The 69,542-nt window shown below is 50.1% G+C and overlaps 5 protein-coding genes and 2 gene segments (V, D, J or C); 1 reads left to right on the top strand and 6 right to left on the bottom strand.

The window, feature by feature from the left end:
* Positions 1-2,673: 2,673 nt before the first annotated feature.
* On the bottom strand, positions 2,674-3,087 carry LOC135890269 (pre-B lymphocyte protein 3-like). Its single transcript, XM_065417625.1, has one exon. It carries the CDS (start codon positions 3,085-3,087, stop codon positions 2,674-2,676), a length of 414 nt encoding a protein of 137 aa, XP_065273697.1.
* Positions 3,088-10,909: 7,822 nt separating this feature from the next.
* Positions 10,910-21,290, bottom strand: LOC135890551 (immunoglobulin lambda variable 5-52-like). The segment is given in 3 exon segments: positions 10,910-11,244; positions 20,833-21,153; positions 21,242-21,290. Coding segments are annotated over 3 exon segments (705 nt in total).
* A 1,819-nt stretch (positions 21,291-23,109) lies between these two features.
* On the bottom strand, positions 23,110-23,817 carry LOC135890550 (immunoglobulin lambda variable 5-45-like). The segment is given in 2 exon segments: positions 23,110-23,432; positions 23,769-23,817. Coding segments are annotated over 2 exon segments (372 nt in total).
* Positions 23,818-27,023: 3,206 nt separating this feature from the next.
* LOC135890356 (pre-B lymphocyte protein 3-like) lies at positions 27,024-27,437 on the bottom strand. The gene has a single exon (XM_065417736.1). The coding sequence runs from the start codon at positions 27,435-27,437 to the stop codon at positions 27,024-27,026; it is 414 nt and encodes a 137-aa protein (XP_065273808.1).
* Positions 27,438-34,973: 7,536 nt separating this feature from the next.
* LOC135890611 (uncharacterized) lies at positions 34,974-43,238 on the bottom strand. Its single transcript, XM_065418031.1, has 5 exons — positions 43,073-43,238; positions 41,212-41,574; positions 37,067-37,150; positions 35,850-36,001; positions 34,974-35,171 (listed from the first exon to the last, which is right to left on the bottom strand). Exons 1-5 carry the CDS (start codon positions 43,131-43,133, stop codon positions 35,052-35,054), a joined length of 780 nt encoding a protein of 259 aa, XP_065274103.1. The 5' UTR covers positions 43,134-43,238; the 3' UTR covers positions 34,974-35,051.
* A 4,454-nt stretch (positions 43,239-47,692) lies between these two features.
* On the top strand, positions 47,693-56,860 carry C16H22orf15 (chromosome 16 C22orf15 homolog). Its single transcript, XM_065417970.1, has 7 exons — positions 47,693-47,698; positions 49,139-49,220; positions 49,693-49,779; positions 50,541-50,666; positions 51,129-51,203; positions 51,848-52,017; positions 56,381-56,860. Exons 1-6 carry the CDS (start codon positions 47,693-47,695, stop codon positions 52,015-52,017), a joined length of 546 nt encoding a protein of 181 aa, XP_065274042.1. The 3' UTR covers positions 56,381-56,860.
* On the bottom strand, positions 52,485-59,048 carry CHCHD10 (coiled-coil-helix-coiled-coil-helix domain containing 10). 2 transcript variants are annotated; one of them, XM_065417626.1, is made up of 4 exons: positions 58,928-59,048; positions 57,445-57,667; positions 54,395-54,542; positions 52,485-53,729 (listed from the first exon to the last, which is right to left on the bottom strand). In XM_065417626.1, exons 1-4 carry the CDS (start codon positions 58,972-58,974, stop codon positions 53,710-53,712), a joined length of 438 nt encoding a protein of 145 aa, XP_065273698.1. In that variant the 5' UTR covers positions 58,975-59,048; the 3' UTR covers positions 52,485-53,709. The 2 variants fall into 2 exon arrangements, with proteins under 2 accessions (XP_065273698.1, XP_065273699.1); XM_065417627.1 differs by having other exon boundaries at positions 57,445-57,664.
* Between the last annotated feature and the right edge of the window lie 10,494 nt (positions 59,049-69,542).

The raw sequence follows: 69,542 nt of genomic DNA, 5'->3' as shown, positions 1-69,542 counted from the left end.
AGTCACCCCTTAACTGTCTCGTTTTGGTAAGCTAAATCGGTTGAACTGCTTGAGTCTATCACTATGAGGCAAGTTTTCTAATCCGTTAATCATTCTCATTGCTTAACCCTCTCCAATTTATCAACAGCCTTCCTGAATTGTGGGCACCAGGGCTGGACACAGGATTCCAGCAGTGCCGGATACAGAGGTGAAATAACCGCTCTATTCCAATGCAAGATTTCTCTGTTTTTGCATCCCAGGATTGCATTAGCTTTTTTGGCCACAGCATCACTCTGGGATCTTATGTTCCGTTGAGACACTACTTCAGACAAGGGTTTAGCCTGTTAGAGTTACATTTAGACTCTTTTAAGCGTGCTACACCTTTTGTTTTGTCTGTAACCATTTCTGTTTCCATTAGTATCCTTACCCACTAACCCATAAATCTGAGCCTTTGATAAGAGACGTGCGATAGTTGTCACTACGCAGCTATCTCAGTGCTGCGAGGTGATAACGGAGCTGATCCTCCGCTGACTCAAAGAAGCGAGTGTGTCCACTGCCCCTTGGGGACAGCAAGCCTGGTAAGGTCTGGGAGTGTCCAGTGACAGGGGCTGGACACTGCCGGGAGTGCTCCACGGATCTGGGGGTTGGTGTGCGCCTAGCACTGCCTGCACAGAGCCAGCAAGGCCTGTGGGGGCCTGGGAGGCAGGGCTGTGTTGCTAGAGACTGTTGGTTTCAGGCAGCTGAGCTACAGCCGGCACAGACATCCCGGCTTCACGCTAAGGGCAGGTCGTGGTGAGGTGCCTCACAACCCCGGGTGCCCCAGGGGAGCGTCACAGTAACCAGCAGTCTGAGATTCAGACCAGCAGCGTCAGTAAAAGCGCTCTAACTCTGTGTTGTGTCTGGACCGATGGCAGCGACGCATCCAGCTGCAGTTTAGAAAAAATAACAATTGGGAGAGGTTAAAGAGAGAATGTTCCAAGTGTCCCAATGAACTCCACGCTGCACAGGATACAAGACATGCAGCTAATTATTAGCATTTATTGTTTGTATTGCAGAATCTCACAAAAGCCTCAACCAGGATCCAGCCCCCATCACGCTGGGTGTTCTGCATAGCAAGTGACATGCAAGGGAGAAGCGTCACATCATCAGAACGTTGCTGGACATGCCCTAAGGGCAGGACGCAGTTAGCTAGATAAGACTGACAGCTGAGTCACCCCCCGTGGGTGTCCCATACACCAAACCCCTCCAGTGTACAATGCTAGAGCGAAGAATGTATTACAGCAAAGTAAGGCCCCAAAAGCACAAGCAGAGATCTGAAAATCGGGCCCTGGGATTGTCAAAACAGGCTCATTTTGGCTCCAAACCTGCACTCACTTAAACACAGGCAAAACTTTCCTCTCCTGAGCAGCCCCATTGCCGTTAAATCTGGGTTTCCTTGGTCCAATAAAAGGAGCCTCTTGGGGGGCTGTGTTTCTCTGGTTTGGACTTGGGAATACATTGAATGGAATGCCCCGTGCTCAGCAATTGTGGTGGTGCTCACAGTTAGCTAATCACCCATTCCCTGGTACACACCAGAGAGAGCGGCTGTTCCCAAAGATTGGCAGGCAGGTCCGCTGAGAGCTGCAGGGCCAGGCCGACTGTGATGGAATGTTATCATTAATGTTTATTATTTACCCAGCACCAGTGTGTGCAGGGCACTCGCTCCCCCTGCCCAGCCACGCTAACAATCTGTCTGAATTTCTCAGCTGCTGTCTTGGCAATGGCTGAACTCAACTCACGGAGCTCTTCGTTCTTCCCTCCGGGTCCTGTGAGTCTGAGCTAAGGACTGGTGGTTCTACCCCCCGCACCATGTGCATGCTGCTGGCTGATGGCCACGGTTTCATGGTGAGTGCGGCCGTGGGCAGTGATGTGCTTCCACCATCTTACGGAAAAGCCCCCACCAAGTTCTCTCTTTTAGCCCCTAAAAGAGCTAATCCATTTAAACAAAAACACTTCCTCAGAACCTCAGAACTGAGAAAGAAGGCAGCAGCAGCTGGTAAACACTTATGCTGAGTATAAATCAGAGAAGCCCCGAGACTGCTCTAACTTACACCGGGCACTGGGTAGGGCCCTGAATGGGCCCCGAATACAGGAAGTGCATAGGTAGCTTAAAGGGACTGTCTCTCTCCACCACCAGCAGCATCCTTTTTTCCTGTCCCAAGCCCAGAAGCAGAGTAAGTGAGAACCCGGCCTGCTGTATGTGGGAAAGGCAGATAACATACTCCTGAACATCAGAACTAGTGCTTTAGAAATCCGGCTTTTGTGTCAAGCTGTACTGGGTGCCCCACATGTAGCTGATGGGGATCTGAGCAGATGGACAGGGGCCTGCAGGAAGGAAAGACCAGCTCCGTTAGGTAGGGTCTCTGTGCAGTGGGAGCTGCAGATGACAGCACCTGGCAGGATCTGGCCCTGCGTGTCTCATAGCATTCTGCGCTCCACCAGGTGACGTGCGTCAAACAGGAAGCCACCATCCGTCACAGCTCTCTGAGCATAACTGACCGGGGGGCTCACCTCTAGGCTAATTCAAGGGTGGAGAACATGAGCCGTTTCTTTTTTCCGTTCCTTATAGGGCTGCGGTTCCCTCAGCACGAGGCTCTGCAAGCAGGGGCTCATCAGAGTCCCCCGGGGGCCAGCACAGGTTTTGGTTCCACATTTCTAGAGATAGTAGATGGGATACGCGACCGCGCAGTAATAGTCAGCGTGGTCCTCAGCCTGGACCGCGGCGATGGTCAGAACGCAGGCGTTGCTGGCGGGGTCTTTGGACGCAGAGAAGCGGTCCGGAATCCCGGCGGGCTTGTCCTTGTCCACCTCCGAGTTGTAATAGAGCAGGTACCTCGGAGGGCTGCCAGGTCTCTGCTGGTACCAGGCGACCCCGAACTCCCGGATGTTGTACCCAGGATTCAGGGCACAAGAGAGTTTCACCGTTTGTCCTGGAAACACTAAAATGGAGGCCGGCTGAGTCAGCACCGGCTGCGCCCTGGAAGCTGAACGAAACAAGGGCGCAGTTACGGACGGAATGTGCCGATCCCACCCCCAGTGGCTGAACTGTGACATTATCCCCTCCGGCATCGCCTCCGCACCAGCTACAGGTTAACCTCTCGCGTGCCACACCTCCGGCAGCCTGCCTGACCACGCCTGCCTGCTCCGCCCGGCCCTGTCTGCAGCGCAGCGATAGCTCAGCACAGGAGCCTCGCCCTTCGGTCCCTCCCTCCGCAGAACTCCCTGATCGCCTCCGCCTCCCACGGGAACCTACCTGGCACCAAAACCCCTGGGAGGAGGAGAGCCAGGAGGCGCAGCACCATGGCGAAGGCCTTGGAGGGAGCCAGAGGGAAAGGAATCGGCAGCTGCTCTGCAGCCGGGCCCCTGGCTCTGTGCAAACCTGCAGCAGCTTTAGAGCGCTGGGGGGCCCGGCAAGCCAGGTGGTCTATGCAAATGAGCCCTGGGGCTCAGGGACTCCAGCAGCTGATCAGGTGACTATCGGCTGCTCTCTGTGCTATTCAGCCACAAGGCCGACACTCTGAGGATGAAGCTTCAGTCACCGCAGGGAAGAACGGATTCAGGGCTGACACCCCGGCTGCATTCTGGGCTCTGGCATTTGCTGCTGAATCCAGCCTCCTCCTCTTGTCTGTCCCCCTCCCCCCTGCAGGTGCCGTGCGCATGAGACATGGAGCCGGGTTCTGTTCCAGTTCTGCACACAGACCTCCCGTGTGCCCCTAGGTAGCTCCTGTCCTCTCTCTGGGGCTCCGTTTTCGCACTTATAAAGCAGGGATAATAAAACCCACCTCCCCCACAAGAGCTGGGAGGCTGAACTCATCCACATTTGAGAAATGCTCAGATGGAAAGTGCTACGGGAGGAGAATCTAAGACCAGGCTCCTTTCCGGACAGAGCAAGCCGCTTTCCTTCAGAGACTGGAGATCCATCCAGAGCCGGTCCCTGCGCTAGGTGTCAAAGTGCAGGAGCCTTTCCCCAGGCTGCTGTCTAATCGCAGACACTAACCACAGATGGACCCGGGGCTGTTCCTGAGACTAAATCACCGTGACAAGAGCTACTGCTGCTCGGCCGTGGAGCACAGGAACAACCCACCCGGCCTTCTCCCTGGACGCCAGCGCTGGAGCAGCCCTGCTGCAAGTGTGTGTGGAACCAGAGGATCGGTCTAGGAACCTGGTCTCTCTGCTATGGCTGCTGCTGTAATAATAGCAGCACATAAATACACCTAGGGGCACGCCCAGGCCTCCGCTGAATCCCTCAGGCTGTGCTGGAGACAGTGACATGGACAGTGTCTGTGGGATCTGGAACCGGAGGAGAAAAGGGGCTGCCAACATCACACATGATAAGACACATTCCCAGGCACATCATGCCCCAGAGGGGAAATCCTGCATCCTACATGGTACTGGCACCACCAGGAGAGGCCCAGAGAGAGATACCACGGAGACATTCTGCAGCAGTCAAAGGCCAAAGCCCCAAGGCTCCAACAGACTTTAGAGTGACATGGGAGATCATTAGGCAAATTAGCGCCAGGCCCCTCAGATGTTATTGGACAGGTGAATCAATACGGGAATGCTCCCTATGGTAATTCAGAGGATTGGCCTGTAGCTTCATGTAATGATTTAAAGGCCACATCTCAAGTATCAGTGACGCACTCTCTGCACTTGCAGGGTAAGGAACTGGAAAGAAATTCCTGGGCTTGCAAATCTTTTAAACGGAGGCCTTAGCAGACAGCATGCCGGCCAGCCAGGGGTCTGGATGTAGAGGGGAAGAAGGTTTGATAGAGAGCCTGGCTTGGCCAGACCAAACAAGCTTAACTGGGGATGAGTAGCCCCTGGAATATGGGAGAAGGTTCTGATGGACATTTGTGGGGAAGAGCAGAGGGAGGAGGGATTTTCACAGGTCTGGAGGTTCGGATAAGCACCACATTTAAAATTGAATCATCCAGCATTTTGGGGGTCACTCGTCACTACTGCCAAGGAGATGCTGGTCTAGGTCACTTATGCCGCACCGTTTGGCACAGTCAGCATCTCCTCAGGAGACCCCAAGGCTGGAATAGCAGCAGGTGCCGTAGGTCAGGATCGTGGGGCGTTGGTGCAGTTGTTTGGAGGATGTGTGCACAGGACCTGCCCATGTGAGGGGCATGTGGAAATGAGCAATGAGCAATAATGCCGGGGGTCAGTGAAGAGCAGAAATGGGTCCTGGCTGGAAGGGAATCTCAGCTCCATTTGCTGATATGATTGAATTGAATCCCACCTTTGACATCAAACGAACGGCAGTGGGTCAGCGGCGGCTCTGGAGATCGCAGTGCTGGGACACCTGCAGAGGGTGTCATTGGGGAAGGGAATGGAGGGATTTCCAAGCCTGCAACAGTGATTCGGAGAAAGAAAAGAGAGAGTAAAATGTACAGGACGGCGAAGGGAGATGAGACGAGGAGAGATGCCATTGCTGGTCATGGCTGAGGGGCTGAGCACTGTCCTTCACGCTGTGTGCTGTGAAGCTGCTAAGGGGTTCCCACGCTGGTTCTCTATGTGACTATAGCACTGTGCACCTTGTGGGGATCGTCCCAAGTTGAACAATAATAATCAGCCTCATCCTCGGGCTGCACCCGTGAAATGTTTAAATACCCTTCGTCGAGGCTGTGATCTTTGGAGCCCGAGAATCTCTCCGGAACCCCCTCTCCTCTCTTTAAACCACTTTTTGCACAGTACTCCAGAATGAAACTGGGGGCACTGCCAGATTTTTGCTGGTACCAGTCTACACAATAATCCTTGAACTTGGCCGCACTCATGACACATTTCAGAGTGACTGATTCCCCGGATGCGATAGACACAGAGGGCTCCTGGGTCAGGACAGGCTGGGTCTGTACGTCTGCAGGAAGCAAAGACAGTGTTATTGAGGCTGCTAGTGGGCAAGCAATGCTGTCAACCGGGCTTGCAATAGTCATCTAACCAAAGGGTTCTCCAACCTACTGCACCAGCCCCGTAATCTGGTGTAGACCCAAGTGGCATAACTTTACTAAAACTCCATACAGATGGGAGGCAGAGCTGGCTCTGCCCACTGGGAGATGCTGAGAAAGTAAACCCTTCTTTGCTTTCAAGGGTTTCCTCTGCGAGGTTATCGTAAAGTCCTGGCAGCACTAAGTTAGCAAGACTCAAAGAAATATACCGAGAACTTACGTGCTAAAGAAAGCGCCAGGAGTCCCAGTGCCACAGGAAAATGGGGTAGCATGACTGTCCTGCACCGAGGAGTCGAATGAACGAGAGCACGGCAAAGTCCTTCTGTGCGTCTTTGGCTCTGCTACAGACCACATGAGCTTTGCTGGGGCATTTAAAGCAGCTCCACAGCAGGAGAGAGCCATGCAAATCTGCCCCTCCCTTGGGAGAATTTAGGTGGGGTATTGATTTTCACCACAGCGCCAGAATTGGACCCGAAACCCTCCCATGCAAACAGAGGGGCCCGAAGAGATCAGCTGGAGTGGAAGCCCAGCAGCAGCAACGGGTGTCAATGACCCCGCTCAGGAGGCTGCAGTGCCCCAGGCAGTGTTGATACACCTGGTCTGGATGCACTGTATTGTATTGTGCGCTCCGAGTGCCACAAGGGATTAATACGGCCAGGAGCTCAGCAGGATGCACGGGTTAGACATGTATAAATGAACACGAGCGATAACTTGTTGTCTAGGTACTATGCCTTTAAGTGAATACTAGTCTATGCACACAATGTATTACACCTATAACCGGAGACTGTAGAGCATGGTCTCATGCCTTGCGCCCATCCCCTGGCCCCTGCACTACACTGCCAGGCCAGGCCAGGCTGATGGTCCATCTAGTCTGGTGCTTTGTCTTTAGCCGGGGCCAGGACCAGATGCTGAAGAGGAAGGCGTAAAACCCCCATAATGGGTAATTATGCAGCGATCCAGACGGCTGCTTGACCGTGCTGTCGCCCTGGGATCAGACAGCGCCTAATGAGAGGGAACGACAATGATTTTGCGGCTTCATCAGAGCAGCAAGGGTGAAAATCCCACTGAGCCCGACCCAATCAGTGCCAAGGGGTTAAAGGGTTTGAATTCGATTTGAAATGCTCAGCATGTGTGTTCGCACTGTGCCCTGCACAAGGGGGCTCTGGTCCTGACTGGGGCCTCTGGGCACTAATGCAATTCATCATCATCCTCTCCCATCTCCGAATGCAGCAGCGACCTGCGGAGACAGGGCCATAGCAGCATGAAATCAGGTGTTGGAATGTACTGCCCTCTAGTGGGGACTGGGTGCTATAGTACTGCCTGTGTGCAAGCCTTGCTACGTGAGTGTCCAGTTTATAATGACCGTGCTCTCCTGGTCACAGGAAATGAGCAATCCCCGTAGGGACACACTCGGCCCATGTGCAGCATGTGACCATTCCGCCTCCTCTGGCTTCTCTCACGCCAATGGGCTGGAAGGGATTTTGCAGATTTAAGGTCAGGCAGCCACACAGACAAACACAAACTGGGCTAAGCCGCCTGGATGACTCCTTTAACACCCTGAGGGCCAGCCAGTGTTAATGACACTCCTTCCCCTGGTCCTGGCTGCACCCAAACTGGCAGAGAAAATGGGCTTAGAGGTAGTCTCAGCACGTCAGGTGACAGTCCCAAGCGGGATCTCTGTGACCGAACCTGTCACAGAGATTAGACCTTAAAAACAGAACTCCTGTCCGCTCTGCAGGACCATTACAGATCCCACAGACATTTCATCACAGCAGAAGTTTGCGCCAGTGTCCTCAGTGAAAATTCCTCTCCCTCGTCCCCCAACTAATGGGGCTGTGTCACTTTCCATATTCACCCCCCTCCCCCAGAGCTGGTTGCCTTTCATGCATGTTGTCTACAGGACATATCCTTTGTGAGGCACTTTGGGATCTCTCGGGGTGAGAGGTGCCCTCGGAGTATCCTGCCTGCTCCACCTTTCACCAGGGACCCTGACAACAAAGGCTGTGAAAGGCAAAGTCACTGGATGTGCTTTTCCTTTCGGCCAATCACAGACTCACTTCAGAGTGGAAATGCAGGATATTGGCCTTCACACCTGATTCAACTTTGAACAGTCAGAGCCTAATGCTGCTTAATTACACAGCTGAAATGACACCATGTTATACAAAATTGGCAATTCTTTAATGATTATCGTTATTATTATTTGTATTACAGCAGCGACATGCTCCTGCCAAGGTTCCCAGACCCCCTGCCTCTCTGACCCCTGCTCACCAACCACCCTCTCAACTCCCACCAAACCCACCCACATCAGCTGACTTCTGTCGGCTCAGCAAATGCAGGTTCATCCCCACTGACAGGCCATAAGGAATTTAGATCAAAGCAGCTCAGTCCCTGCTCCAGGACGGGGATTTCCCTTTTCCAATTTAACACCCACAATACAGCCTGCAAAACTCTATTCACCCCCTTGCCTGAGATGAGCAATTTGCAGGGCTGAGATGCAGTGTGTCACCTCCCCCGCACCCAGAACGTGCTTCAGACTCCGTGGCCAGGCCAGCTGGGGGCACTCAGTGCTGGGGGGGACGTGCTCAGACTGGATTATATGTGCAGAGTGTGTTAGGGAATCAGGGGATGGTGATTTCAAGGGGAACAGGGGCGGGGGAGCACCCTGCTGAGGATTTATCCTTCTCATCTGCCTGGACTGCCACCCTGATGGCTTTGGACTCTACCTCCATTTGGGGAGCTACAAACTGCCCCATGTGCTGCCTCACAGCTACGGGGCCCTGGACCCCACACTGCACTTGCTCTGGGATCCTGATTCGACAGTGTGTAAATCCTGCACACAGCGATGTATCACTGCTGGGCTGGTGCCTGCTCTGCCGTGGCTGGGCTAGGGGAGCAGGGAGATGGTGCATTGTGCTCTGCAGCCACCTCTAGGGAGGCCAGGATACAAATCACTGAGTTCCAGCTCATCTACCTGTCCTGATTCCTCTTCCTCCCCCGTGTCACCCTATTAGTTTTAGGGAGCAAAAGGCTTTGGGGCTCACATTGCAGGGGTGAGGGGAGAGTGGAGCTGCCCAGCCAAGTGCTCACGTGCAAACCGTCACTACCAGGAGGGTGTGTGCAGCCCCGTGATGCCATTCAGATAATGGATTTAAACCAAATTCCACACGGATGGATCTGGACTGAGGTCGCACCCACCCCCCATCACACACACACATGGCCAAGACTCCTCTCCCCGTCCTCCACTGCCATGGATTTTTGCTATTTCCAACTGTTATAAAGAGCCCTTGGCTGGAGTTATTCTCTCAGCGTCTCCTGCTGTCGGTACTCTAGGGATATTGGGCCATTCATGCTGACACATTCATTGGATGAGATGGATGAGGCTGGATTTAGTCTCTGGTGGAGACAGGAACACAGAATAGCGGCAATCTTGGATCAGGCCCCTCTGGGCCCTCAGGATAGTACGGAATCCAAGTGACTGGGTTCACTCTGTGTGAGATTGGGCTATTCAGATCCTGGCTCCCAAACCCTTCCTCAAAAAGAACAGGAGTTTTTGTGGCACCTTAGAGACTAACAAATTTATTAGAGCATAAGCTTTCGTGGGCTACAGCCCACTTCTTCGGATGCATATAGAGTGGAACATATATTGAGGAGATATATATACACACATACAGAGAGCATGAACAGGTGGGAGTTGTCTTACCAACTCTGAGAGGCCAATTAAGTAAGAGAAAAAAACTTTTGAAGTGATAATCAAGATAGCTCAGTACAGACAGTTTGATAAGAAGTGTGAGAATACTTACAAGGGGAGATAGATTCAATGTTTGTAATGGCTCAGCCATTCCCAGTCCTTATTCAATCCTTATTCCCTCTGCCATGTACATTGGCCAAACCGGACAGTCTCTACGCAAAAGAATTAATGGACACAAATCTGACATCAGGAATCATAATATTCAAAAACCAGTGGGAGAACACTGTAACCTGTCTGGCCATTCAATGACAGACCTGCGGGTGGCTATCTTACAACAGAAAAACTTCAAAAACAGACTCCAACGAGAGACTGCTGAGCTGGAATTGATATGCAAACTAGATACAATCAACTCAGGATTGAATAAGGACTGGGAATGGCTGAGCCATTACAAACATTGAATCTATCTCCCCTTGTAAGTATTCTCACTCTTCTTATCAAACTGTCTGTACTGAGCTATCTTGATTATCACTTCAAAAGTTTTTTTCTCTTACTTAATTGGCCTCTCAGAGTTGGTAAGACAACTCCCACCTGTTCATGCTCTCTCTATGTGTGTATATATATCTCCTCAATATATGTTCCACTCTATATGCATCCGAAGAAGTGGGCTGTAGCCCACGAAAGCTTATGCTCTAATAAATTTGTTAGTCTCTAAGGTGCCACAAGTACTCCTGTTCTTTTTGCGGATACAGACTAACACGGCTGCTACTCCCAAACCCTTACTGTCACTGACGGGCTGACTGGCCCCAGACCTCCACCCACACACGTGATTTCACAGCTCTCCTGTGGCAGGTATCAGCTTCAGACACGCCTGGGTCACTTCTAGAAGTGCAGGGGGTGGAGGAGCAGATGGGAACATGTGGCCCGTGTAGAAGGAGATGGGGAGGGTGTAGAGAACATGACAGTCCTCAGCCTGCCATGGACGCTGGAACAGCCCCTCTGTGCAGAGGATCCCAGCGCTCCCAATCTGCGGGCAGCCCCCCTCCCCCCCCGCCATGCAGTGCCAGGAGATTAGTCTAGGAGGAGGGGGATGTAGTGTGAGGGAAAAGAAATCCCTTTAGCAAAGGCCGGGTACAACACGGCCAAGGGAGCCTCTCTCTGGCTACATCTGTGCCCCACTAGCCTCAAAGCTCTTCCTCAGAATCTCACTCGGTGTTGGTCAGTGAAATGTGAAAGGTTTTTGTCGCGGTTCCCTCTCTCATTACACCACTGTGAGCATCTTAGCACTGCTGTCCCAAGTCGCACAGTAATAATCAGCGTCATCCTCGGCTTGGAGCCCAGAGATGGTTAAGTAGCCAACACTGCCGGAGGCAGAGCCAGAGAACCGGTCCGGGACCCCAGTGCCCCTGCCTGTGCTAGAATCACTGTAATAATAGAGCAGGTATCTGGGAGGATTCCCGGGGGTCTGTTGGTACCAGCCTATTCCATAGCTACTGATGTCGTATCCTCCACTGACGCTGCACGAGAGTTTCACTGTCTGCCCTGGAGACGCCGACATTGAGGGCGGCTGCGTCACCGCGTGCTGGGCACAAGAACCTGCCAGAGACAAAACTCAGATCTGTTAGTGCTGCACGGCTTGTGCTAAACCCTAATTAGCTCATTTACCTGCCCCCCAAAAGTGATCCTGGTGGGGAATTACCTGCCAGGAACAGCCCCAGGAGACAGAGAGGCAGAGTGCACAGGGCCATGGTGCAGGGAGGAGATGGACAGAGAGAGAGAAGGAGCCAACCCTGTCCTTGGGTTTCAACTGGTTCCTGCCTTTATGAAATCCTGTAGCAGCTTTTAGAGCCCTAAGGGGCAGGCCACATGTAAATGAGCCCTGGGGGCCAGGCTGGGGTAAGCCAGAATGCAAATAAGCTATGGTGTTCTCTGACCTGCCCAACTGCTCAGAGACATCTTGTCACCAGTATTTAGCACATTTGATTTAATCACTCTGCTGGCCCTTATTTCCCCAGCAGTGAGAGGATTTGCATGGGAGAAAAGGGAAAAGCTGAACTATGGATTTGTCTTCCAAAGGCCAACCCAGGCGTGTACTAAAGAACCCAACCAACCTGAGAAAGCCCATGTTGAGCCCTAGCCCAGCCTCCAGTTCTGACAGAGAGAATTTCATCACTTCTCCCTCATCACAACTAGTTTTTGAGGTCTTGGCCACCAGACTAATACAATCGCCCCATCTAGTGATCGGAAACAGTATTTTCTTTCCCTTCTTCACTGCACTTTCCTGTTTGTGCACCTGGTCCATTTGTGCATTGGTCGGCCTGCACAAGTTTACCTTCCTCAGACCACAGAGGTTCCCCAGGGAGAGTCCAGCTGTTGAGATGTAAGTGACTTAGTTCCTGCTGCCTTGTGCTTAGTATTGGATACAAATTAGATAACGTGCTTCACAGAACTTCTTCTGAGGCTAGGTCTACACTACCGGGGGGGGGGGGGGGTGTCGACCTAAGATACGCAACTTCAGCTACGTGAATAGCGTAGCTGAAGTTGCGTATTTTAGGTCGACTTACCTGGCTGTGAGGACGGCGGCGAGTTGACCTCTGCCGCGCCGCCGTTGACTCTGCTTCCGCCTCTTGCCGCGGTGGATTTCCGGAGTCGACGGCAGAGCGATCAGAGATCGATTTTATCGCGTCTTCACTAGACGCGATAAGTCGATCCTCAATAGATCGATTGCTACCCGCCGATCCGGCGGGTAGTGAAGACGTGCCCTGATTTTGTTTTCTTAATGGCCAGATTAAAATGGGCTCAGTCCAGTTTCTGTGTGTGCTCACTAGCTTTGTGCATCATCTCTGCAGACCCAGTTTTCATAATATTTGGACATACGTGAGAAAATCCGATCACTTGTGTGTGTAAGTGACAGTGTTCAAAAATATGAGTCCAAATGATGGTGCGTGATACATTGCATGTGCACAAACAAAGGCCGTACAGGGAAAAGTGGCCCTTTTCATGTTTTGTTTCAGCAGAAAATCGTAGGGGATGGGCAAAGAAAGGGCAGGCAGGAAATATAATTATACACACACTAAAGTATTATTAGTTTTGTTCACACAGTGCTGCTGGTGTACCTGACGTCACACAATAGTGATATCTAGCAAACAAAAAACACAGCCCTGCCCCAGACAGGCTACAGCCTGGAGGCACGAGGCAGTGCAAGAGAGCAAAGGTGAAACAGGACAAACACACAGTGCCGGGTGGGTTTTACAGCTGGAATGTTTCACTGAACCCGTGGGTCGTCGGCAGCTGTATGAAGGAGAAGGAAGGTGCTTGGCGAACACAAATGGGAAACTGGCTGATCCCAGTGTAAGGTGCAGTATGAAAGAAACATAAGGGACAACATCCCCAAGCTCTCTCAGCCTCCCCGCTCCACTCGAGCCTCTGTCCCTTCCAGCCCCAGTTCTTTCCTCCCCCTACAAGTTTGTTGACTCAGCCAAATCCCCCTCTGCTCAGCCCACTCTCCCCAGCAGTAAGCTCTCTTGGGGTACTGTGCTCTACAGCCACCTATAGGGAGGCCAGGATACAAATCACTGTCGTGAATTCCTCTTTCTGCTCCAGTGTCATCCCATCCGCGTTCGGGAGGAAAAGGCTTTGGGGCTCACATTCAAGGGATGAGAGAAGAGTGGAGCTGTCCAGGGAAGTGCTCATGTTGAAACCTCCTCAGGCTTTGAAGGTGGGGGTTAAAACTGTCATAAGGAAATGAAGGTCTCTGTAGGTCCAAAGGGTTTGTGCTTCCCAATCATACCATTAATATTGTGGATTTACACAGAATTCCTCATGGCTGGATCTGGATTGAGGCTGCCCCCACCCACCTCAAACACAGACATGGCCAAGACTCCTCTCCCCTCGTCCCCGCTGCCTTGGATCTTTAGCTAGTTCCAGAATTTTGAAAGAACTCTTGGCTGCAATTATTGTCTCACAGTCTCTTGCTGTCGGTACTTTAGGGATATTGGGCCCTTCGCTGCTGGCAGGTTTGCTGGATGAGATGGATCGTGCTGGATTTAGGCTTGGTCTAAAGTACCAATTTATGTCGGTATGACTACTTCACTCCAGCTAGAAAAACCACACATTAAAGTTGGACAAGATGCAGAGAAGGGCAACAAAAAATGCTGAGGGGTATGGAACAGCTTCCGCACGGAGACTGGGACTGTTCAGCTTCAAAGAGAGACGACTAAGGGGAGATCTGATAGAGATCAATAAAACCAGGAATGAGGTGGAGAAAGTGAATAAGGAAATGTTATTTACCCCTTCACATAACACAAGAACTAGGGGTCACCCAATGAAATTAATAGGCAGCAGGTTTAAAACAAACACAAGGAAGTACTTCTTCACACAACGCACAGTCAACCTGTGGAACTCCGTTGCCAGGGGATGTTGTGAAGGCCAAAAGGATAATTGGGTTCAAACAAGAAATTAGATCAGTTCATGGAGGCTAGGACCATCAATGCCTATTAGCTAAGACAGACAGGGATGCCACCCCATGCTCTGGGTGACCCTAAACCTCTGACTGCCAGAACCTGAATCTGGATGACAGGGGAGAGATCGCTCAATATTTGTCCTGTTCTGTTCCTTTCCCGTTAAACATCTGGCACTGGCCACTGTCAGAAGACAGGATCCTGGGCTCAATGACCTTATGCTCTTATTTAAAATAACAAGACATTCATTAATAATAGTATTAAAATGTCCTTTGCATATTTGCTGAAGCTTGGATTATAGTTATAACAAGTTCTGTAACATAGAACATGGGGACTGCGGGGAGAGCTGTATAGACAGGGCACCAGGTTTCTGGGAGGCTATGAGAGGAGATCGCTGAGGTGTAGGGGCATTTTTAAATTCTCTTCTCCATGGGTTGTGGGTCCTTGCGGTGATTTGCGATGATTTAGCTGTCATTTCATAGCACCCGCGGGTGCACTAAATTGTAGCAACATGTGAAAGATTCCCTTCCCCCACTCACTGACAGCACTCTCAGATACGCTTTCTGTAAAGAGCTGAGTTACAACTCACATAGCCCCAGCACTTCTAACCAACCTGGGTCACCATCTACCAGCCCCTCACTCAACAGGGTTTGCAAGAGAAGGGGGCAATGTGGAGATCAATGTGAAGCAGGCCCCAGGGCAGGGGAGGCAGACAGTGCCTGGGTGCAGGGGACAGTGACTCCCCAAAGAATGATCAAAGGCGTCTCTCTCTGTGTTTGTCAGCGAGTCTCTCTCTCTCTATTGTCTGTGACGGTGTCTCTAGGGAGTTCATGGTCTGACCCTCACGTGGGCACAGGCAGACAGGCTGTGATGGAGAGTTTTGGTCTCAGTTCTCCATCTCACTGTATCACTGTGATGAACGTTACTACTACCATCCCATACGGCACAGTAATAATCAGCCTCATCCTCTGCTTGGACCCCAGAGATGACTAAATTCCAGAGGTTGTTGGAGGAGTCAGGGGAGACAGTGAATCGTGCTGGGATTCCTGTGCCCCTGCCCTGGTCACTGCTAGTTTGATAGTGGTACACAAACCGTGGGGCACTGCACCCTGTAGCTGGCAATGCTATACCCTGACGACATGGTGCAGGCCAGTCTCACATTCTCTCCGGGGGACACGGACACCGAGGGCGTCTGAGTCAGCACAGGCTGTGAGCTGGAACCTGGAACGAGATAGAAAAGAACTGAAATGTGGCTCTGCCTGTGTGAAACCTGTGAGAGGGGCTGAGTCGCTGCCAGCATCTCAGAGCAGAGAATCAGGGGCAACTTTCTACCCTACCCGAGCAGTAAGTGAGCAGCGTGAGGAGCAGAGGGGCCCAGGCCATGGTGGGAATCCAGATGAGCTCGGCTTCCTGAGGGAAACGGGTCTGTGGCCGGAACCCTCCAATTCTCTCTTAAACCCCCAGAGCTGGAGAACGGCCCCTTCATGCAAATCAGCTCCCTGCTCATTGGCTGCTGAAGGCACCGCAGCCCACTGGGAAGGGCAGTGTCCTCCTCACCCTTGTATCCTGCCCTGACACCAAGTGGCACCTGCTGCCACCTGAGGAGGGCGAGGAGCCCTGGTGGGCCAGCCGTTACTCTGCTCTGGTTTCACAGCCCGCCAGGGAGATCAGCTGGCAGCTCCTTCGCGGAGCCGTGAGCCTGGTTGTGTGCCGGGTGCAGCTCACAACTCGCCTGACAACTGTCCTTTCTGCAGCGCGAGGGAGACCCTGGCACACATGTGTGTATGGCGCGTCAGCTTGCAGCCCCTCTTCCAGCTCCACGTCTCCACGCTGAGGTTCTGGCGGCTCTTTCTCCCCGCACTTCCTGATTTCTCCACAACCCAACCGTAGTGGTGAAACCGCCTCGTCAACCTCCTCCTGGCACTGGCCAAGCTGGCATCCAGCACAGCAGGAGGAGGAGAGGGAGTGAGTAAGGAGTGAGAAAAACCTTTAGCTCTCAGAACCCAACAAGAAACAGTAGAACAGTGCTACTGAGAGGCAGCTGCAGAAAGCAGTTGCATTAGCATCCCTTTCCAGAAGGCTCGGTTGCTGACCCAGGGCGCAGGCCCAGCCTTCTAGCCAAGGGGAGGCTGGTGCACCCAGCTGGGGTTTGGGCTGCAGGCATCTCATCCCTAGTGAAATCTCACAGACAACAGCAAGAGTGCACGGGTCGCTTTGCAGGGTGGGGATCTGCTGAGAAATCAGGCTCTGTACTGAAGGCAGCTTGGTGGTACAAACATCTGACCTTCATGCCCATTCCCTGGCTGGATTCAACCCCCTCCTCACACAGCTGGCTTGTCTGTAACACAGAACTTCATCTTCTTGGCAAAGCTCAATACATAGGGGGCATCAGGCGTCACGGAGGTTTGGGAGGAAAGTTATGTTGCTATTGATGAAGTTCCAGTTTCCAATGATTCTGGGCCACTTTATCTGCTTCTTACTGGTGTCTTGGGGTCCTTGAAGTTATTCAGTGTTCATTACTGCTGCTTTCACCATTTATTACCAGCATTTATCACCTTATACTACCCACCAATCTGCTAGACTGCACCCAACAGAAAGAGATTTCTCACCCTCCACCCAGCCTGCCCTGGTCAATTCCAAGAGGATTTATGTGCACCAGACCTGTGCAGCCCAAAGGGTAATTAATCCAGTCCTATAACAACCCACAAGGAATGTAAATATTGTTCCCCCGGCTCCGAACTGCCCCACTTCCATTGGCTCGTTAATGCACATGACATGGGAGGGCTCAATGGAGTCACTTTATTGGCCTGAAGTCGTGGATCATTTAAATAGTCGCCCACCTGAATGGCCCTTATTCCCCGCGTCCTGCCTGCTGCTCCATTTCACGGCACAAAGAACATGAAACACAAAGTTAGTGGATGTGATTTTCCTTTCGGCAGATCACAGAACCGGTTTACAGTGGAAATGCAGGATATTCCCCTCTACACCTGACTTGACTTCAGAATCTAATGCCACCCAAGAACGCTAGTTACCGGCTGAAATGAGACCCACTGGATACAGAACTGATAAGTCTTTACTGATGATGATTTGTATTATAGCAATGACATACCCCCCCCCACTTAGGGGCCCCCGACTCCCTGCCTCACTGGCCCCCTGCTCACACACCCAACTGCCACAGAACCTTCTCCCCACCAGCCCCTCGGGCTGCTCAGCAAGGGCAGGTTCATCCCCACTGACAGGCCATGTGGAATCGAGATCAAATCAGCTCAGCCCCTGCTCCAGGACAGAGAGTTCCTTCTACCATTTCACCACCACCACAAACAAACTCACAGAGAAGCAGAGGCTCAAGCCCCTATTTTAAAGGGCCTCTAGCCCTGGAATCCTCTCTAGCCAGGCCCCCCTGTTTTCCTGCTGACCGGGGAGAGGCCTCTTTCACGTAGAACTGAGCTGTTTCAGGCTACTGAGCCCACCAGGCTGGATCGCAGGGTCACTAGGAAACTGTCGTTTCCCTTCACCCTTAAAAAGCTGGAGAGGGAGGAACTTCTGCCGACCCTACCTGCTGCAGGCCTCTGTCACAGACCAGACCATGGCTGGGATCCAAGGCAAATCCCCTGGGAGCAGGCCTTGGCTTCCTGGGGAAACACCAAGGGGCTGTAAATACCCCGCCATCATTTACAAGGATGTTGGGAGTTGGCAGTAGTGTAGAAATGGGGGTGGCTTATGTCTGGCATGAGTGGCAGTGTTACCCACTCTCATGGTACTCTCATGAACCTCATGATATTTGGTGTGTATCTTAAAGCCCCAGCTCCTGGAGTCATGGCAATCTCAGCTTTCATTAAAAAATGAAAGTAAGGCTTTTGGCTTCATGACTGTGGAGAAGAACTGAAAACATGAGCCCCCATGTGACCTACATGGTCACGAAGCAGAAGGCAAAGAAAAAGGAGCCAATTCTGTTTTATGTTTTAAACATCTTCTCACTTCTAAACCAATCTCATACGTTTGGGGGGCCTGATTCATGATTTTTGAACATTTGGGGTTGGCAGTGCTGTGAGCACAGGAGACATGATGAGACGTGGTGCTGGCAGAGGTCAGGCCTGTCAGTGATAAAAGACACTGACCCAGCTCTCAGATGCTCTTTCTGTTCGGATAAGGCATAACGCACCTACCCCAGCATTTAAAGCAAACCTGCATCACTGTCCACCAGCCTCTGCAGCACGCCCCAGAGCAGAACAGACAGCTGGTGCCTGGATGTAGGGGACAGTGATTGTTCAAGTAACATCCAATGGCTTCTCTCTCTGTTTGTCAGTGTGTGTTTAGGGAACGTCATGGTCTGAGCTTCAGGGCTGCACAGAGCTGTGATGGAGAGTTTTGGTCTCAGTTCTCTATCTCACTGTATCACTGTGATGAACGTTACTACTACCATCCCATACGGCACAGTAATAATCAGCCTCATCCTCTGCTTGGACCCCAGAGATGACTAAATTCCAGAGGTTGTTGGAGGTGTCAGGGGAGACAGTGAATCGTGCTGGGATTCCTGTGCCCCTGCCCTGGTCACCGAGGGCGTCTGAGTCAGCACAGGCTGCGAGCTGGAACCTGGAACGAGATAGGAAAGAACTGAAATGTGGCTCTGCCTGTGTGAAACCTGTGAGAGGGGCTGAGTCGCTGCCAGCATCTCAGAGCAGAGAATCAGGGGCAACTTTCTACCCTACCCGAGCAGTAAGTGAGCAGCGTGAGGAGCAGAGGGGCCCAGGCCATGGTGGGAATCCAGATGAGCTCGGCTTCCTGAGGCAAACGGGTCTTTGGCTGGAACCCTCCAATTCTCTCTTAAACCCACAGAGCTCAAAAACGGCCCCTCCATGCAAATCAGCTCCCTGCTCACTGGCTGCTAAATGCACCACAGCCCATGGGAGAAAGGCAGAGACACCATCCAAGGGCCCTGTTAACCACATTCTCTGCTAGCACCTCTGTGGCTCTGTGCCACCTCGCCCAGGCTGCCCTCAGTACACAGTGGGAGAAAAGGCTGCTGCTTCACCTTGCTTAATAAACTGCTCCACCTAGCGGCAGGAGAAGTCACTGCCTCTGGCTTCCTCCCCTGTTTGCTGCACGTCCTTTGTTGACTTGGTTATTTGGGCCAGTGACACACAGGGGTCCCTTTCCAGGCAGTGGCTTTGGCTATGGGCTCTCTGACTCCTTGTGGAGAACCCAAAAGTGCGTAAGATCCCCTCTCACTGTGGTGGAGGGTCTGTCCTGAGGGTTCAGGTGGTGCCTAGGCCTCGTGCTAGCCCTCTACACAGCGCTAAGTTTCCCATAGATGAGTGGCTCTCCTAGGATCAGGGCAGGGATCTGTGCACTCTAGCCCTTCCCAGGGGCATAAGAGAAGGTGAAATTCCAGAGGAAGCTGCTGCGAGACCGACCTTTTAACACACAGAGCAGGGGGCTGCCCCACAGGCCAGCTGCCTCCAGTGTGTGGGGTTTCACCCAGCCCCTTCCCCTCCTCGAGAACACTGGCTATGGCGCAAATCCTGTCCTGGGCCCTGCAGCTGGGGATGGGGCAATCTTTAGCCTTTCCTCCCCGACAGTGCTGTTCCCAGGGGGAAGCAGTGGTGACCAAGGGCAGAGGAGACCAGGGGTGTTTTGCAGAGGGGGGATGTCTGAGGGCTACAGGAGGGGAACCCTCGACTGCTCCTGATGTTTGAGTAAGTCCATGTTTTTCCACACCAAGCTGCTTTCGGGTTCCCCCATCACAGCCGCTGGGGCTCTGTGATTGCTCAGCAGTGGGCAGCTGGGCTAGGGACGTAACCACAGGCCTCCATTGCTCACAGGCCTGCCTGCCCCACTGAGCAGGAACAGCCCTTATTTCTTTTAGCAAAGCTGTTAACATTGTTTCACTCCGTCCACCAAGAACCCTTATCTTTGCTCCCCCTCAAGCATCACAGGGGTCCCATTCCCCAGCACACAGGAACCGGTCCATAGCGGTCATCTTCCGTTTCTTGGCATTTCAGAGCAATGTTGCCCTCTAGGGAGCGGGGGTGGCACTGCGCTGGGACTCAGCGCGTGGGTAATGTAATAGAAGCTTTAGGACTTGGGGAGTAAGACTTGGGCAATTGTTCTCGTGCTCGGGAATGGGGCAGACGTTGATTTCTGCTCTGTTTGGCTGTAATGTTCTGACACTGCACTGGCATGGCCCAGCACACACACTCATGCTGTCCACCTGGCCGTCTGTCGCCCACCTCTCTCTTTTCATTCGCCTTTGTCTCTTTCTCAGGCGGAGACAGAGCGAATTTCCTCACTCCGTGGCATTATCCTCTTTACAGGTCCGGTGCCTTTGTGATCAGGGACCCTTTCACTGCAAGGGCAGGGGCCAATCTTTTGGGGGCTGCACTTGGCACCATCACCAGTGGCTCCTTCGGCTCCGCTTCTCCCTGCTGCTGCGTTATTGGAAAAACAGACCAGCCCTTCCTCAGCGCTGTGCTCCAGGGCGCTGCAGGGGTGAAATCAAGGCAGAACCTGCCAGGAGGCCATTCTGCAGATCTCGTGGAGGCAAAGGCCCGTGTTGCTCCCTCACAGCCAACTCCCCGCCACACTGCGCCTGAGGCCCATGGGCAAATCCTGCCTCTGTTGCCTTCCTGAGAGGAAGCCGAGGGTTCTCACACACAGAACAAGCCCAGTGAGGATCCGTGGTGCTCGGAGGATTCAGTCTCAGTTCCCTATCTGCCTGTCGCACTGTGAGCCACAGCAGCACTCAATGTGAGACAGTAATAATCCGCCTCGTCCTCTGCTTGGGCCCCGGTGATGATTAAATGGCAGGTGTTAGTGGAGGCGTCTTTGGAAGCTGAGAATCGGTCAGAGACCCCAGCCCCCAGCCCGTTGGCAGATTCGTCTTTGTAATAGAGCAGGTATCTCGGAGGGTTCCCTGCTCTCTGCTGCAGCCAGCTTATGTAGTAGCCACTGATGCTGGTCCCACGGCTCATGGTGCAGGAGAGCCTGACAGTGGCTCCTGGGGACACAGTCTCCGAGGCCGGCTGAGTAAATAGGCCACCAGCAGCTGTGAGAAACAAACAGACATGTTAGAAGTGACCACAGCCAAATCCATGCTGTACTCTGTGTGTCCCCTGAATTCCTAGCGTCATCACCTGCCAGGGACAGCCCCAGGAGGCAGAGAGCCAGAGCACATTGGGCCATGGTGCCAGGAGGAGATGGAGAGAGAAGAGAAAGAGCCTGACTCAGTAGCTGGGCTTCTGCTGGTTTGCAGCCCAGTGCTGACTTCGTAACCCCCCCGGTGGCTGCTTAAGAGCCTGTAGCTGTGGGGCAGGGGCAACCCACTATGTAAATGAGCCCTGCAGACCACGGCAAGGTCAGTGTGGCCTGAAATGATTAAACGAGGCAGAGTGAAGGAAACTCGAGGGGTCAGTCAGACCTCAAGGGCCAGGCAGTTAGAGCAGCAGCCCAACATTGTGAGTGGCCAGGCTGAGGCAGCGCGGCCAGGGAACGAACCCAGGCCTGGCTGCAACGCCCCAGCATCCAAATAATCCCTGAGATCCCCCGGGAGAGTCAGACACAGAGCACGGAGCCTTGAGGCGGTAAAGGGCCGTTTCTGACGCGGTGAGTGGGGTCGAGGAGGGTGGGGGAGCCTGTGTTTCATCTGACATCTTAGCTGCTCTTTAACTGAGCCAGGGGCTGGCAGGACCCTTAGCGGCTCCTGTGCTGACTTAGCTCTTCTGAGGGCGGTTTCAGCACCCATTGCCACAGAGCAAGGCCCAAGCGTCGTGGGGGAGAACCAGGGAACTCCTGGCTGCTCCTGGAACCCTACTGGCGATCCTGAGTCAGAGGGGATTTCAGGGGGCCCTCAAGTCATCAGACTCCTTTCATATGGCTTGTAACGGCACCCCCAGAGTCAGTGGGCACTGACCCTGTCACGTCACAGACAGACGTGTTCAGCCTCCGCCCCAGAGCAGGTGACTGAGGCTTGGAAACAAAGCCAGTCTCTTCCCACCACTCCCGTGTGTCACGCTGCTCTTGTGTGACTCTCCACCTAAGTCGGAATCCCTGGAGAACCGTAGCAGCCACAGCACCATCCCATAGCAACAGCACACGGCACCGTGACCCATTCCTTTCGCCTGCGTACTTCCTACACCTCAAGTCTTGGGCAACTGCGAGCCGGGCGATTTATTAATTGCTGTGTCCGAACTGCGTTTGTAAATGATATTGCAATATGCTGTGACTCAGTTATGTAGAAACCAGAGGTTGGTTAGGCCTCACCTGGGCCTGGCGTTCGCACAACAGTAAGGTCACCCACAAGCACAGCCAGATGCAGGGTGCACCAGCCCAGCAGCCATGTCAGAGTCCAGCACTGCCTCTCCCAGCCCCGTCCCTCAGACCGCTCTGTCTGACACCGCTGGGCCTATGGGATCCCATGCACATGGCTACCATCGCCCCAGAGTTCATCTCCCCTCCTGGGGTCCTGTGCCAGTAGCAACCTGCTGTGCACCAGGCCACCGGCACTCAGCGATTCACTGCTGTGTCTGGACCCCCCAACCCCAGGCCTCACACACAGGGATCCTGCCTCAGTGCTCCCTTGTAATGAGAGCAGACAGCAAAACTCCTCAGGGGCAAGCAGCTCCCAAAGGGCAGCAGCCAGCACAGAGTTCCCCGCCCAAAGCCTCATTCCTGAGCGCGTTTTCAAAAGGATTTCCATGCCCAGCCCCGTTATATTGGCCAGAGAAGAGCCACTGACTGCTGTGGATACAGCATTGTTCTCAGATAGCCTGACCTTATGCACAGTGAGCTGTATTGGGAAACACATGGCCCTTCTCCCAGCGGGCTCCCGGGAGTCTGCCCCGTGAAACCAGAGTCCCCTAAGCAGCGGAATTTTCTCCATCAATGGAGATTCCACCATTTATCCTTCAAGCAGATAAGCGCTGAGATGCTAGAAAGCAAGTGCCCTGGAGGTGATGCCTTGGGGGGTTTTGGTCTCAGTTCCCCGTGAAGCTGTTGTGCAGTGTTACTCGCCACCACTCGATGTTAGACAGTAATAACTGGCCTCATCCTCTGCTTCGACTGCAGAGATGGCTAAATAACAGGTGTTAGTGGAGGCCTCTTTGGTAGCCGAGAACCGGTTGGAGGCCCCCGAGGCCAGCCTTTCGCTGGATTCATCTTTACAAGAGAGCAGGTATCTGGGTGGGTTCCCTGCTTTCTGCTGCAGCCAGCTCACGTGGGCGCTACTGATGCTGCTGCCCGCGCTCAAGGTGCAGGACAGTTTAGCAGCATTTCCTCGAGACACTGACACCGAGGCCGCCTGGGTCAATACAGCCTTTGTGTAGGGCACTGTCAGAAACCAAGAGACAAGTTAGCAATGACCAAAGCTGAATTCAGACTGTACTTCATGTGCCCGGTGAATTGCTAGAGGAATTACCTGCCAGGGAAAGCCCCAGGAGACAGAGAGTTAGAGAAGCCAGGGCCATGGTGCAGGGAGGTGATGGACGGCGGAACGGAGAACCCCGATGTTGTACTTGGGTTTCTGTGGCTTTGCACCGCAGTCCAACCCCTGACTTTGTGCAATTCTACAGCAGCTTTTGGAGCCCTGCGGACAGAGGTGGGGCCGCCCAATATGCAAATGAGCCCTGAGGGGTGGCACCATTAGTCCACAATCCCACTCCGTACCCTGAAGCACCACCAGCACCGCCAGTGCTGCTGAGCCCTGGGATCTCATCCTGACTGCAGACCTGACCCACTCACACCCATCACCAGGGTCCCCTTTGGGTAACACCACAGCTCCTGGTGTTGTGAAAGGGGTCACAGAGCTTAATGATAAAGTTCTACATCAATACAGGACACAGCAGCGCCCCCCGCAGTAACGAAATCACCATGCAGGGCCCTGGTGTGATGAGTTAATCGGGTGACACATTGGTTTGTGGCCAGAAATTTACTGAAAGAAAATGCCAAGAGGCAAGGCCATAGAAGTGCCCTACAATAATTCCTAGAGCAGAGCTTTTAGTAAAATATCCCTGATGGAGACTCCACCATGAAGCTGGGTAAATTGTTCCAGTGGTTAATTACACTCACCTTAAAAATTTACACCTTTTTTCCAATCTGAATTTGTCTAACTTCAGCTTCCAGCCAATGGATCTTGTGCTTTTGCTAGACTGAAGAGCCCATTATTATATATTTGTTCCCCATGTATGTACTTATAGACTGTAATCAAGTCACCCCTTAACTGTCTCGTTTTGGTAAGCTAAATCGATTGAGCTGCTTGAGTCTATCGCTATGAGGCAGGTTTTCTAATCTGTTAATCATTCTCATTGCTGAACCCTCTCCAATTTATCAACAGCCTTCATGAATTGTGGGCACCAGAGCTGGACACAGGATTCCAGCAGTGCCGGATACAGAGGTGAAATAACCGCTCTATTCCAATGCAAGATTTCCCTGTTTTTGCATCCCAGGATTGCATTAGCTTTTTTGGCCACAGCATCACACTGGGCTCTTATGTTCCGTTGAGACACTACTTCAGACAAGCCTGTTAGAGTTAAATTTAGACTCTAGAAACCGTGTTACACCTTTTGTTTTGTCTGTAACCATTTCTGTTTCCATTAGTATCCTTACCCACTAACCCATAAATCTGAGCCTTTGATAAGAGACGTGCGATAGTTGTCACTACGCAGCTATCTCAGTGATGCGACGTTATAACGGAGTTGATCCTCCTTTGACTCAAAGAAGCGAGTGTGTCCACTGCCCCTTGGGGACAGCAAGCCTGGTAAGGTCTGGGAGTGTCCAGTGACAGGGGCTGGACACTGCCGGGAGCGCTCCACGCATCTGGGGGTTGGTGTGCGCCTAGCACTGCCTGCACAGACCCAGCAAGGCCTGTGGGGGCCTGGGAGGCAGGGCTGTGTTGCTAGAGACTGTTGGTTTCAGGCAGCTGAGCTACAGCTGGCACAGACACGACGGCTTCACGCTAAGGGCAGGTCGTGGTGAGGTGCCTCACAACCCCGGGTGCCCCTGGGGAGCGTCACAGGAACCAGGCAGTCTGAGATTCAGACCAGCAGCGTCAGTAAAAGAGCTCTAACTCTGTGTTGTGTCTGGACCAATGGCAGCGACGCATCCAACTGCAGTTTAGAAAAAATAACAATGGGGAGAGGTTAAAGAGAGAATGTTCCAAGTGTCCCAATGAACTCCACGCTGCACAGGATACAAGACATGCAGCTAATTATTCGCATTTATTGTTTGTATTGCAGAATCTCACAAAAGCCTCAACCAGGATCCAGCCCCCATCACGCTGGGTGTTCTGCATAGCAAGTGACACGCAAGGGAGAAGCGTCACATCATCAGAATGTTGCTGGACATGCCCTAAGGGCAGGACGCAGTTAGCTAGATAACACTGGCAGCTGAGTCACCCTCCGTAGGTGTCCCATACACCAAACCCCTCCAGTGTACAATGCTAGAGCGAAGAATGTATTACAGCAAAGTAAGGCCCCAAAAGCACAAGCAGAGATCTGAAAATCGGGCCCTGGGATTGTCAAAACAGGCTCATTTTGGCCCCAAACCTGCACTCACTTAAACACAGGCAAAACTTTCCTCTCCTGAGCAGCCCCATTGCCGTTAAATCTGGGTTTCCTTGGTCCAATAAAAGGAGCCTCTTGGGGGGCTGTGTTTCTCTGGTTTGGACTTGGGAATACATTGAATGGAATGCCCCGTGCTCAGCAATTGTGGTGGTGCTCAGAGTTAGCTAATCACCCATTCCCTGGTACACACCAGAGAGAGCGGCTGTTCCCAAAGATTGGCAGGCAGGTCCACTGAGAGCTGCAGGGCCAGGCCGACTGTGATGGAATGTTATCATTAATGTTTATTATTTACCCAGCACCAGTGTGTGCAGGGCACTCGCTCCCCCTGCCCAGCCACGCTAACAATCTGTCTGAATTTCTCAGCTGCTGTCTTGGCAATGGCTGAACTCAACTCACGGAGCTCTTCGTTCTTCCCTCCGGGTCCTGTGAGTCTGAGCTAAGGACTGGTGGTTCTACCCCCCGCACCATGTGCATGCTGCTGGCTGATGGCCACGGTTTCATGGTGAGTGCGGCCGTGGGCAGTGATGTGCTGCCACCATCTTACGGAAAAGCCCCCACCAAGTTCTCTCTTTTAGCCCCTAAAAGAGCTAATGGCCTTGAAGAGAGCTGGGATGAGAGACCGGGAATCTATTTGTCCTCCCATTTAAACAAAAACACTTCCTCAGAACCTCAGAACTGAGAAAGAAGGCAGCAGCAGCTGGTAAACACTTCTGCTGAGTATAAATCAGAGAAGCCCCGAGACTGCTCTAACTTACACCGGGCACTGGGCAGGGCCCTGAATGGGCCCCGAATACAGGAAGTGCATAGGTAGCTTAAAGGGACTGTCTCTCTCCACCACCAGCAGCATCCTTTTTTCCTGTCCCAAGCCCAGAAGCAGAGTAAGTGAGAACCCGGCCTGCTGTATGTGGGAAAGGCAGATAACATACTCCTGAACATCAGAACTAGTGCTTTAGAAATCCGGCTTTTGTGTCAAGCTGTACTGGGTGCCCCACATGTAGCTGATGGGGATCTGAGCAGATGGACAGGGGCCTGCAGGAAGGAAAGACCAGCTCCGTTAGGTAGGGTCTCTGTGCAGTGGGAGCTGCAGGTGCCAGCACCTGGCAGGATCTGGCCCTGCGTGTCTCATAGCATTCTGCGCTCCACCAGGTGACATGCGTCAAACAGGAAGCCACCATCCGTCACAGCTCTCTGAGCATAACTGACCGGGGGGCCTCACCTCTAGGCTAATTCAAGGGTGGAGAACATGAGCCGTTTCTTTTTTCCGTTCCTTATAGGGCTGCGGTTCCCTCAGCACGAGGCTCTGCAAGCAGGGGCTCATCAGAGTCCCCCGGGGGCCAGCACAGGTTTTGGTTCCACATTTCTAGAGATAGTAGATGGGATACGCGACCGCGCAGTAATAGTCAGCGTGGTCCTCAGCCTGGACCGCGGCGATGGTCAGAACGCAGGCGTTGCTGGCGGGGTCTTTGGACGCAGAGAAGCGGTCCGGAATCCCGGAGGGCTTGTCCTTGTCCACCTCCGAGTTGTAATAGAGCAGGTACCTCGGAGGGCTGCCAGGTCTCTGCTGGTACCAGGCGACCCCGAACTCCCGGATGTTGTACCCAGGATTCAGGGCACATGAGAGTTTCACCGTTTGTCCTGGAAACACTAAAATGGAGGCCGGCTGAGTCAGCACCGGCTGCGCCCTGGAAGCTGAACGAAACAAGGGCGCAGTTACGGACGGAATGTGCCGATCCCACCCCCAGTGGCTGAACTGTGACATTATCCCCTCCGGCATCGCCTCCGCACCAGCTACAGGTTAACCTCTCGCGTGCCACACCTCCGGCAGCCCGCCTGACCACGCCTGCCTGCTCCGCCCGGCCCTGTCTGCAGTGCAGCGATAGCTCAGCACAGGAGCCTCGCCCTTCGGTCCCTCCCTCTGCAGAACTCCCTGATCACCTCCGCCTCCCACGGGAACCTACCTGGCACCAAAACCCCTGGGAGGAGGAGAGCCAGGAGGCGCAGCACCATGGCGAAGGCCTTGGAGGGAGCCAGAGGGAAAGGAATCGGCAGCTGCTGTGCAGCCGGGCCCCTGGCTCTGTGCAAACCTGCAGCAGCTTTAGAGCGCTGGGGGGCCCGGCAAGCCAGGTGGTCTATGCAAATGAGCCCTGGGGCTCAGGGACTCCAGCAGCTGATCAGGTGACTATCGGCTGCTCTCTGTGCTATTCAGCCACAAGGCCGACACTCTGAGGATGAAGCTTCAGTCACCGCAGGGAAGAACGGATTCAGGGCTGACACCCTGGCTGTATTCTGGGCTCTGGCATTTGCTGCAGAATCCAGCCTCCTCCTCTTGTCTGTCCCCCTTCCCTCTGCAGGTGCCGTGCGCATGAGACATGGAGCCGGGTTCTGTTCCAGTTCTGCACACAGACCTCCCATATGCCCCTAGGTAGCTCCTGTCCTCTCTCTGGGTCTCCGTTCCCCCACTTATAAAGCAGGGATAATAAAACCCACCTCCCCCACAAGAGCTGGGAGGCTGAACTCATCCATATTTGAGAAATGCTCAGATGGAAAGTGCTACGGGAGGAGAATCTAAGACCAGGCTCCTTTCCGGACAGAGCAAGCCGCTTTCCTTCAGAGACTGGAGATCCATCCAGAGCCGGTCCCTGCGCTAGGTGTCAAAGTGCAGGAGCCTTTCCCCAGGCTGCTGTCTAATCACAGACACTAACCACAGACGGACCCGGGGCTGTTCCTGAGACTAAATCACCGTGACAAGAGCTACTGCTGCTCGGCCGTGGAGCACAGGAACAACCCGCCCGGCCTTCTCCCTGGACGCCAGCGCTGGAGCAGCCCTGCTGCAAGTGTGTGTGGAACCAGAGGATCGGTCTAGGAACCTGGTCTCTCTGCTATGGCTGTTGCTGTAATAATAGCAGCACATAAATACACCTAGGGGCATGCCCAGGCCCCCGCTGAATCCCTCAGGCTGTGCTGGAGACAGTGACATGGAGAGTGTCTGTGGGATCTGGAACCGGAGGAGAAAAGGGGCTGCCAACATCACACATGATAAGACACATCCCCAGCCACATCATGCCCCAGAGGGGAAATCCTGCATCCTACATGGTACTGGCACCACCAGGAGAGGCCCAGAGAGAGACACCACAGGGACATTCTGCAGCAGTCAAAGGCCAAAGCCCCAAGGCTCCAACAGACTTTAGAGTGACATGGGAGATCATTAGGCAAATTAGCGCCAGGCCCCTCAGATGTTATTGGACAGGTGAATCAATACGGGAATGCTCCCTATGGTAATTCAGAGGATTGGCCTGTAGCTTCATGTAATGATTTAAAGGCCACATCTCAAGTATCAGTGACGCACTCTCTGCACTTGCAGGGTAAGGAACTGGAAAGAAATTCCTGGGCTTGCAAATCTTTTAAACGGAGGCCTCAGCAGACAGCATGCCGGCCAGCCAGGGGTCTGGATGTAGAGGGGAAGAAGGTTTGATAGAGGGCCTGGCTTGGCCAGACCAAACAAGCTTAACTGGGGATGAGTAGCCCCTGGAGTATGGGAGAAGGTTCTGATGGACATTTGTGGGGAAGAGCAGAGGGAGGAGGGATTTTCACAGGTCTGGAGGTTCGGATAAGCACACATTTAAAATTGAATCATCCAGCATTTGGGGGGTCACTCGTCACTACTGCCAAGGAGATGCTGGTCTAGGTCACTTATGCCGCACCGTTTGGCACAGTCAGCATCTCCTCAGGAGACCCCAAGGCTGGAATAGCAGCAGGTGCCGTAGGTCAGGATCGTGGGGCGTTGGTGCAGTTGTGTGGAGGATGTGTGCACAGGACCTGCCCATGTGAGGGGCATGTGGAAATGAGCAATAATGCCGGGGGTCAGTGAAGAGCAGAAATGGGTCCTGGCTGGAAGGGAATCTCAGCTCCATTTGCTGATATGATTGAATTGAATCCCACCTTTGACATCAAACGAACGGCAGTGGGTCAGCGGCGGCTCTGGAGATCGCAGTGCTGGGACACCTGCAGAGGGTGTCATTGGGGAAGGGAATGGAGGGATTTCCAAGCCTGCAACAGTGATTTGGAGAAAGAAAAGAGAGAGTAAAATGTACAGGATGGCGAAGGGAGATGAGACGAGGAGAGATGCCATTGCTGGTCATGGCTGAGGGGCTGAGCACTGTCCTTCACGCTGTGTGCTGTGAAGCTGCTAAGGGGTTCCCACGCTGGTTCTCTATGTGACTATAGCACTGTGCACCTTGTGGGTTTTGTCCCAAGTTGAACAATAATAATCAGCCTCATCCTCGGGCTGCACCCGTGAAATGTTTAAATACCCTTCGTCGAGGCTGTGATCTTTGGAGCCCGAGAATCTCTCCGGAACCCCCTCTCCTCTCTTTAAACCACTTTTTGCACAGTACTCCAGAATGAAACTGGGGGCACTGCCAGATTTTTGCTGGTACCAGTCTACACAATAATCCTTGAACTTGGCCCCACTCATGACACATTTCAAAGTGACTGATTCCCCGGATGCGATAGACACAGAGGGCTCCTGGGTCAGGACAGGCTGGGTCTGTACGTCTGCAGGAAGCAAAGACAGTGTTATTGAGGCTGCTAGTGGGCAAGCAATGCTGTCAACTGGGCTTGCAATAGTCATCTAACCAAAGGGTTCTCCAATCTACTGCACCAGCCCCGTAATCTGGTGTAGACCCAAGTGGCATAACTTTACTAAAACTCCATACAGATGGGAGGCAGAGCTGGCTCTGCCCACTGGGAGACGCTGAGAAAGCAAACCCTTCTTTGCTCTCAAGGGTTTCCTCTGCGAGGTTATTGTAAAGTCCTGGCAGCACTAAGTTAGCAAGACTCAAAGAAATATACCGAGAACTTACGTGCTAAAGAAAGCGCCAGGAGTCCCAGTGCCACAGGAAAATGGGGTAGCATGACTGTCCTGCACCGAGGAGTCGAATGAACGAGAGCACGGCAAAGTCCTTCTGTGCGTCTTTGGCTCTGCTACGGACCACATGAGCTTTGCTGGGGCATTTAAAGCAGCTCCACAGCAGGAGAGAGCCATGCAAATCTGCCCCTCCCTTGGGAGAATTTAGGTGGGGAATTGGTTTTCACCACAGCGCCAGAATTGGACCCGAAACCCTCCCATGCAAACAGAGGGGCCCGAAGAGACCAGCTGGAGTGGAAGCCCAGCAGCAGCAACGGGTGTCAATGACCCCGCTCAGGAGGCTGCAGTGCCCCAGGCAGTGTTGATACACCTGGTCTGGATGCACTGTATTGTATTGTGCGCTCCGAGTGCCACAAGGAACTAATACGGCCAGGAGCTCAGCAGGATTCACGGGTTAGACATGTATAAAAGAACACGAGCGATAACTTGTTGTCTAGGTACTATGCCTTTAAGTGAATACTAGTCTATGCACACAATGTATTACACCTATAACCGGAGACTGTAGAGCATGGTCTCATGCCCTGCGCCATCCCCTGGCCCCTGCACTACACTGCCAGGCCAGGCCAGGCTGATGGTCCATCTAGTCTGGTGCTTTGTCTTTAGCCGGGGCCAGGACCAGATGCTGAAGAGGAAGGCGTAAAACCCCCTTAATGGGTAATTATGCAGCGATCCAGACGGCTGCGTGACCGTGCTGTCGCCCTGGGATCAGACAGCGCCTAATGAGAGGGAACGACAATGATTTTGCGGCTTCATCAGAGCAGCAAGGGTGAAAATCCCACTGAGCCCGACCCAATCAGTGCCAAGGGGTTAAAGGGTTTGAATTCGATTTGAAATGCTCAGCATGTGTGTTCTCACTGTGCCCTGCACAAGGGGGCTCTGGTCCTGACTGGGGCCTCTGGGCACTAATGCAATTCATCATCATCCTCTCCCATCTCCGAATGCAGCAGCGACCCGCGGAGACAGGGCCATAGCAGCATGAAATCAGGTGTTGGAATGTACTGCCCTCTAGTGGGGACTGGGTGCTATAGCACTGCCTGTGTGCAAGCCTTGCTACGTGAGTGTCCAGTTTATAATGACCGTGCTCTCCTGGTCACAGGAAATGAGCAATCCCCGTAGGGACACACTCAGCCCATGTGCAGCATGTGACCATTCCGCCTCCTCTGGCTTCTCTCACGCCAATGGGCTGGTAGGGATTTTGCAGATCTAAGGCCAGGCAGCCACACAGACAAACACAAACTGGGCTAAGCCGCCTGGATGACTCCTTTAACACCCTGAGGGCCAGACATGCCAATCCTGCGAAAAAACGCAGAAATTGGGCTTGGTTTTGGCTTAATCGTGAGTTGCTTGTTGGCTAGTTTTTGCTTGTAGCTTGTTGTAACTTGTTGCTTCTTTTTTTGATCGGCTCCCGGCAAGCAGGGGCAAGGGGGGGAGAGAGTCAGGGGCGCACAGCAGCCCACCACAGTCCCAGACTGCATGCTGGGGGGACCTAGTCACATAGGGTGTTGGGTTCTTAGGGACTGGCTTGTTCTGGCCTTGTTTTGAAATGGGATTAGCTTGATTTTTGGCTTATTGTGAAAGTCGCGATGCTTATTTACCGCGTGAAAGTTGGCAACCGTGCTTGAGGGCCAGCCACTGTTAATGACACTCCTTCCCCTGGGTCCTGGCTGCACCACACCCGGGGAGTCTGGGAGGTACTGTGCCTCCTCCTCCCAGAACTCCCTGGTGCACAGGGGACTATGCAATCTGCACCCTCCCTTAGCAGTGTAGCCTGCTCCCCTCAGCAGGCCTGCTAGGGATTGGGGGTGCATGGAGGAAGCAGTCCCTGTGCTCCCCTGAGCTCATGGACTAATATTGACCTGCCCTTTGCCGGGGGTGGCAGTGCTCTCCCCAGTCACCCACACAAAAGCAAGGCCCAGTCTGGCCCAGAACATCCCACCTGAAGGGAACCTCCACCAACCCCCACAGAGCATCCAACCCCCAGACAGGCCTGCAGCCCCCAAGCCGCATCCAGCCACACAGAGCCTGCAGCCCACAGAGACCAGTCAAGCCATACACAGCGTTTGACCCAGATGGAGTCTGACCCAGCCTGAGCATCTGAAACACACAAAGGATCAAACCCACCAGGAGCCTCCAACCCAGACGGACTGCCTCTGCCTAACCTCCCTGGGCCAGTCTGGCTCCCCCCCTCCTGCCACCCAGGTGTTTCTGACCTACTGAGAGTGTTTGGTGGATGCAGCTTCACATTCCAGACCCAGAGCGTGCTCTGTGTGAGGGTTTGAACATTTCCTGTTCTGTTCCTGTTCCTGTCAGAGGGTGGTGATGGACGGCAGGAGAGAGATCACTTGATGATTCCCTGTTCTGTTCACTCCCTCTGGAGCACCTGTCATTGGCCACTGTCGGTAGACAGGATACTGGGCTGGATGGACCTTTGCTCTGACTCCATACGGCCATTCTTATGTTCTTATGGGAGGTTTCCACGACACACAGTTTGGAGCTGTAATGCAGATGGCAGGGAAGAGGGATAACCCGATACAGCCAGGACAACAGGACCAGCCTCAGCCACCTGACCCTTGTGTGATGCCCAGTGGTAGCCTCTCAAAGTACACAGGGAAAACCAACATAGAAAGATTTGCTCAGAGCCAGTTTTACAGCAGCTGGTAGAGAACATACAGGGCTTAATCCAAGGCCCATTAAAGCCAGTGGAGAGATTCCCATTGACTTCAGTGGGCTTTGGGTCAGCCCAGGCAGGATAGAAATAGGTAATGACTGGGATAGAGGGTGCTCTTGAAACATCCTGATCGTGTCTGAGAACTGTACACTCATAACCTGGGAAAATGCAAACTGTGACTCCTCTACATTTCTGTGACCATTTCTTTTCAGACTCAGACATAAGCTTTGGTGTGGGAATAAACAGTGAGCGACCACCAGGTTTGTGTGTGAGAGAGAGATCCGCCCTCCCACGCAAACCTGGTGTGAATGTCCGCGCCACACAGACCTGGTACGAACTCCCTGTGCATTGCTCTGGTGCAGTGTGAGAGCAGAAGAGGTTCCTGTTGCTTGAGCCGCTTAGTGAGAAACCAAGACTCTCTTTTGTGTGTGTGGCTTCACACTTCATTCTGCAGGGGAAGCAAAGGGGGTGGAGGTGTCAGCACATCTCCCCCAGCAACAGCTCCCGCGCCTCACCACCAGAGCAAGAGGTCTCTGCAGAACCTGCCTCCGCTCTGCCTGGTTTCCTACTTCCTACAGCTCTGAGCTGTTCACGCCTTGGAAGGAGCAATGCTGTCACTGCTTGTGATGATGTGGCAGTATCTGGGCGCTACCACAAGAGATCATAGTGCTGTGCAAAGGTGTGATTCCATACCACTCCGTACCAGCTCTTCTTGAGCAGCCACATGCATCGCTGCAGAATTTCACTTTTATTTAAACTTACAGCTCCTGTGGGTGGGAAGAAAATCTCTAAACAGGACCCGCTGCAGCACTGGCCTGAGGCTGCAGACGATAGATTGAAACCGGGCCAGATTCTGATCTCAGTGGCACTGTGAATAACTCCACCAAAGTCAACGAAAGGCAGTTGAGTTACTCCACATTGATAGTGTAACTGAGATCAGAAAGTGGGAAGGTGGGTGTCAGAGAACCGTGAGCTATGTGGAGCTGTGTGTAGTGTTTGGGGATAGGGGCAGAGCCTGAGTAAAACACCGGCACTATTTCTGACCCATGGTGAGTAGAAGTTGTTGAGACTCTGGGGTGATTTAGGAAAATAACAACTGGCTTTCTTGGGGATTTAGCTGAACTGAGCTGAAAGGCCATAGGCCAGCTGTGGAGAGAGAGACTCTTCTCCAAGCTGGAGAGAGACATTTCAGATCAGAAATGCAGGTATGTGAAGCTGGGCGTATCCAGCACTGTGACAGTGTGAAAGGCATCTGTCCCCGGAGCATTCCCAACTCCCTGCGCCGCAGATTGATTTCCTTGGGGTCCCTAGTTTGGGTCGTTGTCCTGTAGTGTTAACGTCAGTGCCACACATTGTGACGTTGCACTCCATATGCTTTATGAAAATATGCTTATAAATGTGAATATGATGTAACTGGATTATGCTTTATGCAAAAGGTCTCTTGTAAGGTATCATTACAAAGCTTATCATCCCTGGGAGAATGGCAAAGAGGAAGATGGCAGAGTTTGGTACAATACAATCAGAGATGGGGAGGGAAGAGAGGGACCTCAGACCCTTCTCGCTGCAGGGCATGGGCCTCAACAACAAAGGCCAACTGGACATTTCACAGCAATATTGTAGGGGCCTGAGGAATACTGTATTCATGTCCCATAGACACGCTCCACCTAAAGATCAGCTTCACCCAACCACACAACTTTCATCAGTACATTTATTACATGCCAGAGCCACACCACTGAAGAAAAGTGGGTGTTTGCTGGAGACATTTGTGTTACACGAGTCGGAGGGGAATACATTCACAGTGCCTGAAGCATGGCGTACACAGTGTCCGTTCCTGGGTCGCTGCTCCCCGCTCTGGGCTCCTTCTCTGTCACTGGCTCACCAGAGTGAGCGCTCCCCCGTGGAGAGGACACCATCTGAGAACAAGCAGAACCCCAGATCAGCACAGGGAACAGTGACATTCACTGAGCTGGGAACCTCAGCCCAAGGCGGAAGAGGCTGAGATGAAGTGAATGAGGCAGCTCCCTGTATCAGCCACAGTGAGAGCGGGGCCCGAATGCTGGGCTGCACCACAGCCCCCACAACTGCAGCTGCTCTTCCAGTGTCTGGGCTGCAATAGCAGCCACAGCCTCTCCACACCAGCTGCAGGGAATCCCGGGCCCCTGGATTCATGTAAACATGAACCTGCGTCACCTTCCCCTGCCCTCCGAAAACGTGGCCTTCCAGGCTGGCCTGGGCACAGCCAGTTCAGAGATCTGTCTCATGGCGCATAGCGCTGGGTAGACACCCCCCCATGGCCATCCCAGTGGATCCCCTGCTCAGTCCCTGTGTGGGGCTTAGGAGGTGCAGAGGCTTTGCACAAGCCCTCTGCACTGGGGTGAATTTCACTCCGTGACCTGGGGCAAGTCAGCTTTGCCTCAGTTTATTCATCGGTAACTATAGGATACGGTGAGGTTTGTAAAGCACTTAAAAAGCCGCAGATGCTACAGAAGTACAAAAAGTTACTGCTCTCATCATCTACATTAGTTATCAGAGTGACTCCGCTGGGACTGGAATGACGTCTGAGCACTTTCAATACAGAGATCAGCACTTACACTGGACTTGCTCCACTGCAGTTTTGAATAGATCATTTCACTGCCGACGGGCTGTGTAAAGGACTCTCTCCGGGCAGGGGGAGGGGTGCTGCAAATGGGATCGGACATTTCCAGAGAAACTTCTGGTTTCTTGGCCTGGATTCGGCACTTTACTAATATAAAATACAGAAGGACACATGCATATTATGGAATGACCTGGAAATATCTACTGCAGGCCTGAGGGGAAAGACTGAATTCTGCCTCAGTGTCTCTATTTATAGGCTGGGTTCTGGCTTTGTAGGGGCTTTCAATATTTTTCTTCTGTTAATTTATTTTACACCAAAAGGGACTGATCTAAAACCCCTTGCAATTAAAGGGAAACTTTCCATTGACTTCAGTTGGCTCTCGATCGGGCTTTAGCAGCTGAGGGGCCATACACTGACTCTATCCACGTTCGCAACTCCCGTTAACATCACTGGAAATTCTGCCTCAAGTGTGGAAACGTATAGGTGAGACCTTGCACTGGAGATATAAAGAGTGTGGAGATTTGGTGACCTTCTCTAGCTGTTAGGTATTAGAACAGGGGTGGCCAAACGGCGGCTCGCGAGGCACATGCAGCTCTTTTGCAGTTAAAGTCTGGCTCCCGAAGCCCACCATGCCCCCCATTCTCCACCTAACAGACTGGTGTGGGGGGGAGCTCAGAGCTTCTGCCGTGGGATGGGGCGGTGGGACTCGGGGCTTCAGCCCCACGGGGCACGCCTGCCAGGGCCCTGAGCCTTGGCAGGTGCCTCCCGGGGGACTGAAGTCTGAAGCCCCAGCACCCTGCTGCAGGGCTGAAGCCCTGAGCCCCGGCAGGCACGCCCGGCTCTCAGGTTATGAAGATTATCATATGCAGCTCAGAGGGTAAGTTTGGCCACCCCTGTATTAGAACATGGCTGCTTTGCGCATGCACCAATCACGCCCTGTCATAATTAAGAGGTTTCTTATCTTCTCATTCTTTGCTTTGAACTTAAAGAATGTTACAGACTTGTCAATAAAGAAGAGAAATAGCATGGAGCCATGTATGAATTTAGGAAAGACATCCTGAACTGGTCATTTCGCAGAAAATTTGCTGTTCCTCACTGAGCCAACAACAGTAACTAAGAACACTTAAAACAAACCCTGGCTGCAAAGTGCAAGATGATGCCTAAAGAGAGGCAGGGGAGGTTGTTTGCACTTCTTTACTAGCAACTACTTACATGTAAAATACAAGCCCAAAGCAAGGAGGAACAGAAGTAGCCCAGCAGTCAGACTGGAGATCAGCAGAACATTCCCTCGGGGGGCTATAAAGGAGAACAAATAATATTTGTGAAACGTCAAAAAAGGAAAAGAAAACTGAATCCCTTCCATTCGCTCCTGTGCAAAGCCTCGGGCGATATTGCCCCTTCGATTAAGGATGAGAAAGGCGCTCAGATACTATGGTATCACACCCTGAATAGACTAGAAAGACAACTCCAGTATACATGCAGAAGTGCAGCAAGTCTCCCAAACAAACCGTACCTAACATTCCTGGTATTTCAAAGGTAAAGCACAAGCCGAAAGCCCCTTACAAAAGTCCTTCTTCGTACATGTTAAAAGAGGGAAAAGACAAACCCCACAAACCCACTGTTGAAACTGTCCTTGGCAGGTCACCTTGAAGTAGACACTTATCCCTTTTTGGCACTGTTCCAAGACTGAATAGAGCAAGTCCTAACCTCAAAACAATGTGATTTTCACTCCCTGTTCACAGATTTACCAGTATAATCAGCTGTGAATCAGAATTACCTCGTCATAAATTCAGCCTGCTACCTTCATAACTTCATCCCTTGTCCACAGATTTGTTACACGGTAAATGCAGTGAGGATTGTCTCAGGACAACCTTTGTTAGTTGGTATCACACGTTACTTCACTGTTACCTAAAGGAATTGTAACACTAGCTCCATATCACCAGTAATCAGCAATACTAATCAGCCACCAATAAGTCATCTCACCAGCAGTAAACAGCCTCAGATACACAACATTAATAGCAGAGACACTTAGGTCGGTATCTGTGTGAACAAGCGGCGTGTGTTTGTGGTTTTGTAGATGCTTTAAGTTTTTCCGTTGATTGATCCCCAGCTCTTTTTCTTGATAGCAATCACTGGACTTGCAAAACCCAACCTCGCTGCACTTCAAAGCGTTTCTCTTTTCAGCCAGGCACCATGAGCAATGCTATTCTACAGCCACGCTGTGTGAATACTGCAAAGCTTTGAGAAGCATTTCCGGTTGGGCTAAAGGCGCCGGCCAGTCTGTGTGGACAGGAACTCCATGCTCTTTCTTTGCTAAAATGAAGATTCTTTTTGCCCCTGCCCCCTTTCCTGCCAAAAAATAGCCACTTAGCAAGCAATGGCCCATCCACCTTGTCTACACCTGGCTGAGGCATCAGCTTACTCTTTTGTTTCCCTTCCTGCTGATGACTGTTTATAGCTTAAATGCAAATTAGGCAGAGCACACATTCCTTGGTTTGAGGACAGACCAGTTTGCCAGCTTCTGTTTGGGCAGGGCTGTGGTTTGGAACGTGCGTTACCACCACCACACAGGGGCATTGTATAACTTCACAGTGTTGCCGCACATATTTTACCAGGACAATGCTGAATTATGAGTTTTCAAATGATACCTTACAAGACATACCTTCTACCTTCTAGTGTGTGGGAGCTGGACGCAGGGGTACGTTCTATCACGGAGAGTGACTGGTTTCTTGGGACTGAGTGTAACCTGAATATGTTGTGATTTTTGGTGGAAGGATGGGCATAGTTTTGGAGGGTGGGGAGGGGGCATTGCCCCCCCCCCAAACTGCAAGCCTTGGACAGTTGCTGAATTTGCCCCCCCACATGTGGCCCCGTTGGCCTGACTGGAGCTACCCCCTCAAATATAGAAGACAAACTACACCTAGGGGTGTAAGTGACCATTTATTATAGTCCAGCTTCCCTGGGTGGCAAGATAGACTGAAGAGTCTAAGCCTTAGACTCTAAGGGGACGGACAGTGACTCCCTGGTAAGACTGTTACAGTGATCTAGGAGTTCTCATTTGTTACTCACTTGGTGAAATCTAATTATAGAACATACCACCAGTTTGGGGTGTCTGCCCTGCTTTTGACAGTCAGCCCGGAGGTAGGCACTCACGGTTGTGAGCCACTCCAGACAGTGTGACAACAATCATTGTCGCTACTTCTTCAGACACACAACTGAGTGTCTGTATTTTAAAAGTGCACTGATGCTTTTCTAAAATATCCAAAGAGGGTAAAGAGCAAAGGTTTTGCTAATATGTAAACAACAAGAAAATCCTTTGCACTTTTCTTGTGCAAGGAATCTGAATTCTGAATTCTCAATTGTTCTACACAATCCAGTTCCCGATGCATTAAACTATGAACATTCATCCAAAACAATTAGTTTAATATAAAAATATGCTTAAAGAACAAGGGACATGAGAGAGAGAAATAAGATGAACATCTTACAACAATCCACAGGAAATGCAATGTTGTAGGGATACTGCTAATGCTGTAATTTTTCTTGTAGTCAATAGTCACTTGGAAATTGATATTAAAACATGCATCAGATTCAAGAACTGTCATTGACTTTTACTGGGGTTTAGGTGCCTAGCTCTGTTCAGCGCCTTTGAAAATCCAACCGTAAATACTGACCTATTATAACAGTGTTTATTTATAAATACATACACGCCTTAATGATTATAAAAGAATCTTTGCATTACAGTTAATTAATACAGTTAATTAATTCAATGCATTAAAATAACAGCAGATCATTACTTATATTTAAGAGATGGTGTTTTATTTGTGGATTCAAAATGTATACCTCTTGTCCCTGAATCATATGTCAATAAAAAGACAGACCGAGATGCCGTGTCAATAAACTCTATAATGCAGAAGGCAAAAATTACGTTTTTAAGGTTAATTCCAATGATTAAGAACTGGGGGAATTAACAGATAGGGCCAAATTCTTCTCACTTTACTCATCCAGATAGTGCCTGATCCAAAACCCATTGAAGTCAATTGGAGTCTTTCGACCAAATCAATGATCCCTTTGAAAAGCAGGGAAAATATTAAGAGTAAATAAACTCTTTTCAAAATACTGATGGCTCCTTCTCAAATGTAAAAAACAATCATATTTTTGAAACAATTGACACTGGGCCATGTACAACAGAAGGAGGGCTGTAATTTATTTAAAACATAGCATATATTAAATATATTTGATGATGATGACGACTATACCCATCCTGAATTAGTAGATCTAACAAACTAGATTCCAGAAAATAGACCTTGTTTCAGCTATAAAAACATACAACAATCCAATATTAGAAAAATCAACAGATTTCTGTAGACCATTTGTTTTTAGACTAATATAGTTATTCTGTTATAAAAGCAACTTTAAATTCCGTAACCATGGACTACATTTTTATTTTTTCAATTTGATTACTATTTTATAATTGTCCATTAAAACAGTCTAAGATATTATTATAAATAACACAGATCAGGAGCACTTTTTTTAAAATAAGTTTTTTTATCATGACAATATTCCATAAATATATTTAGATTTAGCACTGCTAAATTAGCAGGACATTTTTGAAAACAGAGTATGGTTCTGTATAATAGTACAGGGGAGGCAAATAATTACTCTGTCTCATAAATTCAAGGAAGGAAATACAGTAGATATAATAACTAGAATTTATAGTATAATTTTTGCCTTAGGGATGGAAAGTATCTATTAGAAAGTCTACCATTGCTATAAAATATGGCAAATTTGCCTCTTTGGTCAAAATTTGCAAATTCATTTGCAGAAAATATATACAAGAAGCCATGTACATATATGATTTTTTGTTTGTAAGCAAACTGCAAATTATTGTCCCCCAGTCCTCAACTATAGAGGTTATTATGGAGCCATCTCACACTATAAAGTATATATGTATTTTAAATCAAACCAATGTAATGTCACAAACTTGGATCACATTAAGCTCAGGAGTTCCAGATAGTCCATGCATGGTGTGACATATTTAGGAGAATTACAACCAACGTACAATTTCACACCACTAGAGAGGGTGAAATGTAAGTGATATCATTGGTTTGATAAATAACCTAATGTTCCGTGTAATGTTCAACTAAAGTGATGCAATGGAAATATTGACAAGGAAATTGCTATAGTTGAAATATAATTGCACGGTCATATGTTGAAGAACCTTTTAAACAAGTCATAAACATGCTTGCATCATAAGTCTTATTTCATAGGAAGCAAGAGCGCTAAGATTTCTCATACACACGCAGCAGAGTGTCCGACAGAGAGAAAGAAACAGGAGAGAGAAAAAGAGAGACACTCACCCATGACAATGAGACGAGTCCCATTTGTTCTTGATTTATCAGGGACTGGCACTATGATCACTTCGCAGTAATACAGGCCGCTGTCATTCACCCGCACCTCGGGGATGACGAGAGAGCTGGTGTTCTTTTCAAATTCTAAATGACCCCTAAAATGGCCTTCAGTGACTGAGACAGGGACACTGGTATTGGGACGAATCATCCTAAAGGCCAGGATCCTCTTGGACACATTTTTATGGGTCATATTATACATCCAGATTATCTCGTAGAATGGATTGCCAACAGCAGGGGACCCATCAAAGGAACACTCAAAGGAGACAGATTCCCCTTCAGTTACCGAGATCATCGGAGGGTTTTCCCCAGAACCTAAAAGGGAAAAGTGTAGTTAAAAGCAGGCGTCTCAGCAAACTCTGGACCTTGCTATTTTGTAGGGAATGACTTCAATTAGTTCAACCTACTTCCATTTTATTTGCTGTTAGTGGTTTTGTGTGTGTGTGTGAATGTAGCACTGGTGACAGATTGACACCTTGGAGAATTAATTTCTCTGTTTAGCCACAGATCAGACACAGCATAGACAAGTCTCCAGTGTTACAAGCTTCCACCACATTGTCCAGCAATATGCATCATTGCTGACCTTGACTTTAATCCCTGTGGAGTCCTTGGGGATGCATCATTGTGACATTTCTGTTACTGTGTATGATGTGATGGGGTTTTGTGTTTTTCTATCCATTGAGTTAATTGTACAATCAGATACTATTGGGAACACCACCTCCATCTGATGCTCTGTGTGCCTTCTATTCAATAAAGTAATCTTATTTAGATTGAACATAACTTTATAGGATAGGCAATATAAATGCCCTAGGCTTTCATTCATCTCAGGGGAACTGTCAAGGATTTTGCAAACGTTCTTTCTTAAATTTTTGGATAGCAATAAAATCTAGTTTGATACACAATAATGCCCCCAATTTTTAACCTGTTCCCCCAAATATTTAATACTACCTAGATAATATTTCCTTATCAATTATATTACTCAATTTGCTTTTGTAATAAATTCCAAGAACTAATTATTTAATCTAATCATTCTACAGGGCCCAAAGGAAAACATGACTGGAAAAAAAAATCTAATTAAATGGTTTCTTTGTATATAGGAGAAGGGATTTTTTCCATTTCAAAGCAACTGGGTCCCATCTACTTTCCATGTTAATTCTTCAGATTATACTGCAATCATGAGCTATATTTGTATACTAAAGCGTAATTACATAGACACTGCGATATATATTTTTTCATTTGAACACAGTTCAGAAGAAAACTACACCTGCTATTCATCACAAAAGCATTTTTATTCACTCATTTTTCCATCTATATAAAAGCAGTAGTCTTTTTGGTGAATATCTCATTGCTAATCTGGATTCAGCAGTTTGTATGTCAAGTTCCATAAAAAAACAAAATCCAAGAAGAATAATTCTCCTTTGATGCACCAGAAATAATGTAATTCAAACAACGAATAAAGATTGTCAGCAAGAAAACACAGCCCTAATTAACAGAGCTAGACCTGGTCCACAAAATCCAATTCAAACCCAGATTTCAAGCCCCTTAGAGATCTGGAGGTGCTTGGATCTGGGGGTTTGGTTCGGCTCATTAGGGGAATAGGCCAGATCCATGTTTGGATTCTGAGTTTCTTCAAGTTCAGGGCAATTCTGATCTGGGTTTAGGGTTCAGGCTGATCTTTAATATTTCATCTTTCCATTTTCCAGTTTCAGCCACCCCAACCCCAGTACTGCAGATTTACATCTGTCTCTTCCACTGAGCAAACTTCCCAAATGCCCAAGGCAGGAGAATACCTAAGTGATGCGACTCTGCTTACCTAGGGAAAGGAACACTTCCTGCAAGAAGGAGAGCACCAACACAGAAACGAGAAGAGCCATGTTTATCCCATGTCCTCTTGTCTCTCTCTCTATCTCCAAAGCCTCATGTTGCTCGTAGAGTCTGCAGACACCATTAATTGACAGTAGAGGCTGCAACCTGGGCGTGCGTCTGAATAGGAAAGAGAAAAAATCTCTCACCTCACCCAGGGACGTAGTCTGCAGTGTGCATACGACGAAACAGTGTGATAAGTAACCCTAATAATAACCCTGCTCTGCCCCCACGGCCTTGCAGTGAAGACAGCCCAAAGCACATGCTTCAGAGGAGACATGTCCCACATCAATGCAACCCCAGCACATTGACCTTTTCAAGAAATAACAACAGGGGAGAGTGGATAATGGAAAGAAGATGATCAGAGAAATTAATTGCCAAACTGAAATTACCTGGATGGAAATTTCCTTGTGCTGCTTCCCCTGGAGGAGGAGAACTCCCAGTTCCCTGACGGAACCCCATATTAAAAAGGACATTTTCTGCTGGAGAGTTTCCTTCCCCCTCACACTTTGACTCCTGACTTTTCCTTGCCTCACAATCCCTCATCACCACTGTCCATAATGTTCAACTTTTACACTGTCCCATCTCACCCAGCAGCCTCACCCTCACTGCCTCCCTTGGCCTCCAACCCCAGATCAGCTCACCCCTCATCCCTCAGGCCTTCCTACACCTAGGCAGCAAGTGTTGGAGTTCTGCTCTGGAGCGAGAGGGCTGGGAGTCCTTGTCCTTGGTAGCAGGCGATATTCTTATCACACTTCAAGCTGAAAGCCCCTATTGTGAATGTGAAAATCTCGTGTTACTAACATTATGAAATTTGTGGTGGTGGTGTAGCCGTGTTGGTCCCAGGATACGAGAGAGACAAAGTGGGTGAGGGAATATCTTTTACTGGACCAACTTCTGTTGGCGAACGAAACAACTTTCGAGCTAAACAAAGCTTTGCATAGCTCAAAAGCTTGTCTCCTTCAGCAACAGAAGATGGTCCAATAAAAGCTATTACCTCACCCACCTTGTCTCTCTAACATTATGAGGAACCGCTACCGTAAATGAGAGTGATGCAGAGGGCAGAGGCAGGGGAATCTGATGGATTGAAAAGAGGGGGGGAAAGTGGGATGGGGGAGAGGAGCTGGAACTGGCAGCAGCACCCCGATATGACTCATTTACATTTTCTTGATCACCTCAGGGCAGCGGGATGGTGAAGATGAGGCCACTATAGGCAAGTGCAGCTGTGGTGGCAGTGTCCATCGGTGAACCAGGCCGCACCGACTGAGTGTGCAGGGTTGGATGGGAGATGAGGGGTCATGGATGGCAGTGAGTTTAATGGGGACAGAGCAGCCATTCCTGATTGAGCAGAAGGGGGTGAAGGAGGGAAGGGGGGACTAGGGACGAGGCAGTCAATTCACAGAAAAGGAGGTGAATCAATGTTAGATAATGAATTCATTACTTAGAGAGACGAATAAAAATGGCAGTTAAATCAGTTAATGAATCGATAATTAATTATCAGGTAGACAATTAAAGCTGCCGAATAAGTGTGATGGGCCAACTAGCAGGGCAATGGGTGGGCAATAGGGAAGGCGGCCGGATGGGCGGAGGCAGTGCTGCAGGAGGGTCTGTGGCCAGTTACCAAGGAGCAGGTCAGCCAGCTGAGGGGAGACATCAGCAGCAGTCTGTGGAAGTAGAAAAGGCTGCTGAGGTCTCCTCCCCAGCACTGCTGGTGAGAGGGGCTGGACTCCCCAGAGCAGGGGACAGGCCAGAGGGGTGACAGCTATGCAAGGAGACAAATGACTGGAATTCGAGCACGACGCTGGCACAAGCAGCCCTGCTCTTACCAAAACTGCCATGGGGTCTTTAATACATCGGCGCTCAGAGCCTCGATTTGACATCTCATCTGAAATACAGCACCTGTCCCAGCTCAGTGTTTGCTGATGCCACGCTGGGTCCTTGCATTCAGTGCTGACTGACTGGGACCCATGTCACTTTTTGAGTCCCCAACACCCCTTCCTTGAAGCCCCTTGAGTTTCCCCTGGGGAGCAAGGCTTAATTTGTCATGAAAGAGGTGCCGGGGCTCCAGCAATTTTTTTTACATTCATAACTGACGCAGCAAGCCCAGAGGCGCCGGGGCTATGAACTGCCGAGCCCAGAGGCACCGGGGCTATGAACTGCCGAGCCCAGAGGCAACGGGGCTATGAACTGCCAGGCCCAGAGGTGCCGGGGCTGAGGCCTGGCAAGACCTGGCACAAATTAAGCACTGTTTGGGGGTCTCCAAGCCAAGGACTGAGCAGAACCGACCCTGCCAACCGGCTCACAGCACAAGGTGCTATGTCTGCGAGTCGTGTGTTTCACCATAAACAAATAAATACCCCCCTCAAGTGGTGGCTCAGTGGTATTTACATCTTTGCATCTGGAAGGAAACCATTGAGATCAGTGAAAGTGGGGTCATCTCTGAAACAGTAACACAGAGGTGGTTGGAGTGCTAGTTGTTGGGGAGGGTCTGCTTTATGGGGAGGGGTGACCTGGGTGTTAATGTTGAGGCTGATGTCAGAGTTGTTGAGGTACCTTTAGCTGGTGATTTCCTTAGCTTAGTTTGAGGTGGGGATTGTTCTGTGGGTGACTTCAATTACCCCTCTTCTCTTAAATTGTGCTTAGCAACTGTAACCATCAACCAACCAGATCCTTTGTTTCTGGATAATATCATGAGCTACGTAGCTCTGTGGTATCAGAACAGACCTGGGTCTAACCCATGCTGGCCCTATGTTGCAAACATGCTATCCACCAGTGAGGCCTGGGACTCCCCTGAGCGGATTCTGGACAGATTAGATGCCTCCATCAGCTCTGCCCCCCTCTTTCCATCTCAAGCTGAGGATGAGAGAGTTTAGCCATAACATGAGAATTTGCACCTTATTTCCCAAGACACACCAATCCACCCCCACACACACACGCACACCCTCAGCCATATAAGGCAACCTTGTCAGCTACACACTTAGGTCTATAGCCATGAATACACAGCAGAGGCTGTGTGGAGATGACGCCACTAAAAGGCCCCAAGGGACCAAAATATAAATACCTCACTGTTTGCCTGGCAACCATCACCACAGGGATCTTTTGCAGCAGAAAGAGTTGCATTTAGGGTTATATCCCAGCTCAGAGTTCTTCCAGTGTTTTGTGTTACCATGGAAACAGTCCCAAAGCCAGGACAAGGCATTGGGCCCCTTGCTGGGAGAGGAAGAGCCCGCCTCTGTAAATAAATGGATTGATAGAAGTAGGAAAGGCCTGAAGGGGAGTCAGCATGAACCAGAACACCATTCAAACTGGCATTCCGCAGCGCCTCCAGGCCAATCCCAGCTCCCCCACTGACTCACTGGGTGGCCTGGGGCATGAGTCTCAGTTCCTCTTCTGTAAAATGGGGATAAATGAGGCTTTGCCCATGGTGGTCGCGAAGCAACATGTATTCCCTGCTGTTTGTAAATGGCTCAGAAGAGGTGCTGTGCTGGCTAAGCACTAGGAATGATCACCATTCAAATGGAGGGAAGGAGGGCTTTGAACCTGAGGCACAAAGTACAGCAGTGGCTAGAAATGCGGCCCTGTGATCATCTTGCTTTGCCAGCTTTCCCCACACCCATCATATTGAACATGCTCTGTTTACAGTACAGTTATCTCCATGGGACAGATGGGGAGGCTGAGGTACAGAGTGACTTACCCAAGTCACCCAGCACAAGAGCTGGGAATAGAACCCACAGCTGCTGTGTCCCTATTCAGCCCGCTATCTCCTGGACCACACAGCCCCTCTGGCCAAGCCTGGCCTGGCTGCCAGGCCAGACGCTCCGCCCCGTCTCTGGAGCCGCAGCGATTGCTATTACTCTGCCAGTTTTCAGCACCAGCAATTGAGACTGTGGAGTCAGGACTGTGCTGGGGATTCGCTGATGCAGCAGACAGCAGAGACCAGAGACGCCCTTGTGCAGTCAGCCTGGCTCTGCAGTGCTGACGGCTTTCAGTGGTGGTTGGTTCAGCTGGGCCGGGGCGAGCTGGAAGACAAGCTGGAGAACACAGCGCAGCACCGGGGTTGCTGAGGCCCTGAAAAAAGATGGGCAAGGAATCCTCTGAATCCAAAGCAGAGGCCCCCGGGATTGTTATTTGGTGGCAATGAGACAGTGGCATCAAGATGGTCTGGAACAATACGATGCCTTGATGGGCTGGGCAGCCCTCCCAGATGCCTCTGCCTGCTTTAGCACAGCCCCTGCCCCTAGCCCCTGTCAGAGCTTCGCTGAGAAGCTTTGGAATCTGCAGGAGTTACTTCCCCGTTGCTGGGAAATCGGGTTGTTGAAACCAATAAGAGCATTAACAAGGGAAATGCTCACCCCTCCCCCAGGCTCTCGGCAGGCTAATTATGCCAGTCTTAATAACAGCCTTTTGTCACCAAGGCTGCCTGCAAGTCTGCCCCAAAACACAAGGCAGTCGGAGCACCGTCCGCAAAGTCCTCTGGCTTGGGAGAGAGGGGCAGCAGTCCCGAGGAAGGGGGCTGATGAGGAGGTTTGGGCCCAGGAGAGTGGAAGCACCATGTTCGTTACAGTGAGATATGGAGGTAAGTGGAGGAAGCTCAGACTTTGCCCTCTGGACCCAGCTTCTCCGAATCAGCTGGTTTCTGTGATCGTGAAACCTGACAGCATACTTTGTGTTCCTCTTCTTGCCACCGTTCAGTGATCCTATCCGTTTACCTTAAGTCAGTGGCCTGGGCAGGTGTATTTAGGGAGACAGTGTTGTCTAGTGGCTAGGGAACAGTGCAGGGAGTCAGGAGACCACTGACTCACTGTGTGAGTGCTCTGTGACTCAGTTTCCCCATCTGTAAAACCGGTATTTCACCTCCTTTGTAAAGAGCTTTGAGATTGAGGGATTAAAAAAATTTAAATCAGAGCTAAGCATTATCTGTTATTATTTGCAGACAGACCTCAGACTTTACTCCATCTTTCTAAGGGAGGATGGTCACTGCAGACTTTTACTGTTCTGTGGTTTCAGGGCCATACAGCATAATGAAACAATTTGAGAAAAGACACCAGATGAAAACCAAGGTCCCGTGTTTTCCAGCTGCCCCTGCTCCACAGAGGGGTCTGTGCTTCTCTGAAGTGCAGCTCCTGCATCCTCAGCAAAGTGACTGTGTAGAAATGGCATCTCTGCTCCCTGTGTGTCTGCAGAGTCATCTCTGATCACATCACTGACTATAGCTTTTCTATTCATTTGTACTCCATGTCCCCTTCCTGCCGAGTCTCACCTGCCTGCTGGGCGACGCTGGCAGCTTTGGGCCCCTGGCAAAACAGGGGCTGGGGGCAGCTTGTATCACTGCAGCCCAACTCCCAGCTCACTTGCTCCAAGTGGACTTGCTGTATCCCCGGGCCCACGGCCTGGGCACCAGCAGCAGAGTGAAGGTAGCCCACTGACTGAAAGGCTGTTTAGCTGCAGAAACAGCTCCCCTGAGAAAATGGTAGTTTGTTGATTTGCTTTGTAGAATGTAACCTTTTGAGCACTCTTAAAATGAAGGATTGACAGCTCAGGCGAGGCCCAGCAATAGCATTAGCGGGCACCGTGCAGGCCTTACCCAAAGTCAGCTAATGGCCCTCAATCGCAACCCTACAAACTCTGCTATTCAAGCTCTGAGCCCTCAAACATCTCTTCGAAAGCACTGCAGTCCTGACCTGCAGCTCCCCCTGCTAGCCTACCTCTGGACCTCTGCCCCCAGTCTGTTGCTGCACGTCCGTACTGACCTGCACCACCCCTTGCTGTTCATGTCCCAGGCCTCTCCCATCTCACTGAATTAGCAAGTTTTTTAGGCAAATATCCACTGGTGACTAAGCTGAGACTCCCAAACTCAAGTCACGTGTGACATTCGCGGGTTTGCAGAGGGGAAAGCGAAGAGCCCGATCACACCCTAAGTTTCCTATTTCTTCTATTTTATGAGACCAAGTTTAAAAGAACAAACTGAACCCACAGGCATCTTATGAAGCAGTGAGACGTATTCCTAAACCACCAGAATACTCTGGATGCCTCCTGGTCCGGTTTGATTGTGGTTCTAAGGACCAGGGAAGGAGAAGCACAGGTCTGCAGCACCCCAGGTCTGGCTGTGACACATCCCCTTCTGCAGTAAAACTTCCCCTCCCTTTTCTGTCTGCCACATTCGCTGACATGAGCAGATAACATCTGTCTCTTCCACGGGCAGCTCTATGTTTTTTGCCGCCCCAAGCACGGCAGATGCCCCAAGCACGGCAGGCAGGTGGCTTTCGGCCTGCGGGAGGTCCGCTGGTAACGCGGATTCGGCGGCATGCCTGCGGGAGGTTCACCGGTCCCACGGCTAGCCGCCGCCGAATTGCCGCCGAAGCCGCAGGACTGGCAGACCTCCTGCAGGCATTCCGCCGAACTGCTGCCCTCACGGCGACCGGCAGGCCGCCCCAGGCACATGCTTGGTGCGCTGGTGCCTGGAGCCGCCCCTGGTCTCTTCACTGGTTCAGCTCATTGGGTTGTGCAGCCCTTAAACTTGGGGAAAATCTCTGTCTCCTCCTGTGCTAATTCCCTTTCTCTGCTTCACAGCTGACTGCCAAGAGATTGTGAACGTGCACTGCCGGGTCCTGAGCCTCACCGCGCATCTGAAGAAGAAATGCCAGTGCAGGCCAGAAGGTACTGTCTCTCTATCCCCCTCTTAACGGGAGTGAAGGCCACCTGCCTGATGGACAGACACAGATGCTCTTAGAGTATCAGACATGATGAGGGAGCTGGCGGAAAGGTGAAAAATGGGTCAAACTGGGATTAAGGGGGTCAGACTGAATCGCAAAAAAGAGGGGGTGGAGTAGATGACATATTTCTCTGTCCTGTCTCATAAAGGGTCATAAACTTTGTGATCAGTGTAACATACTAAAGATAATACACTGGAAAATACATTTATAGAGCTCCTTGGGATCCCAAAGTCCTTTACTAAGCAATAGACAAACTACACAGACTGTAATGGTTTGCTGGGTGTTTTAGTGACCTAAAAATATTGATGTTACAAAACGTGGGGGCATAACCACTGCGTACCAGAGGAGGCAAGTGAATTTCATGTCTCTGTAACCAGGTCACTTGTCAAGGTTGAGTCTCTCCCTGGCTGTGCCAAATGGGAGTAGCTCCACACCGGTCACGGACAGTGCAGATGCAGCTGAGGGCTACACTAGACACTCAGGAAAGTTAATCCAAATGAACTAAAGCTGGGAATTTAAACTGGATTAGTTAAACTGCATTAGATGCTTGTGTGGACACACTTATTCAGAATTAAAGTGACCTTAATTTGGTTTAATTTAAGTCACTTTCCTGAGTCACCCTGTGTAGATAAACCAGCCATAACTCTGTATGAATTGTAGAATTGTGGGTACATAGGAACTTCTTAATCCAATCTCTCTCTCCAGATTGCATTGATCTTCTAGATGAATCAGGGACCCTGATGAACCTGAGCGAAGTGGAAAGTCCTGCATCTGACCTGGCCAGTAAATACCTACAGGAGAGACAGTGCTACATCCTCATCAGAGTCATTCGTAAGTTACTTGCCAAGTCCCTCTGCGGACTGAGAATGCTACTGTGCTCCCTCCCGGGCAACGTCCCCCATTATAGGAAAGGATCCCCACTCCTTCCTTCTCTGGGATTTTGTTTGTTCTAAACAAAGGTACATGAACGAAGTTAGTGGGCTATCCATCCTACTGTATGGAAATGAATGAAAAGCACACGAGAGCAAAGGTACAAGCAAACAAAGGAAATTATCAGCATCCATTGCAAATGGACACTGCAAAATAATGTATGGAAGTAGGTAGGTGGATAGAAACCATGCGGCAATTGTATCCTGACAAACTCCCGCCACCAAGTGCCATGCTAGTGTGAAACAATTACTTCTTCTTGCAGTGACTTGGCAGAACTACCCAAGCTAAAGCAGGTCTGATGGCCCAGTAATTTTTTCCAGGCTATGAAATGAAGGAGCATGGTTCTGCTAATTCTGTTGGCAGGAGGAGAAGGCTCGGAATCAACCTACTACGAATCTCTACTGGAGAACCTGGGAAAACACCACCCTGAGCTGGCAGGTGAGAGCTGGGCTCCCAGTGCATCAAATCACCATAGGGAGACCAGTGATATAGATGTGTAACATCAAACACTGTCAGTCAAATCCCTGCCCCAGGCACCCTCATGAGCCCCTGCATTTCATACCCCTTTTGCAGAATTTGGCCTGAGGTTTGATTGTGACTTTTCCCAGAACTGACATGGCCAAAAATTGTGGTTGCTCTGGCTAAAGGAACAAAAGATCCAAGGAACATAGGTGAAAAACTATCAAAAAGCCAAAATGTGTATGTTCAGCTTAAGCCAGAAAGTATTTCCCATCATACTAGGCATGCAGTTTTCCATCTTCAGTGTTCTGCAAACATTGTCTTACTAATCCTCATTACATCCAGGGTTGGTGGGTAAGTTACCAACCCCGTTTCCTGCATGGGACAACAGAGGCAGAGGGATGAAGTTTTACATTAGGATAAAGAGGGATGGATGGTCAGAGCAGGGATTAGAAAGCACAGGAGTTCCTGTCTCCTAATCCTGGGCTCAGGCCACTAGACTTCATCACTCTTTCTATTGCCATATAAACAAAGGAAGGAAACAGTTAGCTGGCAGAATCCCTGGTTTAGTAGACAGGAGCCTAGCAAGAAACTAACAGCAGGTTTCTGGGTTTGCTTTCCAGAGCGGCTGCAGAAGTTATCAGCACACCCTCAGCTGAAGGACAACACACGGAGGAGTTCCATGCAGAGAAAGTTTCGCCCACTTAAGGAACCACTCCTGGGCTCCCCAGCCAAAGTCAGAAGCACACAGCAGAGTAAGAAAGGCTCTGCTCTCTCCAGCAGGCCCACCTAGGTAGGGTATCATCCCTTGCGGGAACAAGGCCTCCAGCAGTTTGGAAGCATCTTCCAGAGACCCTACACAGGGTCAAAGACAGCCAGGCAGGTGTAGTCAAACTGTAGGGCAGGATGCAAAAGGCCACTGCTTTATAAGCAGCACACTGCATCCTCCTCACAGCCAGACTGAGCCATAATCAGAGACTCCCTGGAACCTTTTTAAATGGAGTAGCTCTGACTCATTAGTTATTCCAGATTTATATTGGTGTTCCCGAGATCAGAAACTCACCCTTTAGTCACAAAGCAGCAAGACTTCAGAGTGTCCTTTGCACTTAGATTTTCCTTGGCAATCTCTCCCAGGACACTGCACAGGGCAGTCTGACTGCAAGCCATGCATAGTTCAGGAGACACTAACCACAGCCAAAAGTTAAGGTCATGAAGTTGGGGGGGGGGGGGGGGGGAGAAAGAAGAGGCTTACATTGCAAGACTGGGGTATATCCACTGTTTTGATAGTTTTAGAGGAGAAATACAGCTTCCCAGTTTTGCTAAACAGCAAAGAGTAACAGAACTGCACCAGCATAGATGGTTTCCAGCCACTGTCTTCCTTACAAATCCATACAAGGAATGAGATTCAGACAATACTGTCCAGTGTTCAGCAGCAGCTAGAACGCTATGACAACTAAAATAACCAAGAGTTAAGAGATTTTATCCATCTGTAAAGAAAAACCAACATTAGTATGCAAAGCAGTCTTTTGCTGGTCACACAGCAGCTACATTCCTTCCAGCTGAAGCCTGCTGACTGTTAGTGTCAGTTTCACTTGTGCCAAGGTAACCTGAGTTGCTCCATAGCCCATAAAACTGAACATGTTGGCTTTTTGCAGAGCCAGGTCTGTGTGGAGTGTCAAATGCATTTCAATTACTGACTAGTTGTACCTGATTTTGTTAGATGAAGCCTTGCAGCTCCTAGTCCAATGTTAAAGCTGCATGTGGCACCAGCGAACTTAACCTGAAGGTCATTAGCATCAGCATATTACTTAACCCACTAAGACCCAAAATAAGATCAGCCAGCTGTGTTCTTAGTCAGGCAATTGACCAGGTCACATTTTTCCTTCCACACCTCTGTCCCCGTCATGTCCGTGAGCTGAGAGGATATTGAGATTTACAAGAATCCTAGTCAATGAAGCACTTGCAAGGCAGTGCTCTTAAAAATTCTCTCTGCTCTGGCCTTCTGAGCAGATAAACATAGTACAGCAGGGGTCGTATACGTGTCCTGTGAGAGGAAATCCAGGCCTGGCCTTGTTTGGTTTTGCTGAGTCATCCAGCTACATGGATTTTAAATTATTCCGCTTCCCTTGTTTGGGGAGGAGATGAAGAAAACACATTCAGAGATTAGAATGACATCCTGCAGTTTAATCTACAGTAAAAAACACAACATACAAACCATTCATAGATTAAAATAAACCATCTCCTTTTATTACATATTTCACTGTAGCAAATCAAACGAGATCTGGATTCTAAAAGCCCAATCAAATTCCAACCATTGTTCTTTCCTGGCAATTATAGAAGCATGTTAGCGCTAAGTGGTTCTTTCCGCTGGTCGGACTATCATTCCCTTCACCTGGTTACTTTGGTCACTAGCTATTCCTTCTAGTCGCTTCCGTTCTTGTCTGTACTCCAGGCTCCTGTTTCCCTGTGTTAGCGCTGAATGTCTTCACAAGAGGGAGGAGACACCTACAATAGGAGAGGTTGGAGAAGCTCAAGTTCAACATTAGGCAGAAAGGACCCTCATATGTCAAATGTCTGAGTGAGGCGAACGCCCCATGATTAGCCAGAACGTGCAAACAGGGGTACCAGTTCAACCAAGCACAAAAGGGGGTTTTGTCTACTCATCACTTCATTTATTTAGCATGTTGCTCCAGGAGAAGGGAACCCTTCTCCCCCGGCAAATGGGCAAGAAACAAGGGAACTGGCTGGCAGTGCTCTGGGAAAGGAGTAGGCTCCCCAAAGGAGCATGGCAATAGAGCATCCAACCCCTAAAAAGGGATCTCCAAGCCCACCATTGGGAACACCATTTTCATTCTGCTAAAACATGGACCAAAGGTGTCCCTCTTCCCCTTTCCATGATTCCTGAGCATCTTTATGGAGAGGACTACATTACTGAAATGGCAGAGATGTGAGACTTTGAAGTCACTTCAAAGACAAGGACAGCGACCTCTTCCACATTTAGAGGGTTTGGTTTCTTTAGGAGGAACTATTAAGCTGCTGTTCGAAAGCTGCTGTTCGAAAGCCCTACCAGACTAAACCACACTACTCTTTCAAACATTAGCTCGTCAGTCCCAGACTTGATAGCTGCCCATCTCTGCACCCTGCAGCAAAACCAAGCAAAAAAAACTCACCATTATTATATTTGCACTGCTTCAGTGCCTCGCTGAAACCTTCACACAAGGTCAAGTCACTCTGATTGGTAGCACATTCCAAGAACTGCTTCATCTCATAGTGGCAAGGTCCATACTGTGGCTGCTGGAACGCAGGCTGCCTGGGCTCCTACAGACACCAAGAAGGAAAAAACATCCCAGTTTAGGGAGACAAACTCTGGGACAGAAGGAGACTAATACAATATCGGGTCTAGATTTTCCTGTTTACTTGCCAGTCAGGGCAAATGTGTGAATAAACTGAGCTCATGTCCCATCATCTTGAATGGTTTTCAAAATAATTACAGTCCCAAATTCTCAGTGCATAATCAAATAGAAGGGAGGGCCATAACAGAGAAATAAAAAAAATAAAAAAAAAAAAAAAAAACTTTCCTAGACACCAATAGTCTCACATTAGCAAAAGCAGCATTCCAAATGAAAGGATTTTCCCCCATTCAGAGAGGTAATGGAAGCTTCCATCATGCTACTCAAGTTGTTCGGATGTATACACTTAGAAGGACTATGTTGTGATAATTCAGCCTACAAATTTGCCCTGATTGTGAGCTCAGCTGTGAGAAGTGAGTGAAACTTCATCACATCACAACAAATGCAGATTGGAAAAGGTGACCAGGCCAGAGAGTGGGACCCAGATGACATCTGGGATATGAGACTTGGCCTCAGCACCACCACTTGGTACTCTTTTCCTTCCCTATCTTCTCTCTTTTTTCCCTTCTGTCTAATAAGCATCTGGCTTATCTGGCCAGGACTGCATATTTGGCAACAATGCTATAAGCCAGTAACCAGAAAGAGGCAGCTAAAAGTAATACCCCAAGCAGCTCAATGCCAGTACAAGTTTGCCAGGTCTCAGAGTGCTGATAGAACCGTGTGCTGTGCCTGTGTTTTTCCAGCATCGAGGTTGCAAATGAGAGAGTCAAAACTAGAGACAAAAGCTCTATTCTCTCTCTTTGCTGTTCTCTTTCCCTCGTGTTCATCTTGTTTTGTCTCAAAAGAAGCAGGATTTGACTTAAACAACAGCAACAGCTCCAAACCACCTCAACTAACTTATTCTCTTCTCCCCAGAAAGGACAGTTATTTTTGATACGATCTAAGAGACTGTCAGACAAGAGGGGAGGGGAATTCCTGCTTAAAAACTCTCCAGCTAAAAGGGAAAAAGAAGGCCTTAAAACTTTACATTTCAAATGCTGTAATGGTCTTTCATTCTTTTCTGTATCTTTTAATAAAAAGTTAAAGGATTTTTAATGGTGCATTTGCCATGGTACTAAGCAGGCTGAGGTCTCTGTATGCCAAACCCCAGACCTTGTTTAAAACGGTTTACTGTTGGGCAGTGACTGGGTTAGGTTAACACCTTTGACTCTTTGGGACCATACATCCATGTAAATTACTAGAACAGCGACCAACATTCAGCCAAACAAACCACATTTTATGTTGAGTTCCAGTGAGCTCCTGTTCTGATACTTTGTTCCGGCAGGACAGGTGGAAATTGGACTTTAACTGGCTATGTAGACTGCACCACTAGATACCAAGGCAGGGATTCTTATCTGTTAAGACAGTGGCTAGTACAATTGGACCACAATCCCCATTTACAATACTCAGGTGCTACCACAACAGAAATACAGACTGCCTTATGTCCCATTTAAAGAAATATTCTAGAGAGGGCAGTGATGAGAAGCAGGGAGGCAGAATGACTGGGAAGGCAACATCTCCATCAGTCTGTACTGGGGCCTTTTAAGAAGCAGCTCCACATCCAGCAAGTAATCTTGACTACAAGAGTCCAGAGCTTTGCAGAAAAAGCCTTTCTAAAGGAGATTCTAGGGTTTCTTGTACAGGCCACAGCCTGCCTGCCCAGCACCTAGAGATCTAGCTAATCCTCAGGGCAGGCTCTGTTTTATGTAACAGTTACTCCACGGGTTGCACTTTGCTAATAATTTCTACTTTCGAATGCCCCACCAGGTGATGGGAATTGCACAACATCTCTCCAAGGGAACAGGTGGATCCCAACACTGCTTCCAGGCAGAAAGGAAACAAGACTTGCTGCTCTGCATCTCCAAAAGCTCTTTATGGACCTCAATCTTCGACAGCCCGGTAAAACTGGTCAGGATTAGTCTCCCTTTACACAGAGAAAGTGAAGCAGAGCAATTCAGCAACTCCAGTGCCAAAGAGTAACCATCATCAGGGGCAGGATTAGAACTAGCGAGTTCTTGCCTTCTAGTCCCAGGACCAGTTCAAACAAATGGGGGCCCAGAAAAGTCATCTAATTGCCCCTCCTTTTAAGCAGCAAGGCCCAAGGCTAGTGTGCTCTGCCCCAACTGGCTAGAAGGTCAATCTCACAAGTGCAGGGCTGGAGACCAGAGAACATGTCTGGCACTTTGTGAGTTTGGGATGACAGTTCAGGTAACAGGGAGTGGAGGTTTCCTATTAAACATGAAAGGGGGGGGGGACAGGGGGGAGAGAGACATGTTTTGTGCCCCAGTCAGGACCAGTGTTAGTTTCTCCAGCTAGGAAAGATGAAGGCAGGTTAATGTCAACTGATTTATTTTAATCTAACTCCTAAAGCCAAGGTAGGCTTTCAGAAATTAAGTCCAGCTAGTTTCAAAATACCTATACCCATTGATTTTTAATAGATAAAAATGACAGGTTTTTTTTCTGTTTAATAAAGGCATCTTATTAAGTTTAAAGCCAAACTGACCAGCAAAGTTCAATAAATCAATGTTCCAAATCCAGAGAGAGAATATACATGTGGCTGTTTCCTCTACCGACTAGCATCAGGTTCTGTTCTCTTGTCCCCACTTAAATCTCAGGTTTAGCCTGACCAAACTGGTTCTAGGCACAAACACACCCCTACACACAAGGCACCTCAGAGGCTCCATAGTAATAGCAGGACTTAAAGTGGATATTGTTTTTGTGATCCTGGAGTGTATGAAGGCCCTCTAGGACACCTGACAACCAGCCCTGCTTCCTGGACTCCAGGAACCTCTGAAGAAGAGTTTCTTGGTGAAACCATGGAGCTGCATTACCTGGATAGTACTGGCTGGTTTCGCTGGCTCAGTGCTGCTACCGCCACTGAATGCCCCAGTGAGAGCACTGCCAACCACATGGCCCACTGCAGATCCAACAGCAACCCCGGCAGCAGTGGTAGCCATCTGGGTCATCAGGCCAGGCTGCTGGGGCTGACCTGGGGCTGCAACAGCTGAAGGTGGAGGATGAGCTGGTGGGTGAGCATGAGCTGGGGCTGCACTGCTGAGCACAAGGGAAATGGACAAGGAGAGGAGAAAGAGTTTAGTGAAATTTGTAAAGGAAGGAGCTTACGTTAGACATAACTATCATAGGAATCACATACCCCAGCAGCTCACTTGCTTGTGGTCCCACCTAGGTATATGCCAAGGGGGGGGTAAGAGGGAGAATACACTGTGGGATACTTTTCGGAGACTGATTTGCATCCAGTTTAGCAGCAAGTGAAACAAAAAGGACCCCACGCCGCTGCTCGATTTTCACACAAGTCAGCGCAATAGCTTTGTGGTTACAAATCTGGCACTGCCACCCCAGAAACAGATCTTATTTACTTCCTCCCATGCTTCTGTGTGCACAAACTCAGGAATTTATTCCACCTTCTAAACATACACCCACTTGCAGGCAAATATGTCAAGATGACACCACCATGGCTAAAGTCACCTTGAGACACCCATCCCGGTCAGCTAGCCAAGGGCATTGGTAGGAATACAGCTGGCATTGTACTTTTGCAACTGGTTAGTAACTAGTTGCGGAGCAGGGTCAGGATCCCAGAGGGCGAGGTTTGTCTTTCCAGGGACAGGAGGAAGTGCAGCGTTTATAGTTGGTGTGATTATGGGGGAGGAACAGATGAACAGACAGACCAAAGGTGACCCCACAGCTGACTTGAGGAGTGACTCTATGTGAAGCCCTCCTTGGGGTGATCACCAGGGCAAAGGACAGCCCAGGCTGGAAACAATGGCACCGCTAGCCCATTAAGGGGCAGGGATTATACATTACCAGTCGGGAGAGATTCACCACTTCACCGTGAATGGTCCCTTACAACGTGCGCTAAGGATTTGTGCTAAACCAGCTGTTTGACCTTGTATGGGGCTGGGAGGCTCAGAGCACCTGTCCCAGGCCCGAGGAAGAGCTGGGTGTGTGGCCAATGCCACTTCCCCCACCTTGTCATTCCGGAGAGAGGCGCTGCTTAAACACAGGGCATGTTAGGAGCCGGCCTTGGGGCGCAGGGCCTCCCGCAGGGACAGGGCTGGCGCCAGCGCTAGCTAATACCCGCACCTTTCGCAGGGGGGGGGGGGGGGTCGTCACAAAGGAGCCCGGAGCCCCGGGAGCAGGGGCTGGGCTGGAGCCCCGGGAGCAGGGGCTGGGCTAGGCTGGAGCCCACTCGCGCTCTGGAGCAGGGCCAGGGACTCACGCGGACTGTCACTCCCGGGCAGCCCCTGGAGCTCGGGACCCTGCACCCGCCATAGGGTCACCCTGCCCCAGCCCCACCTGACTGCAGCCGGCCGGGCCGCCGCGCTCCTGCTGCCCCTGGGCATCCTCAGGCCGCCGGCTCCGTCCCGAGTCTCCTTGAGCACGGGCGCCGCGCAGCCGGTTTAAAGGGCTGGCGAGGGAACCCACGTGGCCAGGCTCGGCCACTACTGAGCATGCGCCCCGTGAATCGCGCATGCTCAGTGACAGCACGTGAAGCCGCTGCCCTCACTAGGCCTGCCATCACTTTGCTCTCTGCGCAGGCGCCCTCCCTCCACGTGGCCCCAGGCCAGAAGCTGGCTGTCCTAGAGCCACACATTTGACCTTCAGCTGCTTTCCAGAGAGTGCTGGCGGGAGCCAGACAGGGACGGGCCTTGTGGTCAGTGCAGGATAATGCCCAATGAAGGCACCTTGGCCTAAGACTCCAATGCCACTGGGAAGAGTCATTCCCACCAGATCGGTCTGTGTGTCCATGAGCTCTCAACCCTGCCACAGCATAGCATCATCCAGGGTCATCCTGGCCAGCCTCCCTGGCCTTCTGGTTAATTTAGGGGGGGGGAATCCTGTAGAATTGTTTTTGAGGTAACTTGAGGTCATGAGTGGAAAAGGCTGAAAACCACTGGTCTGTCTGTCCCTGCATTTCTAAAGCCCCCACCATGGTATAGATATGAAGAGCTATGGTATACATGGTATAGATATGTAGATGAGTGATACAGCGTGCCCCTTGGTATATTTCTCGCATGGCCTGCGGCTGTATGGCTTGGGCTGGGAGCCCATCACACCCCAGCAATTAAGTAGAGTTGGTTCTAGGGGCTTCGTGGACAGGGCACCTCCAAGGGATGCCCAGTGATAGCACTTCTGCTCTTCCTTAGTAAGAACTGAACTCGTGCCCTGGTGCTGTGGGAGGGAGTGCTGTGCTGTGCTATTGGAGGTGTCCTCTGCTTCCAGGACAGTCAGCCTGCTCCCTTCTCCTGTCTAGGCAACATTGTTGGAGACTAGTTGTTTGTCTCTGCACACCACTGACCTCCAGTACAACATCTTTAGTATATCCATAGCATTCCCATTGTTGTTCCAGAAGACACATAAATTACTGCAATGGCAATTAGTTTTCCCAGGGCTAACATCATAATGGCAAGTTGACGTATTTTTGGTAGAGTCTCCTGTACCTGCTCACTAATCATAGATATAATTATCGCACCAGAATTCAGTCAGTTTAAATGATTATCACTGTGTCCTTTTGTCATGAGACAAACAACTCGTGTGTCACATGGTTCAGTAACTAGCCATGTGCCCACCAGAGGGTGCTATCTGACTTCTTTTAGCTGCACTACCATAAAGTTCAGTATGGTGGGTGTATGGAAGGAAGATGGAAGATACACGCACACACACTCACCTCTGAAGGTGCTCCTTTTACATAATCTGTTACAAAACATCATTCAGCTCTCACGGGAAATCAGGATTTTAATATTTGTCTATCAGGTATTTCTAAGGCATCTGTCACCTTAGTATCTAAATCAGTGCACATTCAATGAGCATTTTACCCCAAACAAGGTTTATCACAGTTGAAGAAGTCGTATATTGCTAGCGGTAGGTTTAAATTGAGAGGTAGGGTGCTGGCCTGCGGCTTGGAATACCTGGGTCAGTTCCCTCTTTGGCCCCAGACTTTGTGTTTGATCCTGGGGAAGGCTCTCTGGACCTCAGTTCCTTGTTTGTAAAATGGGAATAATAGTACAACCCTGCCTCACAGGGGTGCTGTGAGGATATATCAGAGACTGAGCAGAGCACAGATACTGCAGTAATGGAGCCGGGTAAGTACCTAAGATACTTTGTCCCTAAATCAGTAATAACCGAGTGGGCTATAGTATCAAACAGAGGCGTTGTCTTTTCTTTTTTCTGAAAGTGGCTCCAACAGGTGTACCCTCAAAAGCCTTAGGGGGTGCTTTATTCTCTGCACTGGCTCTCCAATGCATGTAGAGCCCCGTTCAGCCTCTCTGTCTTCATAGTCTAAAGTTTCCAAGGGACTGGCCCTAGCTACTTTTCCCTTCACAACTATCAACTAGTACTTCCCACCAACAGCAGAGGTTCACGAGTGCAGGAGAAAGAATTTCAGGAGCTGGCCTTAGCCTCTGCAATTCATCTCGCACATGATCAGAACGACCCATAGGCTTCACCATTCAGTATTGCCACTTCTCCCAGTTTGTGAAAGCCCCAGGTGCTGGAGTCACGGGATTAGGTGAGCATCTGAACTTCCATTTAGAAAAAGGTTTTAGCTCTGATGGTTGTAGAGAAATGCTTGAAAATATGAATCCTAAAGACTATGACACCAGAAGACACGTAAAAGGAACCCACAAATTATTCCGTTCAAAAATCTCATGATTTTTAATCCTCTCTCATATAGGTTGGTGATAGTGCCGCTTCCAGAACTAAATGCAAACCCAATCGTTTTAGCTCAGCTGCTGCACTAATGGGGGCTGCATAAGTACCAATATAGATAGATTAGAGAGTTATACAGACAGACCTCTTGACGATTTCTTACTCCCCTTTCACCCTGCTTTGGCATCTCCACCGGTCTGCAGCTCAGCCCCATATTTTTCTGAGAGAAACGGAGTTAGTGTTTCTGGAAATGGCAAGTATGTGACACGTCACTTCCATTGTGTAGGGGAAAGACACTCTCCATCCTGACCTCACCTCGCTACTAGGGTCTATGAGATGCAACCCCCAGCTCCAGAATCTGATCCCTGCAGGGAGCTGCTGAGCACACCAAGGAGGTCACAAGCTACTGAATTGTGCCCCACATATGCCGGTGTTCCCCTTCTCACCGGAGAGCCCAGCCAACCACCCCAAGACGCCCTGAAAACCAAATGGAAAGACACTGCCCCAGAACCAGGGATTTTTTCCATTGGCTGCTCAACCCTTTTCATTATGGCAGGAGGGGGAATGGAGAAAAGGCACCAAAAGCCAAAGCACCGTAGGAAACCTCACCGTCTTCACCACCAAATTCCAGAGAGCTTGTTCACCAAGGCAGGAAAGTGGAGATATTGTGAGCACAGCTGCAGGTTCATGACACCCCATGCAAACAGACCCAGTTCAGACAGGCTGACTTTGTTCAGAAGTAAGAGCCCCAAACCGTAACAGAGAGCGGGGGGGGGGGGGTGAGGCACCACATCCGCCGGAGTCTGACTAGGGGAGTTTCGTAGCCCTTTCCCTATTATCGTCTGGCAATCGCCATCCCTTTCCGTCATCACATACACCATTAATAGAGGATCTTTGCAATAGACCTTTGTTGTTTCTTGCCCAGAAGCTACTGCAGGCTGCAGGGAGGTGGCTAAAGAGAATAGCACATTCCCAGGGGAGTTAGTGAGGCTGGGGAAGCACTGAGGGAAACCTGCAACTGAGGGAGAACATCCTAAGCTGACTCAGATATCTGTATCTTGATGTCAGGAGTCGCCATAGGGCTTGGCTGATGCCCAGAAGCTGCTTCCTGGTTCAAACCACGGTGCCCCCAATCAGCATGGAGGCTTGTGCTTGTCAGCCCTGGGCAGCAATGTCCGGGAATGATACCGAGAAGGCTGTGTTCCCAGTATACCCTGGACTGCAGGCTGTGGCTGGTTGCTTCAAATCACCTGGCCTGCAAAGTGTCCACCTTTGGGGCCATGGCAGTTTTGTTTTGGAGAGCTTCTCAAAGGGGAATTTAGTGCTAACAAATGTGTCACAATCCAGGTGTGGCCCAGGCACAAGTAGCCATGCAAGCGTTCCTACCTCCCACGCTCAGTGGTGAGAGGGTAGCACATCCAATCCTTAGCCTAGATGCTGATACTGCCAAAGAAGGCACCCGCTGGTTCTGATAGCACGTGCACCAGGAACTGGACTGAGTTGCAGACTCATGTCAGGAAGGCCACTGAACAATCCTCAGATGCAGAATTGGTTGGGCTGTTCTACCCGCTGCACCGAGGTCCGGGCTCAGTATGTGTGTTCTGCAGTTGTTGAGGTATTTGTTACTCAGGCTTTCCAGAGTGCGCTGTGTAGTGTCCCACTGAGTCTGGTTTTCCTAGATTACATCCCAGATGCTCTGCATGTTGTTATCTACAGGAACGCACTCAGAGCTGACAATAGCCAACTGCAGCCAGCTTCACACGCTGCTAGGGAAGCCGGAGAGTTTTGTCATGTCTGCCTCAGTATCTGATTTTCAGGTCTGACCCACCCTTTGCTTTATCTGGCCCCCTACGCACTGTGATGATGACCCTGTAGTTGTGAGATCCAGGTTCTCAGAGGTGAGCTGACAGGGGTTTTATTACAGGGTGGAATAACTTTTCTCTCTCCTGATGGTTTTTACCTTCTTATGAAGCAACCCGCGAGGAGAAGGGAAGGCACGTGAATGCAGAGCTCACACTCTGACGTCTGTTATGAATTTGCACTTCATTTTCTACAGCACAGCGCTGCCAGATAGAGACAACAAAAAACCCTGAGAGGGCAAACCACTCTCTTAAAGTGCTTGGATACTTAGTTTCTTCTTACTACCCCAAGCAGACAGTATCTCAGGGATTAAGTGATACGGGGCAAGCGGCTTTCATCTCTGGACACATCTGTCCAAATGTGCCTGACTGCGTTTAGCTGGTCTCAGTGTACTGGGCCACATCACAAAACCACCCCACAGTGTGGCATGGCTAGCGGCAGTCTCCACCTCCCCACCCCCACCCCCCCCGAAGGCCAGGGCAGGTTCAGCAGATCAGAAATGAGAGGGATGGGTGGAGCTGTGTAGGGGAAGCTTTCACACTGCTTGTCTGCCCTATGTCTGGCTCTAGCCATTGCTAGCCCTCTCTTCGGAGAACGCAAAATCACTGCAAAATGAAGTCGCCTCGCCTGTCCGTGAGACTGGCTGACTCAGGGGATGGCTAATGGGACAAGGAGCCTTGCTCTTGTAGGTTACCGGCCCAGACCCCAGTCAGGTCCGTGATAACCAAAAATCCTGTCGCAGGGTTGTGCACATCCCAAGAACACTACGACTGGTAGAGAGGCCAAGAACTGAACGTGCCATGGGGACTGGCTATCTATCTTAGGTACTCATCTGGCCCCTGTCACTGTCGTATCTGAATGCCTCACAATCCTCCCCACGGCCTGTGAGGTGGGATTGGGAAGACGGAACTCTCTTCCCCGTCAGGGTTGAGGCACATTGGCCCGGCACCATGAAGGCAGCTTGTAATGCCAATCTGTGGCTAGATCCAGGACTTCTGTCTCCAGGGCATTACAGCCACTTTATAAGAGTTTAATGGAAAGAGGACATTGCAGTTTGGGAGCAGAACAAAGCTACTTGTTAAAGAGCTGCAGATAAGATGTATATGAATTTGATTTCAGTGGGATAAGAAGTATCCTTATCTGCTTATTTATTAAGCTGTTCTTTGCAGCAGGCATTTCCCTAACTAGATTCCCCAGAGGGGATGCTCCTCCGCTCTGCTCTCTCTCTTCTCTTTCTTTGATCCTCTCCTCATTCTCTTGCCTTGGCTTTTGGTCTTTGCCCTGAAATGGAGATGGGGAATCTGTCAGTGCCACCCACGCCCCTGGCGGATCAGTCCCAATGCTGCACCCTGCAGAAATAATTCCTGAGAGCCAATGAATCATCACATAGCGCAGGCCACACCACAGCCCTCTACAATGTTTCCCTTATTCCTTCAGCTTCACCTACCTCTGTGGTTATTTCTCTCTCAGGCCGTATCCCGTAGTGAACACTTTTCCTGGCTGGCGTTTTCACTCACAGCCCCTGTGTGCCACTTTCTCAGCGACTCAGGAATTTCTCACATCTTCCCAGAACCTACAGGTTGATGGGGATTAGTGCTGGTGAGACTAGATGAGCATTGACGTGTTTATCGGTTTCATGTCATGCACCCCAATAGTAACTCCACGGGTACATGTTGCAAGCCTGGATTCACAGAGTGCTCACAGGTTCCAGTCAGGGCAGACTGAGATGTTTAATAGCTTTGACTGTGCTCAGTTGAGAATTTTTATTATTGTTATTATCATCACCCCAAACTGAGTATTTCTGAAAGTCAGCGCAAGCCAGGGCAGAACTAGAGATCAGGATCTGAATGCTGCCCAGGGGCTGGCAAAGGCATTCAAGTCTTGGTAGACATTAGACATCTGATTTATGGGCACAACCCTTGAGAGACTAAGACCCTGAACTGGCTTTCTGTGCCTATCTGCACTGGGTTCTGGGGGCAGCTCCTGAGAAGAAGGATCTGAACTGGATTTCTATCTCTATACTTCTATGGGCCCCATCATACCTGAGCGCCTCACAATCTTGTGACATATTTATCCCCACAGCCCCCCTCAGAGGTACACCCATTTCATGTACAGGGGAGTGAGGCATACAGTCAGTCAGTCACACACAAAGTCTGTGGTGGAACAGGAAATTGAGCCTTGGTCTCCCAAGTCCCAGGCTAGTGCCCTAACTACTGTACCATCCGACCGCTCCTCTGTCGGAATCTGGAATGAATGAATCCACCTGCGGGGAGAAGAACTCGAACTGGATTTCAGTGCCTGCCTGGAAGCTAGCATGGATTCCTGGCACAGTGCAGCCCTGGGAGGCAATGAATTGTAGAATCTGTGGCATGAGAGGTGGAGGAGGTCTGCTTTCTCACCTAGCCCATCCCTTACCAACGCAGTGTGTTGTCTTGAACCCAAACTGGAGTTCTGTGCCTGCCTTCAGTTGCACAGGCACAGAGTTTATTGCTCCTTCCAGCTTTAATGCATGAAACTGGCTCCCTCCAGCCTGTGCAGCAAAAGCGATTTAAAAGGTAGACAAGAATCAGGAGGTTGCCCTGCCTAAAAAAAACACCTCAGCTATGTGATGGCTTCAGGGCTGTGTTCATACATTCAGTATCTTATAAAAACTCCTCTTTTGGCTGGCTTCAGTGACTGGCAGGAATTAGAGTGCTAAGTCAGTGCTGGCTTGGTAATTAACTGCTGCATAAATGTTCTTGGCGGCTAGTGTTAGAGCACTCTCCCCTAGCACACATGCACAGAGGAATCAGCGCACATTAGGGCTTCCTGTGGTATATTTCCCACAGTCATACAGTGTGGGTAGCCCTTCTTTCATGGGTATCTTTCCTCTCGTGTATTCTGGCAGCATGGCCCCTTTCCTTGGGTTACTCTGTGTTTTTATGGTAGCGCCTGGTAATGGTAGATTGCCATATGATTCCACACAATCCTAATCCATATGGCTGCATATGGTAATTGCCTAATGGCACTGGGCATTGCATGGGTTCACACAGCACAGCCCTTTGATGCATCATTTGCAGATGCTTATTGCGTTTACTGTCTGCCTCCCTACGCGTTTGCACATGGAATCACCTAATTACCACATGCATGGGCAGATCTGGGCAGTGCAATGGGTGTATAGACACTTTTGCCCTTCTTCAAATGTTTGGCTGCATGTAGTTCGTTGGCACATCACACGGTATGGTTGCTTGTAGAGCTGGACAAACTATTCAGATGAATTTAGCCCCATGTTTGTGAATTATCATCCAAAAATCTTTGGTGTTTACAAACGTGCTTTTTACTCAAAATGATTTCATGACAGAATATATTTCACCCTGTGGGTTTCATGTCCTATTTTTATTCTTATTTTATTATTCACCACAACTACTGCTTGGTATGTGCACTATTCATAATCCACTATTTGTGTCAGGTGCTTGATCACCAAAATCACGTTGTCGTAATTCTACTCCCTAATTGGATGACTCCCAAATGCACAAAGAAATTTCAAACCTGGTGCAAATACTTCGGAAAGCAATATGTATGCAAATATCTAGTTGCATGCATAATCACAACACTTCCTTTATCCCATAAACCTTTTTGCAAACAAAAATTCACTCATTTGCTGGGAGAAAATCTATGAGGGGTGAATCAAAATGAATTCATAGGATTTCTTGGAGCAAATGAATACACTTTTTGCAGTATTTGTCCATCTCAGGTTGAATAATGCATGACTTAGCAGTGGATGGTAATGACACAATAATAGCATGGTGACACATGGTAATATATCGAGAACAGAGACATAACATGGATTGTCTTTTTGTTCTGTGTTTGTACAGTACCTAGCACAATGGGGTCATGGCCCATGACAGGGGCTCCGACCTGCTGTGATAATACAAATAACATAATAATAAAAATAACAACATGGACTTTTGAAGGTACTTCCTCAGACAATGAATTTCCTGTTACCTCTATCGCACCTCAGCCACTTCTGATTTGAGGGTTTATTTTACTGCAAAAAGACAAGCGTTAGAAACCAGAAAACTGAGAAATAAAGAGAGAAAGCCCAAGAGAGGAAAAAGGAACGTCAAAAAGGCCAGGGGACAGACAGGTAGGCATGACAGAGAAGGAACGAGTGCAGTGGGTAGGAAGATAGCAAAAGGAGAGCAGCGTTTCAGCTTTCAAGTCTTGAACTCTCAAGTTTTACATGCCATTTCTTGGATGTGGTTTACCCCGAGGGCAAACACAACAGCTGTGAAGTTTCAGCAGATGAACAACGTAGTTTTCAATAAACTTCATAAAGCAAATGAAAAGGACTTTTAACCCATTCACGTTGGCCCGGTTTCAGTTCTGTAGGTTCTTATCTCCTGGTGATTGACCTAAAACGAGAAATGTGACATTTGTTTCTTGATTGAACACCAGGAATTGATTCTCAGAGCAGACAGACTTGTGGTATATACAGAGTGGGTATTGCTGAACAGATTGCTCTGCTCTCTATCTTCTGAAGACCACTCACCCAAAAAGGACTCTTTCACAGCAAGGCCCAGCGGGGTACAGGGGGGTAACCACATTCCTGTAGGGCTTTCTCCATGTCCTTATTCAGAGTCTGCTGTATCCACGGAAATCCATTGTGGAACATTTGGGACTTGTCAGAGCTTCAGCCTCTGAGTTATTGTTCAATTGCCCGCATGCATAAACATTGTGGATGGCTCGGAGGCAGGTGATTCTGCGGACCTGGAGAAGCTTCTTATAGCTAAACTATGTAATCATGAACATCCAGTCCTGTAGGAAGAGTTTGTCCCTTGCGATGTGGTGGGGAACTTCCCAGATCCCCTTGTCATCTCCAGTGCCATTAGGATGTCATAAGATCAAGACAATGGCCCAGTTCTGGCCTCCATTGTAGCCACACCACCAAAGTTTTGCTGGGAGAGAATTCTGGATAAAGGCTTGCAGATTTGGCCCATCTCCGGCTGTCCACAGAAACATCAAAATCAGTGTAAAATACAAATAAAAGTCAATCCACGTGGCGAAATAGGATAAGGAATCCTGGGGTGTTTCACTGACCACCACAGTGTGCCTATGGCACATACAGTGAGGTAATGCTAGCATATTATTCTGTAATAATAATAAAATTAAGAGGCCAGATATCTACAGCTATTGTCCATGGAACGATGCTGACTTATACCAGCTGAGGCTCTGGGCCATAAAGCTTATCTGTGAAACCTATTGAGGTGCAATCAGTCTGCAAGGAGGAGAGATCCATTGGCATGGCTTTGCTGTGGATAATGTGTTATGAAGATCCATCAGGGCTGGTGTCTGTGAACTGAGACACTCAGCATGAGCAAAGGTGACAGAACTGGGCCTTTAGTTTTTTACTGTCAACTGTATTAATGGGGATTAAAGTCAATGGGGGTTTGCCTGAGTAAGGACTGAACAGAAGCCGAGCGAGGGCCTCAGGATTTGGATTTTGTAGAAGCAATTATTTGTTGCATTTCCCCTTTTGTGGTGCGGATTTGCCCGGGTGGCAGGGAGTCTGGGACAATGAGAGCTCAATCTTACAGCTACTCTAGCTGGGAAAGGGCTGTGGTGCCATTTGATACTGAACTCACCCTGGCTCTGCAGGGAGGTAATGAGTCTAAACAAATCCTTGAAGGCATTTCACACATTTCATGCAGCATCACTTTTTTAATTGCATTCTGTTGGGTTTTTAGCTCATGCCTTAAAAGCTTCTTCCTCAACCAAGTGCTGAGGACTAAGTCACGTCCCTCCTCTACCATCTCTCTGTGTCTTGCCCCTATTTCCCTCCCGGCTCAGACGTATTGCACACATACAGGAAAGGTCACCAGAAAGTGCCTGCATCATTTACCGGAGCAGGGCTAGACGGGATTGGTGGCTGAGCCATACCAGGGCCGGGCGGTATATCTATGGCAGTGAGGTTACTTTTTCTGGTTACGTTAGAGCAGGGGTCGGCAACGTTTGGCACGCGGCTTGCCAGGGTAAGCACCCTAGCGGGCCGGGCCAGTTTATTTACCTGCTGACGCGGCAGGTTCGGCCGCTCGCGGCCCCCCACTGGTCGCGGTTCGCCATCCCGGGCCAATGGGGGCGTCAGGAAGCGGCGCGGGCGAGGGATGTGCTGGCTGTGGCTTCCCGCCACCCCCATTGGCCCAGGACGGCGAACCGCGGCCAGTGGGGGCCGCGATTGGCCGAACCTGCCGCGTCAGCAGGTAAATAAACTGGCCCGGCCCGCTAGGGTGCTTACCCTGGCGAGCCGCGTGCCAAACGTTGCCGACCCCTGCGTTACAGCCTGGATTTGTTATGCTAAAGCCCATCTCTTCCCCACAGGCTTTTAGGAAGGGGATGAGCTGTGTATTACACGGTCCTGTATGAC

Source organism: Emys orbicularis, chromosome 16 (genome assembly GCF_028017835.1).
Source record: "Emys orbicularis isolate rEmyOrb1 chromosome 16, rEmyOrb1.hap1, whole genome shotgun sequence".
In the NCBI taxonomy this organism is placed as follows: Eukaryota; Metazoa; Chordata; order Testudines; family Emydidae; genus Emys; species Emys orbicularis.
This window is presented reverse-complemented; position numbering and strand designations above follow the sequence as displayed.

Coding starts and splice junctions, on each gene's coding strand:
- LOC135890269 (XM_065417625.1), bottom strand. CDS start 3,087: ATGCCGGAGGGGATAATGTCACAGTTCAGCCACTGGGGGTGGGATCGG.
- LOC135890356 (XM_065417736.1), bottom strand. CDS start 27,437: ATGCCGGAGGGGATAATGTCACAGTTCAGCCACTGGGGGTGGGATCGG.
- LOC135890611 (XM_065418031.1), bottom strand. CDS start 43,133: ATGGCTCTTCTCGTTTCTGTGTTGGTGCTCTCCTTCTTGCAGGAAGTG. Junction 41,575..43,072: donor GGAAGTGTTCCTTTCCCTAG/GTAAGCAGAGTC, acceptor TTTCCCTTTTAG/GTTCTGGGGAAAACCCTCCG. Junction 37,151..41,211: donor GACTCGTCTCATTGTCATGG/GTGAGTGTCTCT, acceptor TCTCCTTTATAG/CCCCCCGAGGGAATGTTCTG.
- C16H22orf15 (XM_065417970.1), top strand. Junction 49,221..49,692: donor ACAGGTCTGCAGCACCCCAG/GTCTGGCTGTGA, acceptor TCTGCTTCACAG/CTGACTGCCAAGAGATTGTG. Junction 49,780..50,540: donor ATGCCAGTGCAGGCCAGAAG/GTACTGTCTCTC, acceptor CTCTCTCTCCAG/ATTGCATTGATCTTCTAGAT.
- CHCHD10 (XM_065417626.1), bottom strand. CDS start 58,974: ATGCCCAGGGGCAGCAGGAGCGCGGCGGCCCGGCCGGCTGCAGTCAG. Junction 57,668..58,927: donor GCCCGGCCGGCTGCAGTCAG/GTGGGGCTGGGG, acceptor CCTTGTGCTCAG/CAGTGCAGCCCCAGCTCATG. Junction 54,543..57,444: donor AACCAGCCAGTACTATCCAG/GTAATGCAGCTC, acceptor TGGTGTCTGTAG/GAGCCCAGGCAGCCTGCGTT.